We start from the raw sequence: 72,089 nt of genomic DNA, 5'->3' as shown, positions 1-72,089 counted from the left end.
TTCTAAGAGGTGAACATAGCATTATTATATATCAACAGAATTAGGAGAAGATGAACTTTCCAATTCTGGAGTTCTTTTTTGCATAGGAAGCCATCTGTTTGAGTAATTCAACGTTTTCTCTCAGGTTTCCAATTGTGCAACTATATTCAGGTGAGGAAGTTCAGAACTAATTCTTGACATGGTAATGACCTAAATATGGTTAAAAGGTAGTAGAAATGAAGTTAAGATTGAATTTTGATCACATTCACTCAATAAAAACTCAATTTCTACCAGCATTTCATGAGGCATATTAGATATTTTGGTTGCAAAAAAGTTTTCATCATTGAATAGAAGTATTTTTAAATCTATTCTTAAATCAGTAGCAAAGTAATGATGAAAAATAAAATCAGATCAGATCGTAGAAAGAAGAGAGGTTATCTAGTTGCAGAAGATTGAATTCCAAGGGGACACATGTTAGGCATAAATCAAATCTGGGAATTCATTTCTTGCTATTTCTTTCTTTCTTTCATTCATAGTAGTGGTTGGGAAATATTGGAAAATTTCTCTAGAATGAAGGCATTTAGTAGAACTGGCCTTGGAATTGATGAATTCTTAATGGAAGATCTATGATGTGCTGGCTCTAGACCATAAAGCTTTGCTTTGGCTGTGATATCCCCTTCTCATCCCATTAGTTTCTCATTCCCGCCATTTTTCGTCTTCTATGAAATCATTTTTTCATTGAATAGTTTGGTTTATTAGGTTATTTGTGAGTTAATTTCATGCATTTTTATGTATTATTCCAAGGAAATCAATACAAGGAACAACAAGTGTTTAGTTTCAGTTTGAATCTTGTCTCCTTTCTCAGTTGAGCTATGATGTTTTATGGTCTTTGAAAAAAGAGCCTAGATCATAAGTCTAGTCCCTTAAGGTTGTATGTTGTTTCATTGTTACTTGTAATTTAGGGAATTATGTAAATGCTTCAAAGATTGAACATGATTGTAGGTTTATTGAGGGGGATATCAGGTAAGAATGAGATTTAGTTGAACATTGATGTCTATTTACAAGGTGAATGGATAGATCATATATCTGAATATATGAATAAGTATTAGATATCCAAAATGCATGAGGGAGATTCATGAATTGCCCAATGGATTAGGCATTGATCTGTTATAGGATCATAAGTTTGTTGTTCATACCTATTTTTCATCCACTTTCCCCACCCACATAAAATCAACATCAAATTCAAATTATCTTTACATTTTATGTTGAAAAGTTAGAACAGTTTAACCCTCACTTAGCTCATGAATTTCCTAGATTTGCAGCTTGCTACTATAGATCCATGTTATTACATGAGTTAATAGGAGAAATAAGGGTTTTATCTAGTTATATTAGATTCAGGGTATGCTTTGATAACTGGTACCATATAAAGAATCTATAGGTTCACTCACCTAGGTTTTGCAGAGCCTAAAGAAGAAGAAGGGTCTAGCCTTATAGTTGGCCTGATGTCTGAAAGGGCATGTTGAAAATGGGAGTTAGCTACCCCTACATGTGCCTTGTTCTCACCAAGGTAATTGAAAATCCTCCAACATTTTCAAACACCAATAAAATGGTGACTCTACTGGGGAGCTGTATTGAGATTCATGATAGAAAAACCTTGAGAATTTAAAGGGATTCAACACAATAGAAGGAGAGGCATAGAGAAAGTTTTCATATAGTAGTAAGTTGATGGTTTCAATCCATTTCCTTGCTACATTTTAATGTTCCCCAATAAGCTTTATTCTCTTACAGATGTGGTTCTTGAATTGGATGTAAATTGTGCTAAGAAATGAGTGTACCTTCAATCAGTTCAATTTTGTGAGTTGTTGTTGTAAAAATTAGAGTCCAGAATCTAAAAATGAAGAGTATCTTGTTCTCTTTTCAAAATGTTTGAAGATCTGCAAGTTTATTTCATGCTGAAAGTCTGGTTCAGAATTAAATCGTAATAATTTGTGTTTCAAATTATTTTCTCACATTTGTGAGTGGTGACTCTATATCTACAACCAGTGGCATTTAATTGTATGTGTATTTTGTTGAGGGCTTTCAGCACATTATTGGGCAGATCTAAATTCATTGCTAAAATTTTGTTTGAAAGGAGAAGTTTATTTTGGATCTGATGATGTTGAAGTTGTGTTTCAACTTTGTTTAAAGATTTCAAATTCGAGACAAATATGAAGAGATTTCTTCTATTTGCTATTGTTTCAAATTAGTTTGTAAGTTCTGTTCAAATCTAATTCAATTCATGTCTCACTTAATGTGAGTGGTGACTCAAAGTTAATCTCTATACCAGTGTAGTATTTTACATGAATTGTGGTTAGTTGTTGTAGGAGAAGAATAGATCTAAAAGGTTGAGACATTTCATGGTTGCAAGATTTGTGGTGTGTCGATTCAAAAGGTTCAGTAAGGATTTGATAAGATTTTGGGTCTACTATTGTAAATGGTAGGAAGAGAACTTTTAGCTATCTAGATCCTGAGGTATTCTCATTTTAATGTATTTTCTTTTCATGAAAATTGATTGTGAAAATTGTATTCTCCATTTTGTGATCAGCACTATACATAGGAGAATTTGTTTTATGATTTTTCATATTCTTGAATTTGGATTTTGAAAAGAATATGGTTGAGTATGAAAACTGGTAGAGAAAGAAAATGTTGTTGCAATTTTAATACAAGCTTGTTGAGGTATGTATATAAGTCCTGTGATAAAATTTTTGAGAGATTAGGATTTTAGAATCTCGAAGATTGCAACACTTGTTAGATTATGTTCTTTCTATGAGATCAAAATTAGGGCCTCTATTTAGTGATTTCAGCACTAGAAGAAAGAGGTAGGACTTTTAAAATTTCAAGAGATGGATTCTGAGTCTAGGTTTGAAAATGATGTACTGACACTTGAAAGTGTTTGTACAAACATTTCTAGATTGAAAAGAAAGATTCATGATAAGATTGTCTTAATGTTAAGAAGTAAAATTGGTGATATTAAGGGTCTTAATGGATTTCAAATTTATATGAAGTTCAAATTAGTAGTTATGAATCTTGACCAGTTTTTAAGACCCAAGGAGTCTTCATGGCCAGTGGTACTCTTAGATATTTTTATGCCACATTTAGTTGATTGGCCTACCAAGATAAGATTAGATAAGATGTGTGAAATCCAAGATTTTATCATGAAGGTTGAAAATGTTTTAAAGGCTAATGAGTCTAATGTTAATGAATCTATTGAAGGTGATACTGAATATGAAGAATCTCAGTTTTATGAATTAGATGATAGTAATCAGCAATTTGATAATATGCATAATGTGGGTTCAACTTCTTATGATAATGAATATAAAGAAGAAGAAAAGTGTAACGATAGTAATAGTCTTTCTTCGAGTTATGAATGTGATTGTGTTACGATGCCCATTGTTGAGGTATTGTCTAAAGAAGAAAATGTATGTGATCATCATAATTTTGATATTTCAAGATGTAGTGCTAATGAGTCTGTTGTTACAAATTTATCAAGCTATCCAGATAATGATCATAGCCAAGGGGAAGAAATTAGTAATGAAGTCTTATTAAGTGTTGATGAGATTTATGATTTGTTGGCTCATGATTGTGAAAGGTATGCTAATCTATCAAAGAATGCTTGTGCTTTGCCACATTTTTCATTTCCATATGGTGAAGTCATTTCCCCTAAATTTTATTTTGAAGAAGATGTAGTTTTAGAATATGCTCTGTCAAGTTTGGAAGGTGTAGGTGATGGTAATCTGTATATCAATGCACATGATGACTTCTATGTTGAGAATAAAAATGTAGAGATAAGGTCTATTTTTGGTTCATTGTCTTCTTATCTTCATGAGGCCGAGATGTATTCAAATTGCTCATGTGGTGAGAAAAGTAGTACTAATGAAATGGTTTATCCTAGTGAGTTATTTGAGGAAGAAATTGATATGGATCAACATATTGTGAGAAGGCAATTTCATGATAATTCTTGTGATTTGGTATCTAATCATTTGTTGGAATGTGAAGAAAATGTAGTGTATGTTCAGTTTAATTTATGGAGTATTGATATTGCAAATGAGGAGAAATTAAACTTTATATTTCCTTCATATCTGGATGCACAAGGTGAGTTACCATCTGATTCATTTAACTCGTTGAATGAAGTAGAATACCAAGCTTTTGTGTTCTTAGTTGAAGAAAACCATGATTTAGTCAGTGATGATCAGTTTCAATTTGATGTTAGTTGTTATGATCACACTGAATCATTTTTTCATAGTAAGAAAGATGAGGAAAGTATGTTTGACTTTTATACGCGCTATGAAGATCATAATAGTTTTGGTTTGCCAAATGAGCTGATTGCAAATGTTGATATGTTTGGTGAAATAAAGAAGGATGAAAATTTCAGTTTTCCTCAAGAAGATGTAGATAAAAATCAAGTGTATGATAGAGGTAAGAATTTTTGAAAACTTTTTCGTGGCCCGGGGCCATCACTTGTACATAGTAGGTAGTTGTTTCCTGTTTTCAATAAAGTTGTTCAATAGAGAAGTTTTTGAAGTTTTGAGAATGGTTTGATTCTTCCAGAGATTTGAATCCTTGCCATGCCTACAAGGTACATGCATCCCCAGACAGAGCCACTGTTGGCGCTCAAAATTGTAGTCCAAATTTTGAGCACCTTTGAGAAAATTGAGCCCTATCAATGCTTTTTGATGCTTATGTACCTGGTTGTACCTTTGAACCCCAAGAGGTGTTTAATGCTTCTAGCACCCTGCATTTAGGCTGTCTAAGTGTTTCATGAAGTTAAACTGTGATTCTGAGTCATTTCGTGAAGTCTTGGTTTGAGCTAGTAGTCAAATCTGCATTTTCACCTTAGTGTCAAATAGTGACAAGAGGCTATGTTTGCAATTGAATATCTCACACCCAAAAATGTTTCATGACTTACCACTTCGAGAATGTCTAGTGTCCATACTTGAGAGCCTATGTTTCAGATTTTGAGTCATTTTGAGTTTGTTTTCCTAGGTTTTGAATCCCTCAAAGTTGGTCATTTAATGTTGTCATGCTAATGCAAAATGTTTACAATTCTAGGAAGCCTTGTTTGACGAGTTATAACTTTTGACCTATTGACCAAAATGTTGAAATTCATATTGCATTACATTAAAAACATCAAAGACTTGTTATGTTTCAAGTTTCAACTTATGAGGAATCCACTTGATTAGTTTTCAAACACGATTCCAAATGCAATTTGTAACTTTTTACTGGTGTCAGCATTTGTAGATTCGTCAGAACCCCTGTTCATGATGTCATATCTTGAAATCCCTGATAGGTGAGATCAAATGGATTGTACCACTATGTTTTCTCTAAAAATACTTTAAGTGTACCAGTTTTAAAGTCTTGAAAAATCCATTTACACACTTTCCTAGGTCAATTCCATTTGCAAAAAATGTTTCCTGTCAGTGTTAGCAGTTTGCAAAATTCAAGTAACCTAGTTTGACCGCTTGCCATTTGCACCCTATTATTCATCATGAGCCCAAATTGTAGATCCCTAATGTCCTCATGAAAAAGAACCAAAGTCCCAATTTTCATTTCCCTAAGTGTCAGTTTGCCCAGTTTTCAAAGCCGATTCCAAACCCAATTTGTTGTTTTCTGACATGTTTTCTTGTAGGCAGTTCTGAGAGGTCGACTTTGACAATGAATATCTTTTGACCCTGAATTCTTTATGAGACAAGATTAGACATGGTGCAAGAATGTAGAACAAAGAGTCAATGTGTCAATTTTCAGAGCTCAGTTAGGTGTTTGGGTTAGTTTTTAAGGCCAGTCAATAGACCTCGTAGTGCAAATTTGACAGTTGGCAGAAAATGATAAAATGAGTTTTTAATGACATATCAGTGGTCAAATTTTCTCTAAATCAGTGCTAGATGGTTAACAGATCAGCTTGATAGTTCAGCTATTTGAAAAGGAAAAAATGTTTAGCCAGACCCAATTTTGGGGCCCGACTAATTGGATCAGATTGATCTAACTCCAGAGACTTGAAGATATTTTGAAGGACACCTTAATTATAATAGGGGTATCAAAAATTTATTATAGTGGACAAGTTAGCTCAAATAGGGAATTGATGATTGTGGATATAGCCAAAGGTCTTATATTAAAAAGGCAATGTGAATGATCACTATCCTATGACTAATATATTTAGCACTAAGATAGAAAGTATGCAGAATGCTATTCACAAATCTATGTTAACTACTTCAACTGAGCATGTAGTTTATTCTATGAGCCATGATCTAATGCCTTCATTTCTTTCTTCCAAGGATGTAGCAAGCTCTTCTACAATTCCATTGGCACATGCACCTCTAAGATATCTTACAAAAGAAAGTCAAAGAGCAGTTGATTCTCTTTTAGAAATCTACCTACCCTCCCCTTAGTGGAGAATTTGAAAATGTGGGGTAAGCCTCTAAAACAAGAAGAAAAAAGCCTACCAAGTCTATGGCTTCAGTTTTGCATGGCATTGGAGGCAATGCCAGAGTTCTTAATGTACCAAGATCAAGATAGACTAAGGATCTAGTAGTTCTTTCCTCACAATATTTAAGAACATATGTCAATCAGACAAATGTCAATCATCCAAGTAATCAAAATATGGGCAATTTGAAGAGACCAATAATGGCTAATACTAATGGAGTACGTCCAAAAGTCTCTGCAATTGCAAATGAAAGAGATATGGTGCCAAAGTCAGATGTTAAAATGAATGCCTTAGAGGGAGCTCCTCACGCCATCTACCAGAGAGTACCCTCTACTAGACAAAGACCCACACATTTAAAAATGAGGCACAATCATTAAGAACAAGCCACAAGTGAAAGAGTTTAACTGCATGAAGCTCATGTAGGGAGGTTTGGGAATCAACTCCATGCCAAATAAAAGAAAGATGCCCATATGAGTGTTAGGAAAAGTCGCCCAATATATAAAAGGAGCCCTTGCACAGAAATAGAGTCCCCCACGTGTGGCAACAATAGATATAGAGAAGACCCAGGCAACAAGAACAGAGAATAGGTCAAAGCCATCCCACACACAAAAGAAACACATGCTTTAAAAGGCAAGCTTACAGAAGTCAAAGAAGAGCAGCTTCAATAGAAGTAAAGGCCATGCCATCAAAGGAGATGATGCATTTGAAAGGAGCATGCCATAAAAAGTAGAGCACCATCCACACAGAGTTCACAGAAGGAAGAGAACAGAGGATGGTTAAAGACCTCTATCCCACATTGGCTTCATGAGGGTCATTTCAAGTCTTTAAATATAATCTTACACATAATTTTTAATTTCTTAAGACTGAGGCTTTTTGAAAGCCCACACCATGTGTGGTGGACCCCAGCCCTTGGCCAACCAGCTAGTGAAAAATAGAAAATTTTGGCGTGGCACGCAAGTTGTGGTTACTAGGAAAGTAAGTAGAGGTTGCCAGGAAATTTGAAATGACATCAAAAAAGGTGGAGATTTATGGTGGTCACTATGTCTCCACCAAAAAATGGTGAGATTTTTTGGCATACGACATAGTGACCCATCGAAAAATCTCAAATCTGGCGAGGAACAATGTGCAGTGATTGAATGCTAAGGTGGATTTGAGAGAAAATCATGTGATGATAAGTGGCAGTATGTGGCCAGCAGGCTATGGATAAAATGCTGATGTGGCAGACCATGATCAGAGGTCACTAGATGGTGACAAGTGGTAGATCCAATGGTAGTCACCATGTCACCATGACCAAGTTTTAGGGAAGTTAACATAGTGACATGGCAACCACCCAGCTAGTAGTGAGGTGGATGGATGATGTGGTGTGACCCAACCAATCAAAAGATGACACATGGCATTGCCTAGTCAACCTAGTTTGACCCAAGATCCAAGTACAAGGAAAAGTTCAGACATGTCAAGAAAATAATTTTAAATTGTTTTATGCAAAATGGATGCCAATCAATCTTTTAAATTCAATAGGATCTTTATTTAAATTTTTAACTTTAGATTTATTTAAAATTTTCAAAATTTAAATATAAAGTTGCAGACCAAAGTTCTTATAGTAGAGGGACTTTTTTTCAAGCTGATATTTTGGGGTTTTCTAAGAGGTGAACATAGTAGTATTATATATCACCAAAATTGAGAGAAGATGAACTTTTTGATTCTATAGTTCATTTTTGCACAGTAAGCCATATGTTCAAGTAATTCAAGTTTTTCTCTCAGGTTTCCAATACTGTATTTAGGTGAGGAAGTTCAAAACTGATTCTTGACATGGTAATGACCTAAATATGGTTAAAAGGTAGTGGAAATGTAGTTAAGATTGAATTCTAATCATATTCACTCAGTAAAAACTCAATTTCTACTAGCATTTCATGAGGCATATCAGATATTTTGGTTGCAGAAAAGTTTTCATCATTGAATAGAAGTATTTTTAAATCAGTAACAAACTAATGATGAAAACATAAATTAGATAAGATGGTAGAAAGAAGAGAGAGGTTATCCAATTGTAGAAGATTGAATTCCAAGTGGACACATGTCAAGCATAGATCAGATCCGAGAATTCATTTCTTGCTATATCTTTCTTTATTTCATTCATAGTAGTGGTTGGAAAATATTGGAAAGTTTCTCTAGAATGAAGGCATTTAATAGAACTAGCCCTAGAATTGATGAATTCTGAATGGAAGATCTAGGATGTGCTGGTTCCAGACCATGAAGCTTTGCTTTAGCTATGATACCCCATTCCCATTCCATCAATTTCTCATTCCTACCATTTTCTCTCTTGTATGACAGCATTTGTTCATTGAATAGTCTAATTTATTAGGTCTTTTGTGAGTTAATTTCATGCATTTTTATGTATTATTTCGAGGAAATCAGTACAAGGAACAACAAGTGTTTAGTTTCAGTTTGAATCTTGTCTCCTTTCTTAGTTGAGCTATGATGTTTTATGGTCGTTGAACAAAGAGCCTAGATCATAAGTGCAGTCTCAAGCATACTACAAAATTGAGGTACCTATTGAGCCTCATTAGACACAACTATGGAATAAGCTACGAAGTAATAGGCCACTTGGGCTGCCTATAACTGGACCTCATCTTGCAGCTACTCTACCCTCTACTTAGATGCCTATAACTGCTCCCGTAGCACAAAGATCTTGTGATCTTGCTTAGCTATATGAGTGTATCTCACAACCACCTAAATTTTTAGCCCCCCTAGCTACTAAGAGGCCTATCATATCAACTCTTTAGCTTTCCTCAATGCATCTTGAGGCCTGGTAGCAGGATGCTCCTACATCTCCTCATCTAGCTACTTGGCCTACTGCTTAACTGGTGCTTGCTCCTCAATACACAATCCTTTTTGTTGACCCTACTCTATCTTGCTACCACCGACAGCTGGATCTAACCCCATCTATCAAGGGGGAATTTGTACTTGTCCAGCCCAATTTCTTACCTAATGTAGTGGTCCCTATGGTGGTTTTTGTGGTGGCTATTGTAGTGGTCCCTGTGGTGGTACCTAATGAGGTATTTGTGGTACCAAAGCTGCCATCACTAATGGATCTATAAAATATGGGAAGAGATGACTAACAAAAAATGCCTAATAGGTAGGTGTCATCTTGGCATCTACTACAACTAACAGATAGTCTTACTATGTCACAACTAGGTTGTTCACAGTGATCATTGACCTCCTTGGGTCTAGCCTCACTAGCCACCCTTACTCCAAATCTCTGCCTAATTAGGCATACAAGTAATACTCCTAAGAAATGTCATGTGGTCACCCATACTATTTCCATATGTGTGTGATGGGGAATCTCTCAATAATCTACATTGAGTGACCTATTAGTGGCTGTGATGCAAACATATGGCTCATCTCCTAAGGAGTGTCATCCCAATCCTTGGTCTCTCCCCCAGGCTGCCATATGATGGATAATAGGTCATCGAGATGGGCCCTCCACTACTCAGTCTTCCCTAGACCTGTGTCAGTTAACTAGCCCTTATATCTACAAATGTGTGGCTTTGTGGGCTACTGTGCATCACCAAAAATGGGCCTCATGACTGGTAAGTGCTGCCATGCCCAAATTGGAAAAACATAGACTCTAGTGGCCATACTCTTCTACTTGTGGTAGAAAATCTCATGCATCTTATGGAACATGTGTGCAAGCATGCACTATTCCCACACAAATCTCTTAGGAGCATCTAGCATCCTCTAGAGCATCTACCCCCAACCACACTTCAACCTAGGCTGCCATATATTTGGCATCAAGAAATAGCTAATAAAGATAGCCAAGAATAACACTAATCTATGTATAGGGCCATATGTATGGATGAGCTTGTCCCATGTGATGGCTCACCCTATAGCCAAGGCTCACTGGAAGATAGCCTAGAGTGCCTTTGTGTCTGCTCTCAGTACTATATCATATACTACCCTCGGCCTATGGAAGGGTATGCATAGAATCTTCTATATGTCCTCAAGGTTGACTATCACCTCTCAATATGGTAAGTGGAATGTGTTCATCTCTGAATGGAAATGCTCCACCAGTGCAGTCAACAAGCCATGATTCCCTAGCACTACTAGTATTCGACATAAATGAGATAATCTGAGTTGGTCTATATGAGCCACATCAACATCATTGAGAATCTATAATGAAGCTTTTTAAGGTGAGTGGTGGGACCTAAATCTCATGTCATTGAAGATCACCTACACACATGAACAATGACAATAGGAAAATGGTCAGTTATTACTCAAAAAACCTGATGAAATGACAAAATTCAAACTTAAAATGCTGAAAATAAGATTTCACATCTTTGCATGAGATAAAATTTTCTTCTATGAGAAATGACAAAACACTAAGTGAGATCTACTCAATATCCGATGCATCTCACACACAAGGTTGGTATCTCCTAGGTGAGATTCCTCACCAACATGAGCAAAGAAACACCAGTCTAGAGTATCTTCACACAAAGAAAAATTGGTTTCACGTGAGGAATGAAATCCTTGTGCAAGGACCCAAAAACCACAACTTAAAGATGTAAAAAAGTGCTAAAAATGCCTTTAAATACATGAAAAACTTAATGTGAAGCAGGATTATCGACTACTCACTAGAGGTCCATAGTTTGCAAGTCAGCTAGGTCATTGGGAGTACTCGAATCAATGCATATGCATAGGAACCTCCAGTTTCACCTCAAAGCTCTCCAATTCACTAAAGAAAAAATTTCAAATGATTTTAAAATGACCCTTTGGGCCTTTATATAAGTTTTGACCTAATTTTTCAAAGTTCTCCAATTTGTGTGAAAATCACCCCTTAGCTAATTTGACTGCTCTGAGTCCATTTTTGGGACCAACATGATCGATTGCTTGTGTAGTCTATTTTTTTGATACTTTTTGAATCTTTGAATCTTTCCAACTCAAATTACTTCACATTACCTCAAAAGTCTGGAAAAAGTTAACTATGGTCAAATTTGGTCAACTATTGGTCAAACTTGGTCTTTTAGACCTCAAAATCACTCCAAACTGACTCCAAATTTTCTTCTGGTCATTCTAACCTCTCTTACATTCTTTACACTCTATGATTTCTTCTTTATCTCTTGCTACACTATTCTACATCATATTTCTAGTGTGTCATCTTTTGATTTTGCTCCTGAGGAGGTAGAATGATTATATCATTGAATCTAAATTTCAACCAAATCTAAATCTTATGTCCTCATCACTCAAGGAATCTCATCAATTGAGGCATCTTATCCCCATTCTATCTAACATCTATGTCATTTATTTCATCTTTTCATCAATTGATCACATCTTATAACAGTTCCTATTAGAGTTTGCTAGACAAGTATCAAGATAGTCTAAAGCCTGTCTCCTAAGGATAAAACCTCATTCTAGGGATGATTCTACAACTCATGATTGGATCTTTTTATCTTTTATGCTTAGGTATCTAGGTGTTCTATCTAGATTCCTTATGGTTAAGCTTCGTTCTAGAGACAATCTTTAAAAGCTTACTCAATCTAGGTATCTAGGTGTTCTATATGGATCCCTGAAGGTTAAGCTTCATTCTAGAGATAATCCTTAAAAGCTTATTCAACTAAGGTATTGTTGGTAAATAGATTGTCCTTCTTCTTTTCCTCTTTTTATGTGCCCAAACTTATAATGATGAACAACTTTACACAATAGTTGGGAAACCATTTCTAAGAATATCTAGTTTCCCTCTGAATTGAGGTACAGCTCCCTATGTAAATGATATTCAATGAATTATGTTTTATCTCTAATTCCTACTATGGGGTAAATTCTTAACTAGAGAACAACAGAGGAAAAACCAAGCTAATCCTATCTAGGACTACCTCAGGCAGATTTAGATTCTAATCCTATCCAATTTCAGGAACTCACACATCCTATGACTTCCCAACATTGGTGATGCAAGAATGCTATTTGTTATGCAAATGTAATGACATGAGATGAAAAATTAAAGTTGAACATTCAAACTTGTGTGATAGGATCAGTTGATAGTACTCTGATCTATCTCCCAATCACCATTTGACCAAGAATACAAGAAAGTGCTCAAAACTGGTCATAACAATACTTCGATTGAAAGTAATTGAAAAAGTGTTGCCCAAGTACTTTGATTCATAACAAAACCTTTCCTTGTTTTAAACACATAGATATAATACTCTAATCATATTTTCTTGTAGACTATAGCCAAACCTATTACAAAAAATGAACATTAATCTCAATACATGAATGAAATTATAGAAATTAAATGTGTTCTCTCCTCCACCCTAGCTCTCTAACTGTATGTAGAAAAGGGAAGCACCTGGATAGTAAAGAATTGACACCAAGCGTGATTGTCTCTACAATCTCCCTTCTTACCAAAAATTTCCTGACCTCCTATATGCAATAAAATAAAATATCTAAAGTAAAATGCCCTCTCTTTTTCTCCAGCTCTCTGACTGTATGTAGCCAAGAAGAAGAACCTCTGGCTTAGGAAAAGATTTGCAATAAATAATCTCCTTCAGCCCCTGTTTGGCTTCCCTCCGATGAATTTTTAGTTCTTGCATGATGACCTTTAGTTTCATGACTGCTTTGTTCTAATTCCCCTTTTCCTATTTGTCTTTTTAGATTCTCCATTTATCTTGATTGATCATGTGTTCTCAGTTACTAAAATTGGAACCTTTCAAATTCTAGAAGAAATACCATTTAAATGAGATTTCTTTTAAAACATAATAATGGTTTTTCCTTCTCTTAAACCCACAATAGTACTAATATTCGTGTCTATGGGTACAGTCCAACATAGTATAGATGTTGTAATCATATTCACTCCTAGAGTAGTAGATATCAAGCTATATGACATCATCTCTATGCATTCACTTACAAATATTATCCATGAGTTTCTATTTCATGTAAATGGCTAGCTATGGTAACGAGGCAATGAAAGGAATTTCAAACAGGACCTTGCAAACTAAAATCACCAAATGAGTCTTTTGTTTATGAAGACAATATCATATAGCTTTTGTTCTGTGGTGATAACTAAGTTGGATTTATAAGTGTATAAGTGACAACTAAAATCTTACTAGGGATTGTAGCATCATATTTTATGCATGCTGAAATGTGCTAAGCAAGTATATTAGCTATAAAAGATAGGTGATCTTGTATGTAACTGAACATTCAATTTTAAAGAGGCTCAAAGGAAAGTTCTGATGTTATTTTATAACTGCCACCTTAATTTCAAAATCAACATGTCTAGACCCAGTAATACAAATAGTAATAACCATGCTTGTTAATAGAAGGGTGGTTCCTTTGCAGATCATGCTGTGATCCTACAAAAGCACATCCATTGAATAATTGTTCGTACATCAATCAAGTGTTTCCTTTATGCATTTGGTGAATCATCAAAAATAAGATACTGCTATCTGTGCAGCAGTTACTTTGTTATGGGAAATGATCCATTAGTTGAGGACAATAACTCAACGTTGCATGAGACAACTACACTCTCTTTTCCAAAAATGCTCTAGCATGATTTCATCAGTTGCAGCCTACATCTTGACCCCCACATTTCCTTCTTGAGAAGCCTCACCTAATATGTGGGCACTGTAACTGGAAGGAATACTCGACTGAGGCCTTCCATGACCAATAAATGGCCATTTTTCTTGTAACTATTTCTTTACAGCTTCTATTTCTTCTATGTTCCTTAGTTTATACTCGATGAGAAGCTAAACGTCTGTGATCCTTGTGGTCCACTGTGTAGAGATTTCTTCTGAGTTTCTCCTCCTCACCTAGCTTCGAATCCGCCATCTGGTCATTTTGCAATGAAATATTTTCCATGGTTTATCATCTTCTTGGGGAGTAGATGCCACATTTTTGAGAGGTGTGGGATCTTCAGTTCTCAAGAAGTTGAAAAGCTTAGTTATCGGATCAATCTTAGGATTACTAGTAACAAAAATCTTCACATCTCCAATAATAGATGCATCACCAGTTGCAAGCTGTATGATTTTGACTTTGCTCATTGCTAGCTCAAGAACACCTGCTTTGAGATTATTTCTCACTTGCCCTTTTATAAGATTGAGTCCCATGTTTGAAAGATGTTGTTTGTCAGACTTTGTTTAAGCACTACGATGGTAGGCATGAAGTTTTGCAACAAGCTCTATAGCATCTTTTGCAACGTTCACTACAAGAACCTTTGGTATGATTAAAAAAATATTCTGTAAACTCTGCGATAGCAAGTTATTTTCAAGAACCCAAGGTAGTTGCCAAAATCTCCAAGTATACAGATAAAGTTACTTCAATAGCATCACCACTAGCAACTTACAGTGTTAGACTCCATTTCATCTAGCATATAATCATTAGCTCCTCTTAGAATTATGGAAATCGCCCTTGCACTCTTTGGTCCCTTAACTAAGATTGCATCATCATCAGCAATGCGTTCTTCTACAAACTCATCTATAGAGCCAAGGAATGATAGATATATCTACTTCTCTTTCACGGATCATGTCAAGCTACCTTGGATCAGTAACAAGAACCTGCACTCCCATCTACATTTTTGTCTTCTGAAGATTGAAATCCAAACATGCAATTCTTACTGGGGCCACTCTTGTAGGCATTCCTTGAGCTACCCAACTAGTTTTTAGGGTATAACCGTTTAATAGATAACTATATTTTGATCCCTATCCATGTGCCTTCAAAATATTGATGCCCTTTATTAGATACTTCATTTCACCTTTGTTTCCAGGAGTTTTTATTGCTTGGACAACTTCAACAACCATTTTTGAAAATAGGTCATTGTCAGTAGCTACAATTTTTGAAGACATGCTAGTCTTCATGCAGTTGATAATAAAATCATTTCCAAACTTCTCATCCTTGAAAACTAATTTAGCATCAATGTATTTGCAAGCTTCCCTCATTGCAAGTCTATATCCACTAATGATAGAAGTTGGGTGGATTTTATTTTGAACCAGGTCATTTGCCATATATGAGAAAACTGACCTAGACAACCAAATTTGGAATTTTGATATAGGGGTACTAAAAGTGCACTTACAGGTATCTAGGTGTTCTACCTAGATTCCTTAAGGTTAAGCTCTATTATGGAGATAATCTTTAAAAGCTTATTCAATCTAGGTATCTAGGTGTTCTATTTGGATCCCTTAAGGTCAAGCTTTGTTTTGGAGATAATCTTTAAAAGCTTATTAAACTTAGGTATCTAGGTGTTCTATCCTAATTCCTTATGGTTAAGATTCATTATAGAGATAATCTTTAAAAGCTTATTCAACTTAGGCATCTAGGTGTTCTATTTGGATTCCTTATGGTTAAGCTTCATTCTAGAGATAATCTTTAAAAGCTTATTCAATCTAGGTATCTAGGTGTTCTATCTGGATCCCTTAAAGTTAAGCTTTGTTCTAGAGATAATATTTAAAAACTTATCAATTGGTTTCTACGTCATCAAATTGTAGAATCAATCTCATTTCTTGATCTGTGCATTATGCTTTCTGATTTTCTTTGAATTGAGCATGTTGCTCACACATTCATTCAAAGAGGGGAAAAATGTAATACTCCAAAATTGGCTCATTGCCATCTCAACCAATTCTGGTCTATTTTGGTTAATCCTAAAGTCATATTTCATTAGGCAATTCTCATTCTATTTTTTTCTACTTGACTTCATTGTCCAATGCAAAAAACCCTAATCTGCATTAATCATGTTGTTTATTTAATTCCTAAAGTGTTGACTCAAATTAGCTACATTAAACCTATTTATTAAGATTTGATTTAATTTGAAGTGTTTATACTTTACTTATCTAAAATTATCTCCTAAGGCTAATGTACTAAGGAATTAAATTTATTTAATTTAATAATCCTCTAATTTTATTTATTGAATGTAATTCTTCAATTAATGGGAATATGCATTTATGAGGTCATATCTCATTTTTATTAAATTAAATAACCTTCCAATTTCATCTCTCCAATTTAGGAATGGGAATTCCAAGTGATCTGCCTCTCAAATTGGGATTGGCTTAATCCACTTATTCTCACACTTGGGTGAATTCTAGTTAACTTATTACACTTAGGATCTGAGTTAGTTAACCTCAACTACACTAGGAATCTTCCATCTTGACTCAATCTCTACTTCAATCTTGACCATTGATTTGAGTTGCTCTCAACTGTTAATTGATTTTAGGAATTCTATTTAAGAGGCTTCTAATTCCTCATTTAGGAGGTTATAATTTGAATTGCATCAAAATATTATCGAATTGCATACTCGATTACTCAATCTTGTCATGGATTTTTGAATTGCTTAGCATTAATGTCATATTAGATTAGATATACATCTGTCTAGTTTAATTCTCTTGTACTTGTTATTAGATTAAAATTGCACATCATCTAGCTTAAATAAAATATCATATTATTGCATGAAATCCTTTGTATTAAAGGTTCTGGTTACCTACTTCTTAGTCTGAGAATGAATAGGAAAAATCCTTCTGGTTAGAAGGCAACAGGTCGTGACCTCTTGGATGGACAATTCAATATTTATTTTGGGATGATCTTGTGGGTAAGGACCATGTTGAAGTGTATGTGAAGGTCCGAGGTCACATTTCCACATATACAATAGTTTTTTGGACCTTTCAACCTTTTTCATTGATGTCAAAGGGGGAGTAGTGTAGAAGAAAATTTTGTAGTAAACTATTGGCCTAGTTTTTCACCACCCTTGTTTGTTGTATTCGGTAGTGAAAAACCCTAAATGTGCACTCCAAGTAATTTGAAATTTGGTCAAAAAACCCTAGGCAAAAAATTTCACCAAATAACCTTGTGCCTTGCCTTGTTTGGCCCTAGCCTTTGAAAACTTTAGAAAGTATTATTTTAAATAAATTTTGGCGGGACAATTTTTATCCTAAAGGTTTATTTATGAAAGAATGACCTTTTAATCTTTTGATAAACCTTATAAAGTTTTCCTAAATTGCATTATTTTATTTTGAAAAGGTCCTATGTAACACAAACTTTGTGTGACCATTGATCTTGATCAGATCAACAACCATCGTATTCCTGCAATATGGAGCTGAAAGGTATTTAAATATTACAAGCAAGTGAATTTTTGACACGTAGCCCCTGCTGACATTTCAGCCTTAGTGCGCTGAAAAAAAGTTCATGGTTGTTAGAGCTAGTCAAACCTTTTTGCAGATTTTTTAGTGTTCTCACACATGTTTTGAAATCCCTACAATATCATTGGCCCGCTCTTTAATAAAGGTATAATTTTATATCTTAGGGTTACTCATCATTGATCTTGCAAAGAATCAAGGGCCATCACATTCCTGCAATAATAAAGTGCATGAATGTTAAATATTACGGGGAAGTGCCAATGCGATGTGTGGCATAGTGTGACATCATGAGCCTACCTTTCTTAGAAGGTAATAACAACTTGTCTTATGTGGTACTTGTCAAATGAGCTAGAATATCGATAAAGCATCTCATTGGTCTGACTAGCTGACTAGATATTATAGTCACAAAAGATTTTTTATCACTGCTGATTTGAATAAGATCAAGGGCTAGCGCATGCCTGCAATATGGACTTACTCAACATTTAAGTAATGCAGGCAAGCAGGCATAGTGGGACTAAGACTTAAAGGGAATGCTTACTCATGCCATGTTGGAAAGGTCAGATGAAGTAAAGTGCACTCATTCGTGGAATATGATAGGTATGCCAAGTTGAAGGCAGTGATGTCATGGGCACTGAATTTTTAAATGTCATAGTCAATTCTATTAGAGCACGTTGTAAAAGGATGATATTTTATTGGTTAAGTCAATTGAGTGGGCCATCAAAGAAAAGAACTTTGGCCCACTGTCGATCTAGGAAAGATTGATGAATAACACATGCCCACAATAAGAAGTTAAAGGAGTTTTAAGTAATGTGGGCATGCACCCTTTTGACACATGGCTGGGGGCTTGAAAATTTTAAAGGCATTTTACTTTTGAAATAAAGCCATCCAATTTTTGTGAGATTGATGGGTCAAATTCAAATTTGAAACATAACATGAAACTAACAGTTACAAGAATTAATATGAGTCAAAGTTTCCTTCATGTGAACTCAATGCACTAGTATAATATGAAAATTTTCCATTATTGAAGCACACCATCGTAGATTTTCTTAGAGTGAAAAGGATTTCCAAAGCTAGGGTATAGAATTTCTCAAGGGTTTCAATGAATTTGCAGAGAAAATTGTAGAGAAAGTAGGGAAAATTTAGCAGGTAAGTAATCTATAACCTGTAAAAATCAAGAATTTGTTGTTGTAAGAGTGTGAAATCTAAAAATGCCTCCACGAAAGGAATTTTCTAGGCAAATTGATTATTTAAAGACGGTTGTACATGATGATTTCCTAGAACAATTTCCCTTATCAATAAATGAAATAACTAAATGAAGGGAACTCATTCCTAAGAACCCTAGGGTAGTTGTGGCTAAGGGTTTCTATGATAGGGAAAACTGGGTAAGAGATGCCCAAGTATCTATCAGGGGTTTGCAATTGTTCAAAAGATGGTTCTCAAAAAGGAATTTAGATACCCCCATGAGAAATGTTTGGGAATTCAACATTGGAAAATTAATAGTCCCTACAGTTTTCTTTGATAGTGATCTATTGACTGACCTAGCTAAGAAATATGATCCTATTATAGGATGGGTGAAGAATCATTCTGGAGTAAATCTTTTAGGGTTTTCCCTGAGTTGTTCAATGATTTTTTAAAACTTAACCCTAACTACGTTATACATGAAATCATTGATATGGATGATTTTCAAGTGAGATATGATGCACAAAGAATGTACTTGAGGATAAGGCCATTATAGGAGCATGTTACTAAAGTTGGAACTTTGTTCGTGATTACTACTAGCACACCTAAGCCATTACTGAAAAGACATTTTAACCCTAGGGCTCAGGCATATATCTTTCTCTTTGTAAAATCTTTGGAATGGATGAAGCTAAGTAGATCCCAAGTTCAATTGTCCTCATAATAACTCAAACTCTTCAATTTGGAATGAGTACTATTCTAGATTTTGCTGCTTTTCTTGCAAAGGAAATTCACAATAGTTTGGTAGGGATAGCAAGGGGAATAGTGGATAAACCTTTATGTTGGTATTCATTACTCATATATATATGCTTGTACAAGGGACTCACCTTTTTCTCCAAGGGTATGGAGCTAGAAACAACTAGAAGTGGAGAAAGGAATCCAGTATAGTTGTGGAGTGTGGATATGACCTTAGAAGCCACAGGTGCTAGTTATGTGAGGTTTGATAGATATTTTTCATCTCAGCTTAGAATTATTCTAAGAGGAGACAACCCTGGAATTCCACAAGCACTATTAGAATTGGTCAGACCCAAGGACCATGCAAAAGGGTTATTGGTTAGTCATAATTCGGGGGATATCATATCCAATAATGTTTCAATAGTGATAAGAGTATATGGCTTCCTAGGAAAGCCTCATGTGCTACCATTTCATGTGCCTTTGAAGATAGGAGTAGTTGAGTTGTTATGGCAAATAGGCACTATAGATGAGAGGGAGTTTCCTAAGAAGGGAACATTTTTTCAAATTGTTACCATGGCAGATGATTTTGTTTTTGTAAGGAAAGGGTGGAGGCATTTGAATTTGTTCTTAGATAGATATAACATGGCAGAGTCTCACACTAGGTTTATTGATCCTGAAGGATTCTATGATCTCTTAAGAGAGAGAATAAAAGCTTCTCACATGGTGCAATAAGTATACTATTCAGAGGAAGTGATTAGAAATGTTTTTACTTTGCAAGAATAGGAATTGAGAAAGGAGAAATGGATAGTATATAGAAAAACCATAGAATTCATTAATGCTTTTGACCTCCATTATGATCCATTGAAAGAAAAGAAATATTGGGGAGCCAAGATGCAGGCATTGATGAATAATGTTGTTGTGATAATACAAGCCATGAATGACAAGAAAGATGCATATGTCAAGGCTTATCCAAACAAGGCTGTAGAGGTGTAGAAGAGAATAAAATGTAGAAATGTGGTGTTTCCTGGTTAGTACACTTTGCAGAAAAGGGTAGGGTATGTGATGACCTAGAATGTGCAACAGGCTTCCCCTCAGTAGAGACCAAGGCTAGAATGCCCACCTGTAGCCAGTGCTCCAAAAAGACAAAAGTTAGAGCAAGGGTCTTCTTCCCAAGTGGAGCAATATTCCTCAAGCCAGTCTCCAATCATAATTGATGATGAAACATCTCTAAGAGTATAGCTTAGACAAATTGGTGGAGAGCGAGATGTAATTGTTACCCCCATAGATTTGAAGATTGGAGAGCCATAAGAACCACCTACACCTTCCTTGGATTTAATTGTTTCTAATTACCAAGGTAAGGAAATTGACCCCATAGTTGCCCAAGCCTTTGAAAGGTTTATTAATGACTAGAATTTTGTCAAGTCTAGAGCATTTGCACAATTTTTGTGGAGGTTAAATATGGGAAATTTTGAGAAGACTTGTGAAAAAATAAAGGTAGAACAACCTAATAAATTAGATTCTACTATTAAGGAGGAGGTAAAGTCTAAATTTGGGTAAGATTTTGCTCAATTTACCCCTGAGGCCAGTAGGCAAGTAATTAGACAGTCAGGAGTCCTTATTTTTCCATAATGGGATATAGTGAACGCCATGGTTTTTGATTTAGTAAGGAAGAAAAAGGACATCCAATTTAAAACTGAAGAAGAGATATTATAGGCTCATAGAGGAGTCAATTTTAGTGATGACCACCAAGCCCTTGTTATTTGGTCAATTGAAAAAAGAGACAAGACTAGAATGTAAGAAATTTCAACTGTAGAGCATACTGGTGCATTCATAGTTTTTAGCTCTGGTGAAGTAGGTAGTAAGTAGATAATAGGAATGGCCTTAGAAATGTTAAAATTTGGTAGTGTTGTATCTGGCCAGGAAGAAGATAGATTTTCCCAACTCAATGCTAGGTTTGAAGAAGTTTTGAAAGCATATGAGGAAACGAGTATGTAGATACAATCATTGGAAAACAAAGTATCTCAAATGTAGACCCATGATTGTATAGCCTCCCAAGCCACGTATTGAACCTTTCAAGTCCACTCCAATTGTTGAGGTACCAGATACCCCTAAAAGGCCATAGTTCTACATGTAGAATATTTTGAAGAAGAAAAGATTAAGTTGTATGCATTGCATGTAGAATTAAATAATCAGTTTGAGGAGAAAATAAGGTAGGGTATAATGTATTTAGTAGATAGAATTGAGTGGTCATTATGTTTTGACTTATTGGAAAGGATTGCATCCATCAGGGATGAATTGAAGAGAGATGAAGCTATATTCAGATGCCTTGTGTAGTAGTGGACAGAAAGAAATGAAGATGTCACTAATATGTGTATATATGTCATCCAATTGTCTTGTCATCAAATAGAAAAAATCTTTGACTTGTTGAATAAATTGCAAGGATTTGATGATAAGCAAAATTCTTTTCAAAAAAGACTAATTATTTGTTTTTCCAAGTATATTGTAGAAAAGTTTGATTTATTCCCTTGTGCATTAAACACTATTGATAAAGTGAAGGAAAAAGAGGAACAGAAAAGGGAGTTTGATGAGATTTTTTGTGAAAGGATAAATAAAGTTATAAATGAAACTGGACACTTGTTATGGGTTATGAAAAATTAGGAGTTGGTTCAAGTGCAGATATTCTATAACTCCATCAAAAAAGAATTGGTTGATGTGGAGGCAATTGCAAATTCCCAAATAACTCTAAAAAGAGAAGTCCTAAATTTTGATTGGCCAGATGACACTACTTATAATGAGTGGAAAGATAAATTCATGTCTACAGAGTAGATGTTAGAAGATAAAGAGGTAGATGATGATGCAAGTGTAACTGTTACTTTAACAGTTGATGATGAAGATAAATAAAATCCCCAAGTTAAAGTAAACTTGCAGGTAACTGAAGAGGAGACATCACTTTCAAGCCTCATGGTCACTTATTTTGAGGAATCAGATTGATAGAAGAATCAAATCATTGTACTCTATCAATTCCAAAGGATGTAACAGAAAAGGCCCACAAAAAGAATGTTTGATGTAAAAGTCTTTCTGTTAGTCACATTTTTTCATTTTGTGATAGGTGTATGTAAATATTTCTTGTAAAGGACAACTGCCATTTTCTCTTAGCCTAAAGCTTGTTACATCTCACACTATATAAGTGAGATTCCAGAGCTAGAGGAAGGGTCTGATTTTTATTGTTTCTAGGTGATATACCTAGTTTTTCCTTGGTCCAATATTGGAGAAAATTTTATGATGTATTTTCTTTGTTAGTTCCTAAGAATACATGAATATAGAATGATCTATGTGTTTATTCTTAAGGTCATTCTAAGTTTACTGCAAATGTATACAATTTTCAAAGAAAATGAATACAAATTATGAGCTATCCCCATATCAGTTCTTTCTAAATTTTGTCTCATTTTGATTACTTGGTCATCTTGATATTGTATGAGTAAAGGCTTGCATAATTGAATGCAATCCAGTTAGGTTGTATAGCTGTTCATCATTGTTATTAGTTCAATGGATAAAGTAAAAGCTTTGATGAATGTGATAAGGTTGCTAGAGTAGTAGAAAGGATTTTTGAATGATGAATTCTGATAAGAATTGCTAATAATATTTTGTGTAAGGCAACAAATTAGATCTAAGGATTTGTAGTAGACTTTGAACCCTAATGGAGTAGGCACTGGTCAAATTGATTTAGCTAGAAGAGAAATATGTCATAAATGGTTTTAAAATGTAGAATTATAATCAATTTTACTTTTATTTCTTGAAGATCTTCAAAGTTGGCTAGTACTTGTTTGCATGGAATGTTTTAGCTTCAGTTAGCCACTACTATTGATAACACGTGCAGACCTATAGAAGAATTTTGGCCAAATCTGTTATATGGGATGTGTTTATCAAATTATCATGAATTATGCATGTATTTGAGGATTTGAGATGAGAATCAGAATGAAACTAAAATAATCCTCATATAGTGTTTCCCAATCTTGAATCATCCCTGGGTATACCTACCCTAGTTTTGTAGAGCCTAAAGAGTAGAAAACCACCCTTGCTTTTGTTGAAGTTGGATCCAAATGGTTTGCACATATAATTGTTAATAGGAATTGGCTAATCCTTAGATTGTGTGAGTGATGTCATTTTGGTATTGAGAATTTTGTTGCTTAGTAGTTTTTTTAAAAAACCAACATAAACAATGTATGTAATATGAAGTATATGTAACATAATAGATGTTATGTATTGTAATTTTGGTAAATTTTTCTCACTTAGCCAATTTGCCTCACTTTGTTACCATCAATGCCAAAGAGGGAGATTGTGGATAATTATCTATTTGTAGTGATGTAATTATTGTCATTTATGGCAACACATGATGTACATTTTGTAGACAACCTCAGAAATAAAGATACTTTTGTTTTGGTGAAAATTGTCTAAGTATGAAACTAGTTTACATTAGTGTATTGTTTTGATGTATAACTTGTTTATATGATTTTATTTGAGGGAAAAAAGTCATTTGGAAGTAGTATACATATTAATGATGATGTTTTTAACCTCAAACATTAGTATAGACTATATAGAAATGTGATATTCACTATTTTCTAGTAAATAGAATACCAAAATTAAAGGTAAAGGAATTATTTTGTTTGCAAAATAATTACTTGACCAATTAGGGATGACATCCTAGATGTTTACTCTATGTTGAAAAAGTATATTTTGGCCTTAGATGACTAAGAAATTTTTTGTAAAAAGGCATGGTATTTATGCAAAGGACATCTTGTGAGATTAAGTGTGCTTTTTGATTTGAAAAGTTATATGTGAACTATTTGTGAAGAAATATATGTGAAGTTTTTGAGAACCTGATTTTGTGATCCAAGATTGAGCTAACATTATATATTAACCAAGGAAGAAGTTACAACATCTACAAATCTATAATTGAGGAACCTAAGGTTTAGTTACTTGTTTGGGTAGCGAGGTCTTCTTGTAATTCAAAGTGCATGTTTGGGCAATGAGTTCCTCTTGCATCCATTGCATTACAACTCCTAATAAGGTTGGAATCTCCTAATAGGGATTCAAAGTCTCCTAGTAGGGACTTCTATTTATTCAATATTTTTATAGACTCCTAACTAGGTCCATCTTCTAACAAGGAACATCTATATTAGTACATAATCTATCAGGTATCATCCCCTCTAGTATTTTCCCTTGGCTAGGGTTTCCCTAGCTAACAAAATATGGTGTTATGAGTTCTCTTTATGCATGGTTATTATTATTGTTCAACATTACTTATTTACTTTCTTATGCATGGTTCAAAATAACAAACAATATTCAGTTGGTGATAAAACTTTGTAGAATATTGATTTGCCCCCTCTCTCGCTATTCCCAATTTCTAAAAAATGGAGATCTATAAATTAGGGAAATATATTATAAATTACATGAGAATAGTGTTTTGAAGGAATAAAAAAAAATTGTATTTTCTCTAGGTTTTCAAATTTGAGTCGATAAAGTTAGTTTTGAGTAGAATTCATGATAATAAGTTATGGTTGGAGAATTGTTACGATTAAACCACAAACAAAAATAACAATTACATGAAAATATAACCAATAAAAAATAATAATAGATCACATTGAAAAGAATACAAGACACCAAGATTTAATTTGGTTCACCCAAACCTTGGGCTATGTCCACCAAATAGCAAGTCCAATATTTTTACGATCCAGTGATTTCAACCTTATTACAATCTATAATCCCTTATAGCTCAATACTGTAGAAAGAACCAATTTTTGAATCACCTTATGAAATAATCCCTAACCCTAAGCCCTTTTATACAAATATTTTTACCACTTTAGGGTTATAACAAATAATTACATGTCAGCCCAAAATTTTGATAACGATGTAGGCAATAGATCAATAACTAAGGTCAAAGGCTCATCAAGCTATCCAAACAACCATGCAAGAGTTAACACAACAAAAGAAAACACAAGAAAAAAAACCAAAGGAGGAAGAAGAGTAAAATACTTTTATTGATTCAACAAAATATCTTCATACATGCCCAGCTCTAAGGCCTTCTAGGTTACAGCCAATTACAAATACATTCACATTCAAAGATCCAACTAAAAATTTGCACCTTTAGTTCTATGCTGAGTTACTATAGCACTCCTTCATGTGTCAAGTTACCTAGTGTATACAGAGTGCCAGTATTTGGACATGATTTCTATGAGTTGACTTGCAGGTTTTATTTCAATCATGGCATTTATGTTAAGATCTTTTCTTGGGATGTTTCTAGACTATTGTTGGGTTAGCCCTCCTCTTAGGTGATGTTCTATAATGATCTCTAAGACATTTTGGCAAGTATATATATATATATATATAGTGTTTAGGCTTAGAGCTAAAAAAAAGTTTTTAAAAGAAGAAGATAGGAGAGCAGAATTGAAGATGCAAATTTCTAGTTAGATCTTTGAATGTGAATGTATTTTTAATTGGTTGTAACCCAAAAGGCCTTACAGCTAGCATGTATGAAGATATTTTTTTAAATCAATAAAAGTATTTGACTCTTCTTCCTCCTTTGGTTGTTGTTCCTTGTGTTTTCTTCTATTGTGTTAACTCTTGCATAGTGGTTTGGATAGCTAGGTGAGCCTTTGGGCCTAGTTATTCATTTCTTTCTTGCATCAATTGGTATCAAAGCTTGAGGTTCATCCTTGTTGAGATTGGATCATGTAGACCCTAATTTGGATTTGGTTGTAGGGTGGTAGATCTGTGGATTTGACCTATAACTTGTAGAGGGTTATGATCTTGTAGGAACTTGATTTGTAAAAATGGTTCATGGTAGAGGAAATAATGTTGATAATGCTATATTGGATCAGTTGAGACAAATTGCAGCTAGATTAGATGCCATGGAGACAACCCAGAGGAGAGGAGTGCATCTTGAAGATGTGAGTGATGATGAAGTGGTAGCACCAAACAATAATCTAAAACCTAAAGAAGATCAAGATGAGGAAAGATTGTATCAAGTGTTGTCTAGGGAAAATTCAAAGCTTATTGTAGAAGTTGTTCCCTATGATGGAAAATTGGATACCAATGTTGTGCTAGATTGTATCTCTGATATGGAGAAGTTCTTTGAGTATGAAAACACTCCTGATAATAGAAAGGTCATGAAGGTTGCAGTCACTAGGCTTAAAGGTCATTCATCACTATGGAGGGAGCACTTGCAAACTGATAGACAAAGGAGAGAAAAGGAGAAGATCAAAACTTGGCCAAAGATGGTGAACAAGGTAAAGAACAAATTCCTCCCTACTAATTACCAAGTTAGCTTGTTGAGAAAGATGCAAAATTTGAAGCAAAAGGACATGATTGTGAAAGAATATATTGAGGAATTCTATAGATTGGACATCATATCTAGACATGTGAATGATGATGTTGAGAAAATTGCAAGGTACATTAATGGGTTGAGATTTGAAATTCAATATGAAATAAGTTTTATAAAGTTGGAAAGTGTAGAAAAAGCATATCAATATGCCTTGAAAATTGAGGAGATCTTGACAAAGAAGCATGAACAAAGACAAATAGGTAGAGGTGGTAGATTCTAGAGAGGAAGAGGTAGATCTTATGGAGAAAGTGGTAGATTTGATAGTTCTATGCAGGATAAAGGAAAATGTAAATGGGAGAATGATGAGAAAGGAAAGAACGAATGAAAAAGTGGTAATTGCTACCAAGGAGGCACTAATTCTTATTGAGGAAGAGGTAATTCTTATTCTAGAGGTGGATTTCGTGGTAATTTTTTTAGATTTGGAAAAGAAGGGAATAGATCTTTTGAGTCTAGATCCTTTAAAAGTGGGCAGAATAATAAAAATGTTGTTATTTAAGAAGACATTGAGAGTTCACCAAGTGTACCTGAGGCTGGAGAAAATCTAATGGTGAGAAGAACCTTATGTAATAGAGGAAGTGATGATGAACTTGTTTTAAGGAGAAGTATTTTCAAGACAAGATGTAAGATGGCTAAAAAATGTTGCAAAGTGATCATTGATAGTGAAAGTTCTAAAAATCTAGCATCAGAAGAGCCAATTACCAAGTTGTAGTTGAAGAGGCTGAAACATCCCAAACCTTATCATGTTTCATGGATCAAAGATGAGCATAAGATATTGGTAAGTGAGCAATACCTTGTGAAATTCAAAATTGGACATTACTTTGATGAAGATTTGTGTGATATTATGCCCATAGATTGTTGTCATATTTTGTTGGGTAGACCTTGGCAATATGATAGATATGCTATACATGATGGAAGACTGAATAAATATACTCTTTGAGTAAATGGGAAGAAACAAACATTGCTACCTTTGATTAAAAGTCCAGATGAGGTTAATTATATTGTTATAAAAATTTGCATGGTTAATGGAAAATAATTTGAAAAGGAAATGAAAAAGAATCAAGTCTTGTTGGCTATAATTCCAAGAAAACTAAGTTTTTTCAATGGAGACTGAGTGCAAGAAAATAGTGTTAACCGAGTACCAGTTAGTGGTGATTGAGTGACAAATGGAAGTATTGACCAAGTGGTAGAAGAAATTGCAGATTTTTGAATGAGTATAAAGACATTATTGCTGATGATATTCCTAATGGTTTACCTCTAGTAAGAAGTATAAGTCATTGTATGGATCTAATTCCTAGGGCTACTATTTCAAACAAAACACCATATAGATTGACACTTGTAGAGAATGAAGAACTTAACAAGCAAGTGCATGAGTTGTTGTAAAAAGGTTTGATTAGAGAAAGCTTGAGTCCATGTGTTGTACCTATTGTATTAGCACCTAAAAAGAATGGAGAATGGAGAATGTGTACTAATTCTAGACCATTAACAAGATAGCAGTGAAATATAGGTTTTCTATGCCAAGGATGGATGACATAATGGATTATTTGAGTGAAGAAAAGTATTTGACCAAGATTGATTTGAAGAGTGGCTATCATTAGATTAGAATCAGAGAAAGGCATGAATGGAAGACTACTTTCAAGACAAAAAATGGTTTGTATGAATGGTTGGTTATGCTTTTTGGTTTGACTAATGCACCTAGAACTTTCATGAGGTTGATGAATGAAATTTTAGAAATATTTTTGGGTAAGTTTGTGATTGTTTATTTGGATGATATTCTGATATTCAGTAAAACTAAGGAAGAACATCTTGAGCATACTAGACAAGTATTGTAGAGGTTGAAAGAGGAAAATTTGTTGATTAATCTAAAAAAAGTGTTCTTTCATGCAAGAGGAAATTGTGTATTTGGGATTTGTGATTTCAGCTGATGGATTGAAGATGGATCTTGAAAAGGTTAAAGCAATTTTGGAATGGCCTACACCTAAGAATGTGGGTGAGGTAAGATCATTTCATGGTTTGGCTAGTTTCTATAGGAAGTTTATAAGGAATTTCAGTGTTGTTTGTAATGCTATGACTGAGACAATGAGGGGAGATTAAAAGGAATTCAAATGGACACATGGAGATAATAGGAGTTTTGAGACCTTGAAACAAAAGGTTGCTGAATTACCTATATTGGCTTTTCCTAATTTCAAAAATGTATTTTAAGTTGAATGTGATGCAAGTGATAATGCAATAGGAGCTGTAGTAAGTCAAGAAGGTAAGCATGTTTCTTTCTTTAGTGAAAAGTTGAATGATGCTAAAAGGAAATATTCTATGTATGATTAAGAGTTTTATGCTATTATTCAAGCATTGAAGAAGTGGAGACATTATTTGATGCCTAAGGAGTTTGTGTTGTATACCAATCATAAAGCTTTACAATACCTAGGAAGTCAACATAAACTAAATCAGAGACATATGAAGTGGGTTGAGTACTTGTCGAATTTCACATTTGTCATTAAGCATAAGAGTGGAGTTACTGACAAAGTTGTTGATGCATTAAGTAGGAGACATTCTTTGTTGACTAAAATGAAGGTTAAATTTCTTGGTTTTGATGAAATGAAAGAGTTGTATGATGTTGATCCTGATTTTTCTGAGGTGTGGAGAGAGTGCAGAGTACCAAATCTGATAGATCACATAAGTAAGTATGATGAGTATTTCATTCAATAAGGTATGTTGTTCAAAGGAATTTAGTTGTGTATTCCTAGAAGTTCTATGAGGTTGAATCTGATTAAGGAAAAGCATAGTGGTGGATCACCTGGACATTTTGGAATTGATAAGACATTGAGTTTGTTGGAAGAGAAGTATTATTGGCCACAAATGTATAAGGATGTTCAGAAATTTGTAAAGAGTTGTGGATTTTGTCAAGTTGCAAAAGGGGTGAGTAAAAATACTAGTTTGTATACACCTATTACTATTCCTGAGAAACCTTGGACTAACATTAGTATGGATTTTGTTCTTGGATTGCCTAAGGTAGTGAGAGGGTATGATTCCATATTTGTTGTAGTGGATAAAATTTCTAAGATGGCTTATTTCATACCATGTAAGAAGACATCAGATGCTGAATGTTGTTGCACTTTTCTTTAGAGAGATTGTCAGATTGCATGGATTACCAAGAAGCATTATTTGTAACAAAGATAGTAAGTTTGTTGGTTATTTTTGGAAGAATTTATGGAAAAATATGGGTACTAAATTGAATTTTAGTTCTACATTCCATCCACAAATAGATGGATAGACTAAGGTTATAAATAAAAGCTTGGGTAATTTGCTAAGATGTTTAGTTGGGAATACGCCAAGTAATTGGGAGATGGTATTGGCCCAAGCTAAATTTGCATATAATAATGTTGTGAATAGGAGTACAAGGAAGACACCTTTTGAGATTGTTATTGGAATACATCGTAGAGGTATATCAAATTTGAGAGATGTTGTTTTTGAAGAAAAGAGAAGCACTGCAGGAGAAGAATTTGCTGATTTTATGGAGTCTTTGCATAGGGAAGTAAAGTTAAGGTTGGAACAAATTAATCAAAAGTATAAGGAGAATGTTGACTAGTCTAGAAGACACCATGATTTTCAAGTTGGTGTTGAAGTGATGGTTCATTTGAAGAAAGGAAGATTCCTAGTTGGAACATACAATAAGCTAAAGATGAAGAAATTTGGACCTTGTAAGATCCTGAAGAAGTTTGATAGTGGTAATGCTTATGAAATTGAATTACCTAATGACATAGATATATCTCCTATATTCAATATTGTTGATTTTTATAAGTATCATGACTTAGAAGATGAAGTTGTTATATCAGATGATTAACCTAAGAAGGAGATTGAAGAAGTTGAATAGATATTGGATTAGAGAGTTGGCAGGAGCACAAGAGGAAAAAATTACTATGAATATTTAGTGAAGTGGAATAATAGACCTATTGAAGATGCTTCATGGATTTCTCAATTTGAGTTGAATTTAGCTCAGGTTGGGACATCTCAATGATTTAGGAGAATCATTTCTTTTAACCCTAGTTGTCCTAATGTAGGAGCATCCTGGGTTACCTTGTTATCTTGCTTTTTTTTTTTTTCATTTTGTAGGTTGGTACCAAGTTACTATAGCACTTAGTTGATGCCAACTTATTGTAGCACTTAGTTGGTGCCAATTTAATATAGCACGTAGTTGGTGATGAGTTACTATAGCACTTAGTTGGTGCCAAGTTACTATAGCACTTAGTTAGTGTCGAGTTACTGTAGCACTCCTTCATGTGCCAAGTTACTGTAGCACTTAGTACTGAGTTACTGTAGCACTTAGTTGGTGCCGATTTATTGTAGCACTCCTTCATATGTCAAGTTAGCTAATGTATGCTGAGTGCCAGTACTTGGACATGATTTGTGCAAGACAACTTGTGGGTTTTATTTCAATTGTGACATTTATGTTAAGATATTTTATTGGGATGTGTCCAGACCATTGTTGGGTTAGCCCTCCTCTTATGCAATGTTCTAAAATGATCTATAAGACATTTTGTCAAGTATATATATAGAGTGTTTAGGCTTGGAGTTAAAAAAGAAGTTTTTAAAAGAAGAAGATAGAGAGCAGAACTGAAGGTGTGAATTTCTAGTTGGATCTTTGAATGTGAATGTATTTGTAATTGGCTATAACCTAGAAGGCCTTATAGCTGGGTCTGTATGAAGATATTTTGTTGAATCAATAAAAGTATTTCACTCTTCTTCCTCCTTTGGTTTTTGTTTCTTTTTTTTTTATTTTGTTGTCTTAACCCTTGCATGGTGGTTTGGATAGCTAGGTGAGCCTTTGGCCCTGTTATTCATCTGTTGCATGCATTAGATAAAATAGGGCTCCAAATAGTTTTTTCGAGAGGATGCCTTGAGCCCCAAAGAATTTATGAAGTATGTATAATACTTTCTTGATCAGTCACCACAATCTAACAACAATGGCCTTATCAAAATATCTAAGTGATTCATACACAAATTTATAGGGTATCCTACCCTTCATAGATCTAAGAGCATGAGGAGCAATTCTAAAGAGGCGATTGAGAAGAATACTGGAGCCATGTGGAACAAAAGAGAGATATCTATTGAAACAATTATAGACCCTATTATAGCATTCTAAGTGCATGTGATAGCATGTATATTCTATTTGCAATATGGTTAGATTGATGTCTTGATGGTTTTCATTTATGGAAAAACACATTTAACATTTTATTTATGTATTTAGAGTTAGATAATTGTCTAAGTGTTAGACAGTTTACTGCAATACAAAGAATATATGTTAAGTGTACAGATGAATCATTGAGAGTTAGCTAATGTGCAGTTGAGGGAAGCTACATGAAAATATCATGATGATGTGTGCTAGTGTGTAGATGTGTATAGATAGTATGAAATGAGTTATGATTAAAATACCAGTGCGGGTTTTTAACATAGAAAAATAGAGCATATCAAAAAATTGATTTGTATGGCTTAACTAAATATTTTGGTTACAAAATAATTACTAAGTCATAATGAGCTGAATATGTGGATATTGATCCATAAGTTATTTTATATTATGTCAATCTTGTGAAGACATGGAAGTCAACTGAGAAGTAATTTATGAATGTGCAAGATATAAGTAAACATCTTATGTTGCACAACTAGTGTGAAGTGATGTGTAAGTTGTAAGTGATGCAAACTATTCTAATTAGAGATTGAATGATAAGTAAGCCTTCTGTGATGTGAAATTTGATGTATGATCAGAGAAAGTGTTAGTTATAGTAGTAAGCAAGTGTTGTATGTATACTTATCTTGTGATGAACTAAATTATATAATTGCATATTAGGGTACTGGGATCTTCTTGTATACATTGTAATTGTTCTACCAACTCCTACCAGGGTTGACAAAACTCTCAATAGGTTTGAGCCTCTAACAATGCCTAGTCCTCTAACAAGGACTTGAGACACTATATGTACTTCATAAACTCCTAATAGGGTCAATATCCTTAACCAAATCCTATTGTTTAGTTATCATCTTGTGGGTATCATCTATACAAGAATTTCTTTTGGCCAAGGTTTTCCTAGTCAACAAATAATTGTGTTATGAGTTCTCTATGTGCATGGTTATATTTAGTATTTAGCATTGCTGGTTTACTTTCATAAGTATGTTATAAAGTAATTAATAATATTTAGTTGTGGGAAAAAGTTTGTAGAATACTAATTCACCCCCCCTCCATTATTATCTATTTCTAACAATTGGTATCAAAGCACAATTACTTTGAAGAGGCCTAACAACTTAAGTAAGATCCCTATGAATATGGAATAGTTGAAGAGAAATATAGAATAAGCTTTTGAAAAGATAGACTTTCTTATAGAAGAAAGAGACAACTTGAAAGATAGATATAAGGATTCAAAATTGTATATTGGCAAACTAAAAGATAAGATTGATGATCTAAAATATGGCAAAGAATTAATTGTTTAGACTAGTGATAATGATGATATAGAAAATCTCAAGAAAGAGAATGAGATCTTGAAACATGAATTGAAGTTTGTTGAATTGATATTTTCTTAAGACTAGTGGCATTAAGAGTAAACCTGATTCAAAATCCAAGAATGCAAACCTTAGATTCCAATTGAGTAAAATGACATCTGAATTAGATTCTATTATGATAAAACATGTTAAGTTGGAGAAGTATGACAATATTGTGAAAGGATTTTTCTGAGAAAATTGATGAACAAATATTTCACCAAAGACCCTCTTATGACAAGACAAGTCTTGGACACCTTATTGAAAAAAGGTTAGAAAAGAAAATTGAGATTAGGAAAGATCTAGATCATATTGTAGGAGCCCTAAATAAAACTAAGTAGAATATGATCCAAACATCTAAAGAAGTTGAGATAGTTTATTTCTCTAAGAAATATGAAGAATCTAAGATAACAGAGCAACTTGATGAACTTAAGAAAGATGATTCATCCAAAGAAGTTAGACATGAATTTAGAGGCAAATTTTTCATATGAAATGAAGTTGGACATATTAAGAGAGATCTCATAGGTAAGTATTTTAAAACTATTACTAATTTCTAATATTATAAGTTTCATGGTTATGGACATAAAGTTATAGATTGTAAGAGACCTAAGTTTGATGGTAATAATAGGAATAGTAGAATGTTTAGGAATAATAACCCTATAGGTAAATGAAGAGGTAGATTTTAGAGTAGATCTAGTGATGGGGAGAGACCTAATGGTGAGAGAAAGAAGTTTGTGTGTTACAAGTATAACAATCCTAGATACATTGCAAGGAATTGTAGTGCACTTGAAAGTCAGAATGGAACCAATCAAATGAGAAATGCACATGTATGTTAGTTATGCAATAACTTTGGACACACTACAAGATTTTTCAGAATGGACAGAAGGAACTTTAATAGAAATCCTAGTCACGGAAGTAACAACAAAAGAAATGATAGAAGGAATGAAAATGGAAGTATAACATTTAGAAAGAAGTAGTTAAGGGACATCTCAATGAGTTCAAGGAAGCATTTGTGAAATTTTGTAATCCAAAAAGTTCACATATAGTTCTAGAAGATAAATACTTTGATGTAACTAATGGGACATTGACATCATAGATTGTTTGTGACTCATCCTACCTAAATTAAGCAATTCTAGTAGACACAAAGCATTAATTGGTCAAAATTAATGTTAGAGAGTGCATTGAAAGTTGTGCAATTAATAAAAGGTAGAAGACATAGAGATGAAGCTATGGTCAAGTGAACAAGTATAGATATGATGGAAGTAAGTGTGAATTGAGAAAACAAGGTTACTAGTAAACAAAGATAGCATTTTACTTTGTGGTAGAAATGCATTTAATGTGCAGTCTAATTTGGAATGATTTAAGGACTGTCAGAAATATTTTATGTTCTACTTGTTCATGTGAAATGTCTTGAGTAAATTAAAGAGTGATTTGATAGTGAATTGAAGTGCAAAGTGAAGTTTATGAAGTAGAAATTTGCAAAAGCCCTAAATTGTGGTTTCAAGGTATTTAATAAATTTTTCAGTATTTATAGTTACATATCAATGGCTAGTTAGATCATGTATGATGTAAGTGATAGACCATGATATGAGTTCAAGAAAAATCCATTTGTTTCTCTATTGGATGATCTATTGGGAACATTTTTACAATTTCAAGAAAATGTGTTTCATGTCGAGGATATTAGAAGTTACATGCACTATAAGATAAAGAGCATTGGTGATGTTGAAATTCATCAAGACTTTGGCATCATGTGCAACAATGAATTATCCTTGAAGTTTGGGTATGCACACCTAGATGGCTTGAATCTAGTTAAATATATATTTTATACAAAGTTTAAAAAATCACAAATGGACCCAAATCACACTAAGTAGGGTACACAATGATATGTTCTAGCCAGGTGATGGGAAGATCATTATTGGAAATGACCTAATTAATAAGGTCACAAGATTAAGCAATGAAGGTTTCAATCCTCTTAATGAAAATAATGTTAGAAAGATGGTTAAGACAAACATAAAGATGAAGTTTGATAAGAGGAACATGAAGGTTGGTCTCATTTAAGACAAAGGTGTTGGAAATGTAGACAGAGTATCTGAGAGGGGGGGGGGGGTGTGGGTAAATTAGTTACCACAAAAAAAAATCCATAAATCCCTTAGATGTTTGATAAAACTGTTTACTGTTGTCACTCAGTAAACATACATAAAGTGCTATAACTTGGTAAGTGCAGTGTATGCCAACTTTAACAAATCTTAAACATGCATAGAAATAACTTGCAACCATAAAATAAATAGCATGAACACATGAGACATTGGATTCATAGAAATCCAATATGGGAAAAACCACCAATGTAACTAGCTATTGACTTTCACTCTTCTGAAATGAGCCCTATTAGGAGCCAACCCTGTTAAAGGATGTAAAACACACTGTTAGGTTTGACCCTATTAGAGGATTTAATCATCCTATTAGGAGTGGCCTTGTTAGAGGTCTTTAGAAAAATTTAGTAGAACTATCACCTTGTTAGAGGATTTGCAAATGGTTGTTAAACCAAATTTGTTAAGAAATTTTTAAATCACTACTGAAATGATTAGAAAGTAACAATGAAATGACCTGAATGAGATAAAACTAAATCTTTTGATTATACATCTTTGTTCTTCTCCACTTAATCCTATCTAATCAAATATAGCTTTGCTACTCCTCAAGGATATCTAACCATCCTTCAAAGTTTTCTTCACACTTTCCTTCTCAAACAATCAATCAACTTGCATGCTCACTCATTCATTCATTCCCTCTCTTACACACTTAGAATTCTCAACTTGACCTTTTATATATACCATTTAGATTATCAAGTCAACTCATTCACAAGTCACAATCACCAATAATCATTACCACAGTTGGCTAGAATCAATGCTTAAAATAATTAAGCTTTATTCTATAAATTAACAAAATCCTTCATTGGCCAACCTTGCTCGGTAAACACTGATCCTGAAAAGATTTCCTATGTTAACTATCAGAAGCTCAGTTAACATTGTGAACCTTGCAAAATTCTTTGGAAACCGATTGAACTCAGTAAACACTAATTTTTCTTTGTTAACCATGAAAGCTTGGTTAATACTGCTTTCTAACACATTTTCCTTTGACACCCAAGTGAACTTGGTAGACACTGTATATGTAGAGTAATGTTCAGGAATGCTTAGTAGATGTTGATAGCTAACTGATATGACATTTTTGTGACATCAAGGCCAACAAACAATTAGACAATTGTATCCAACAATCCTCCTCTTTGGCACTAATGGCAACACAACATGTCATAGCATAATGAAATTTGAAAACAAGATTTTTCTAATAGAAAGTTTTCTCCCTCTTGAATTTTACACCACAAGCTTCACTTATTTGCAGTAATCTCCCTCTGTGAAGGAATTACATAGCTTTAAACAATAAAGTCTTTCTCAAATAAGTTTCAGTAAACTTTCCTTCTTTCCTTCAAACAAATTTTTGAAAGATATGATAGTAAAATCTCCCTCTTTAACAACACATGCCAAAGACAACACATACCAAATGAGTATCAATGTACCTTAAGTAGTAATTCATATGCAATATTTTCTTGACTATGTTGCATCAACTAATAGATCTTCAACTCGGTTCCTATTGATGCATCACTAAAACTTTATTTTAGTGAGCTTCAGATAGGGGAATGACCCCCAACTTACCTCTTAGATATAAGAATGCATCCTTAGGTAGTGGTTTAGTGAATATGCCAGCAATTTGTTCCTTTGTATGGACATATTCCAATCTAATTTCCTTGTCCTACATCAATTCTCTGATGAAGTGATATTTTATAGCAATATGCTTGGTTTTGGAATGCACCACTAGATTCTTTGAAATGTTAATTGCACTTGTATTATCACAGAACATGACAACTGATTCTTTGATCTCAACCTTCATGCCTTCCAACAACTATTTAAACCAAACACTATTAGAACAATTTACTGCTACTGCAACATACTCTACTTCTTCTGTAGATTGGGATGTACAATTTTGCATTTTACTTATCCAAGATACCAACTTATTGCCAAGAAAGAACACTACACCACTTGTGCTCTTTCTATTGTCAATGTTTCCTACCCAATAAACATTAGTGAATACTTTTTAGTCCAGATTTCCTCCAAGTTTATACCACAAGCCATAATCTTTAGTTCCTTTCAAGTATTTCAATATTCTTTTGATTGCCATCATATGATTTTCTCTAGGTTTTGCTGAGAATCTTGCTACTATACCAACTACTAAAGAAATATCAGGCCTTGTATGAACACCATATTGCAAATTTCCAATCATTGATCTATATAAGGTCTAATCTATCTCTTTTGAATCACCATATTTTGTAAGCTTTAATCCTATACAAATGAGAGTTCCAACTAGTTTAGAATCTTCCATACCAAATTTCTTGAGTATCTCTTTGATATACTTGGATTGAGTGATGTAGATACCATTCTCGCTCTGCTAAATTTGAAGACCAACAAAGAACTTAATCTCACCAAACATAGACATTTCAAATTCTTTTTTCATTTGTTCTACAAATTCTTTATATTGATCATCATTCGCTATAAACAGAGTTTCATCCACAAAAATTTTTGCCAAAACAATCTTGTTATCTAGTAATTACTTGGTGTACAAACTACTATTATCGTTAGTTCTTTGAAAACCAATCTGAATAAGGTAGTTATGCAATCTTTCATACCATTCTTTAGGAGCTTATTTCAGACCATACAATGCTTTCTGTAACTTGTAGACCATATCCCTTTTGTCTAGATCAATAAAGCCTTTAGGTTGCTCAATGTAGACTTCTTCATCAAGAATACTGTTAAGAAATGTAGATTTGACATCCATCTTGTATACATTAAACCCTTTATGTGCTACATATGCAATTAAGGTACTAACACCTTCCAATCTTGCAATAGGAGCAAAAGTATCACCATAATCTATGCCTTCTTCTTGTGAATATCCTTTACATACCAATCTAGCTTTGTTCCTTGATACATGACCATCTTTATTCAACTTATTTTTGAATACCCATTTTATTCTTCTCTACTTTTTCTATTTCTTGATTCATAGCCTCAATCCAACTTTCATTTTCCAATGCATCTTTGACATTTCTAGGTTCAAAATCAGCAAGTAAACATGTACCTTTTAGCTTACTTTTTGTCATGGTACCCTCTGATTGGTCTCCAATAATCTGATTTGGAGCATGATGCCTCTTGATATACTTGGCCAATATAGGTTCCTTACCTCTTTAATGAATTACATTGTCATCCTCTTCAATTTGAACTTCATGTTTTGGCTGCTTAGACTCGATAGACATTGACTCAGTAACTTCAAGTTAAGACTCAGGTCCTTGTGACTTAGTTTGAACTTCTTGCAACTCAGTTATTGTACTGGGCTTGGTAGATGCAATCTTCTTATTGACAGATGTTTTTGGCAATGTATCAATGAAACAAATCTCCTATAATCTTCAAGTTCTTTTTTCTTTCTTCTTTAGTCTTTTCTGCAAACTCATCAACTTTCACATGTGCAATTTCTATGATTTTGTGAGTAGACGAATTCAAACATCTATATGCCTTACTTTTGCAAGAATATCCTAAGAATATTCCTTCATCACCTTTCACATCAGATATTCCTTTTCTAGATTCTTTCAAAATGTAGCACTTACTTCCAAATACTTTTAGGTAACTTACATTAGGTTTATAGCCATACCATAACTCATAAGGGGTTTTGAATGAGTCCTTCTTCAACTATACTTGATTTAAAATATGAACTATAGTGTTGATAGCCTTCTTTTAGTATTTGATAGCAATGTTCTTTTTTATCATTAAAGTCCTTGCACAATCCATGATAGATTTTCTCCTCCTTTTAGCTATTCCATCCTTCTTGGGAGTTACAGGAGTTGATACCTATCTTTTGATTCCTCTTTCAATGAAAAAGTTATTGAATTCATTGGATATGAATTCATCACATCTATCTGATCTCAAGCATTTCAATCTTTTCCCTATTTCCTTTTTTTCTCTTGCTAAATACCATTTGAACTTCTCAAATGCTTCTTACTTCTCTCTTAGATACACAAAAGCCATCATTCTAGAGTAGTTATCAACAAAAAGAATAAATAATTTTTCTCTAGTATAACTTTCTACTCCAATAGGTCCACACAAATTAGTATTTACAATTTCCAAAATATCTATAGACTAATAGTTTTTACTTTTAAAGCTAGTCTTTCCCATCTTACCAATCTAACAATTCTTGCATAGACCAACATCAAGCTTCTTCAAATTAGGAATGCATCTTACTTTCCTAAATTTTCTTATTTTCACCATGTTATCAAAGTTTACATGACACAACTTTCTATGCCATAACCATGTTGGAAATAATCAAGACTAGCAAGGTTACTGAGAGGGGAGGGGTTAATCAGTAACTCTAAAACTTTAAATCAGTTATGCATAATAACATATTCATCATTCATCCATCTAATCTACTATATGCATGAAAAGATAAAAACATGAACACACTAATTTGGTGACCCAAAAACCTTCCAATTAGAAAGTAAAACTATGGTGGGGATGATAACCACAAAACTTCAATACTGTAGTATAAAGTTGTCCTATTAAGGCTTGCAATTATCACTTCTGATGATCTTCCCTGTTAGGAGCAAGTAGGATTGATAGATCCACCTTGTTAGAGGATTTACAAACATGCAATGAAGTATGCACTCTGTTAGGAGATTTACAAAAGACTGTTAAGTCTACCCTTTTAAAGGACTTACAAACTAATTCACTTATTAGGATGAAGCAGTGGATCTGGTTACAACTGATTGCTAAAAGGATCCTTTATGCTCTGATCACTCAATGTGATAGATATAACTTTTCTACATCTATGTTGACCTTGTTTTATTTCTCTTTTCTACTGCTGATTTGCTTTCCTTCTTCTCAAAATATTGCAATATAACACCAACAACAACATACAACATTGCTTCTCTTCAAATGATATATACCATTCCAATATTTACACTGGCAAGGTTGGCCAAACACAAGTGAACAAATCATTACTGAGTCGGCTAGATAGTAGAAAACTCGGGTTCCTCAAACTAACTCGGTGACCTTCAGATACTCAGCATCCACTAAAATACACTGCATCATCATGCACTCGGTAAGAGTAGAGGCACAGTCCATACTAATCACTCTAAGTAGCTTGGCACTCGGTAACCATTGGTGACTCGATGAATATTGTGTCACTCGATGAAAACTAAATCCATTGATAACATTCTTCACTTGTTAAACATTGATTCCTTCATATACCTTGTTTACTTAGTAAACACTAAGTCCTTCATTTACCTTGATCACTTGGTAAACACTAAGTCCTTCATTTACCTTGATCACTCGGTAAACACTAAGCCCTTCATTTACCTTGATCACTCGATAAACACTGTGAAGCTCGATGACCACTAACTGCTTGGAGAACACTATTCTGCTCGGTAACCACTATGAACTTGGTAAACACTGCTAAACTACCCATATGCTCAGTTTCCAAAGGAATGCTCGGTATAAACTTGTAGAATGAGTGATGAGCTCAGTAAGCATCCAAAATCAAATAAGTGTTTGCACTAATGACAAATATACCTTAATTCCAACAATCTCCCCCTTTGGCATTAGTGACAAAAACACTTATGAGTCAAAACTTATATACAACATCTGACATACTGACGTCTGATTCTACTGAATATACATGGCTTCCTGACATATAACTCCCCCATACAATATACACAAGGTATTTACATGAGTTATATGACTTTTATTCACAATATCTCTTTGTCCCTTTTGTACATTTATCTCACCAATATTTCAATATATCTTCCTGAGTATTTCTTTCTCCCCCTTTTTGACAATAATGCCAGAGACTAAAATAATGTATTTAAATAGAGACACCAAAATGTGAGATTAATTTAGAATGTACCTTGAGAATGAGTTGCAGAGTCTTATCCCAATTCTCTTGCAACATTTTGCATGTGGATAGAACTACTTAAACTTCTGCAGAAAGTTCAATTACATGATCTGCCATAGAGAAATTGTTGTTATGGATCAATGTTTTGGAGTATGCGATATGTTTTTGCATTGTGTCCATGATAGGAAGAATCATGTTCTGGATATCTAGTAGTGTAGACCGAATCCTTCCTTCTTCTCTGAGAAACTCTACCTACTTCTCTAACAAAAAAATGATCCTAAGGTGATGAGATGAGCTTGAATTAGGATCAAGCTTCAGGTTTTGTACACTTGCCTTCAGATCCTCATCTATCTTATTTAGTTTCTCTCTTATCTCCTTAGTATACTTGGTAACATCACAAAGCTTAGCAAAAAGAGATGTTACATTATTAAAAGAATTTTCAATGTTGGCCAAAACTATGGTTAATTCAACCCGTTTTATTGCTATATGTTGAGCAATGTGCTCAAGCACTTGTGAAGAACCTCCTTATAGCAATATCGTGAGAATGCTCAAAATAACAGAATACAAAGTGATAGCAGAACTCAGAATGAATCTACTGATCGCAGGCCACTTCGAGGGGGTAACCTCCTTTGAGCAAGCTCAATACAATAAATTCGTCCGTGCCCATCAAGGGCCTCAACCTATTCTTATATACTGGGTACGATCTAGAAAAGTAATACTACCTATGCATGTGGGATAATAAAATATACTCACGGGACGACTTACAAAGCATATGCGTCCAACAACACTACTCTAACAAAATAAACAGAAGGAACACATAGGTTCCTAACATCCCCTCTCCCTTAGAAAAAAGCTTTGTCCTCAAAGCTTAAGGTGTGGAAATTATTGTTGAATCTGAAGTAGGGGTTCCCAGGTAGCATCCTCTGGTTGCATGCCATGCCACTGAATCAAGACCTTAGAGATGGAGCGAGAGCGAAGCTGGCGAGTGCGCTGGTCAATGATTGCCACCGGCTCCAGGATAATGGATCCTTTCGTATCCATTTCAGGGAGAGTAGTTTGTGCTCTGACAGTGGTACCCAGAACTTTCTTTAGACAAGAAACATGAAAGACTGGATGAATGTGGGAAGAAGGAGGAAGTTCTAGTTTATAAGCAACTGAACCAATCTTCTGCAGAACCTTATAAGGCCCATAAAATTTTGGGGCCAGCTTATGACACCCTTTCAGCTTTAGGGAGGATTGTTTGTATGGCTGTAGATGAAGAAAAACCATATCCCCAACTTGAAATGAGCGCTCAGAACGGTGTTGATCTAATTGCTGTTTCATCCGATTACGGGCCATGTGAAGATTATCCTGTAAGGTACGAAGAATCTGATCCCTGCTGCGGAGAACTATGTCAATTGCCTGGACTGGTGAGCTGTTGGGAGTGTAGGGAAGGAGCACTGGAGGTGCCTGACCATAGACTGCTTCATATGGAGTCATTTTAGAGGTAGTGTGGTAAGAGGTATTGTACCACCATTCAGCTAAAGGGAGCCACTTGGCCCACTGATGTTGTTGTTCGGAAGTGAAGCAACGAAGATAAGTTTCCAAGCATTTATTGACAATTTCAGTTTGACCATCAGTTTGTGGGTGATAGCCCGAACTCATCTTCAGTTTGGTGCCAGTTTTCTGAAACAGTTCAGTCCAAAAATGACTGGTAAAAGTTGCATCACAATCAGAGAAAATGGAAGAAGGGAGTCCATGAAGACGAAATATCTGGTCTATGAAGATTTGTGCAACAGAGGAGGTAGTATAGGGGTGGCTGAGGGCACAAAAATGACTATATTTCGAGAGATGATCAACCACAACCAAGATCACTGTCTTGCCACTGGATTTAGGAAGCCCTTCAATGAAATCCATAGAAATATCAGTCCAAATCCGTGTAGGGATGGGAAATGGTTCGAGCAAGCCAGGAAGGAGGGTTGTTTCACCCTTGTGGCGTTGGCAAGTATCACATTCAGCCACCATCTGTTGAATCGTCTGTTTCATCCCTTTCCAAAAGAAGTTTCTCCTTGCTCGCTCATAAGTTTTGAGGAAGCCTGAGTGCCCTGCTGAAGGAGAAGCATGGAGTTCATAAAAAATAGCCTGATGTAGAGCTGGGTTCTGAGGAAGCACTAGCCGACCCTTGTATCGAAGAGAAGCACCATCCCAAGAGTAATGTGGTATAGCAGAAGGATTATTGGCTAGCTGGTGAATGATTTGAGATAAAGAAGAGTCACTATCATAGCCCTGCTGAACAGATGCTAACCAATTGGGAATGGGCATAGAAATAGCGAAAAGGGAAGCTTGATTATCAAATGTGCGAGAAAGAGCATCTGCCACAATATTCTCCTTACCCTTCTTGTAGGTGATCTCATAATCATACCCCATGAGTTTGCTGACCCATTTCTGTTGTGTAGGAGAGGATACCCGTTGTTCCAGGAAGTATTTCAGACTTTGGTGATCGGTTCTGATGCAAAAATGACTCCCTAAGAGGTATGGCCACCACTTCTGTACAGCATGCAAAATAGCCATCATTTCTTTTTCATAAGTAGAGAGGGCTAGATTCTTACCAGAGAGGGCTTTGCTAGTGAACGCAATAGGATGGTCATCTTGCAGGAGAACAGCACCCAATCCATTGCCGCAAGCATCACTCTCAATAGTGAAGGGTTTGGAAAAATCTGGCATCGCGAGAACAGGTGTACTACACATAGCCTGTTTCAGTTGTTCAAATGCAGTCTCAGCAACAGGGGTCCAGGAGAAGGCATCCTTTTTTAACAGAGCTGTCAATGGTGCTGCAATTTTCTCGTAATCTTTGACAAACTTGCGATAGTAGCCAGTCAACCCCAAAAAACCCTGAAGGCTCTTGAGAGTTTTAGGATGCGGCCAAGTTTTCATGGCATCTATTTTTGTAGGATCCACCCGCACTCCATGGTGTGCAACAATATGCCCAAGATACTCCACTTCCTCCTGGCCAAACACACATTTAGATAGTTTTGCACAGAGTTGATGATCAGAGAGAAGTTGCAAGACAAGCTCCAAATGATGGAGATGCTCAGCCCAAGTTTTGCTATATATGAGGATATCATCAAAGAAGACCAGAATGAATTTCCGGAGGTATGGTCGAAATATGTTATTCATCACTGCCTAAAATGTTGAAGGAGCATTCATGAGGCCAAAGGGCATGACTAAAAATTCATAGTGACCATCATGTGTGCGGAAGGCAGTTTTAGGTATATCCTCCTCATTAACCCGAATTTGATGATACCCAGAACGAAGATCTAACTTGGAGAAAAAATGAGCCCCATGAAGTTCATCAAGAAGTTCATCAACAACTGGAATGGGAAACTTGTCCTTTATAGTGAGATGATTAAGTGCTCGGAAATCAATGCAGAGTCGCCATGACCCATCTTTTTTGCGAACAAGCAGAACTGGAGAAGAAAAGGAACTGGTACTAGGGCGAATAATACCTTGCTTCAGTAAGTCACGGACAAGTATCTTGATTTCGGTCTTCTGATGAAATGGGTAGCGGTAGGGCCTGATGTTGGGCGGAACACTGCCAGGAAGGAGCTGAATACGGTGGTCCTCTGGACGAGAAGGAGGTAATCCCATAGGTTCAGCAAATATACCAGAATACTTGTCCAAAATGTGTTGGAGATCGGTAGGAGTGCTAGAGACTGCTGATGGCTGCATCTGAATGGAATGGAGCTGAGCGATGACACCATGTGAATTCTTCTTAAGAAGTTTTTCCATACGGTGTGAACTGATGATGCTGAGAGACCCTAGTTATAAGCCTTTCAAAGTGTGTTGGTGCCCCTCGGCTGAAAACTGCATCCAAAGTTCAGCAAAATCCCAGAGAATGGGGCCAAGAGTGCGTAACCATTGGGCACCCAAAACCACATCACAGCCACCTAAGGGTAAGGCAAACATGTCAGCGCGCATGTTATAATCTCCAATAGAGAGACGCACATTGCGACATTTCCCTTTACAAGGTAAAGTGCCCCCATTGGCAATCATGACTTCAAAGCTAGAGCAGGGATGGATAAAGCAATCAGCCTGTTTGGCTATTCATGGATCAATGAAGTTATGAGTGCTACCAGAATCAATGAGTATAGTAAGAGGGATCTTCTTGAAGAAACCCTGGACCCGCATGGTTTGTGGAGTAGTGACTCCTGCCAAAGCATGGACAGATATCTCTGGTGGAGCTTCTGGTGAAGGAGGTTCAGGCTGGTGAGGCTCAACTGCATCATCCACTGTTTCCTGAGCATCTACATATTCTTCCAGTTCCGGTGGAGAATCCACATCCAAGAGATAGAGCTTTTGCTGAACACATCTATGGCCCCGAGACCATTTCTCATCACAATTATAACAAAGCCCTTTGTCTCGCCTGACTTGCATCTCTGTTTCAGACAAGTGCTTGATCGGAGTAGTTCTGGGAGCTGGTATGACTGGAGGGTTGTGAGAACCTGTATTTCTGAATGGAACAAAATTAGATCTGGAGCGTTGTAGAGCACTAATCTTGTCTTCCGCTAACTTAGCCAAGCCAAGGGCTTCCATCATTGTAGTAGGTCAAAACATTTTGACTTCTAAGCGAAGTGCATCCTTCAGACCACTGACAAAACAACTACGGAAGAATTCATCAGACAAGCCCTCTGTGTAATTAGCTAATTTTTCAAACTCTGTCTGGTATTCTCTTACAGTGCCTATTTGACGCAGTTTAGTGAGTGCTCCTGTGAAATCATCAAAGGAACTAGGGCCAAAGCGCTCCAAAATGAGGGTGCACAATTCTCTCCACGTTGGGCCTACATTAGCCTTGATGTACCAACGGAACCATTGAAGAGCTTCATGTTCCAAATGAAAAGATGCAAGGGAGACTTTGTGGCTATCCAAAGTATTATGCAAGCTGAAATACTGCTCTGCCCTATAGATCCATCCAGTCGGATCAGAACCATCGAAGCGTGGAAAATCAAGCTTTGGTCCACAGAAATTGCCAGAAGAGGACCCAGTATCTCCTGAATGGTTTCGGCTCATGGCTGACTGCTGAAAGTTAAGACCCAGAATTTTGTCATCCAGATCTTGAAGTTTGGTTTTGAGGGATGCAATTTCCTCTTCCATGATTTTTGCTCCTGTACGCGTAACAACCATAAAACAAGGTTTTGTTTTTTTTTTTTTTTTTTTTTTTTTTGGAACAGTTGACTTAGAAAAATTCACTCACAGACAGAACAACTGAAAAGAGTTATTGCAATAACAAGAGATATTAGAAGTGAGAGGAATCTGAAGGCCACGACAGAAAAAAAAATTTGATGTAATTTCCACCCAGCGAGCCCAAGAGAGTGCTCTGATACCAGATGTGAAGAACCTCCTTATAGCAATATCGTGAGAATGCTCGAAATAATAGAATACAAAGTGATAGCAGAACTCAGAATGAATCTACTGATTGCAGGCCACTTTGAGGGGGTAACCTCCTTTGAGCAAGCTCAATACAATAAATTCGTCCGTGCCCATCAAGGGCCTCAACCTATTCTTATATACTGGGTACGATCTAGAAAAGTAATACTACCTATGCATGTGGGATAATAAAATATACTCACGGGACGACTTACAAAGCATATGCGTCCAACAACACTACTCTAACAAAATAAACAGAAGGAACACACAGGTTCCTAACAGCACTTTATTATCAAACTTCTTTTCTGCCTTCTCCATCAAATTTTCTTGACCAGAAATATCCTCATTGAATTTATTAACTGCCTCTTCTAATTGCAACAAAATTTGTTGAGAAGTATCAACATCAACACCTACAACTTCTGTAATTATATTCCGGGCATTCTCAATTATTCTATATTCCTTATCCCTTTCAGACCTTAGCTGCTTCTGCATAGCCTTCATCTCAATTAGTTTACTAGCATACCTCATTTCTTCAATGGTAGCATTTTCATAGTCAATCTTTGGAATTACTATATCTGTGTCTGAGTCAATATCTTCAGAAATTTCTTTTCCAGTGATCATAAGTCTTAATGGTTGCTTTTGTTTGACTTCTATGAGACTAGTCTGACCTTAGGAATAGACACAATAGTAGAGATAGACGGACTAGCAGTGAAAACTAGGATGCTTGAGGACTGAGTGCCAATAGGAGTATATACCAAATCAAAAACTGGAGTACTTGCCAAAAATGGTGATACACTCGATAATGCAGTATCTGAACTAATTGGGTCTAAAGTAGATGCAGATAATGTTGACAAAATTGTAGAACAAATTGGAATTGATAAAATTGTGGAACTTACTACTATACTGACTGATGATGATGGAGCTGAGGAGGCTAGCTCGATAGCTGAAGAAGAGGGATGTAGCTCAGTAGATGAAGGTAGACACTTCCATTGATGATACTTGGAGCTGAGATGTGGTAGGTGTAGATGATAAATCTGATGTAGATGTTATCAAACCTACTGAAGCTGACTCCAACCTTGATGATGTCTCAGTTTTAGGTGGAGAGTGAAGAAGGGATGCAATAATTGCTGCTACAATTTTCACCGGATCATCTTCCTCCTTATCTTCCTCTTCAGCTTCTTCCTCCTTTTCTTCTTCCTCTTTATCTTCCATCAATGCATGGAACTCTCCTGGTGAGACTGTGATGGATGGAGTGCTATCAAACTCATCATTGTTGCTGTTTTTATCATCTTTGATTTCCACTGGGTCTTCACTGGGCTTATGTCGATGATAGATATTTTTCCACATGTTTGTAGCATCATTTACAACATGCTCAATGTCTTTGATCAAAATCAAACAGGTGTGGAATCTGATCATCATTTTACCTTCATGGCTTTTGATTTTAGTTTTTACTTCTACTCCAGTGAGACTTGGTCGAAGGTTCTTCAGGGATTTCTCATAAATATCTTTTATTTTTTGGGTGGTTGACTCCCATCTTGGTTGCAATATCTCTAGTAGTTCTTTTGAGATTTGAGGGGCAATCTAGTCTAGGGAGTATTTCCATTTACCCATCTTACTAAGTATGAGTTCCTCAATCTACATTTTTTTAGCATCTATTCTAGTTTCAAAGTTCAATGCCTTGAAATTTGTGATTCCAGCTCCTTCTTCCAATAATTTGAGCCTTTGCTCGAATATGGGTGGAAGCTCGACTAGTATAGGTTCTTGCTTACCTTCTCTGGTTCTTCTAGTAAATACTGCAATAGGCTTCTTCTTAGGTTTGGTAATGATTACCCTACCTTTCTTCTTTGGTTGTTCTTCTGCAGATTCTTCTTCTCCTTCTTCTTCTCCTCCTCCTTCTTCTTCACCTTCTTCATCTTCACCTTTTCCCTTGGTGAGCATAAGAGGACCGGTTGTAGTTTTCAGTTTGGCTATTTTCCTCTTGCCCTTGCTTATAGCCTATGGTAGCTTGATTTCAAGCTCAATTCTGTCCTTAGCTTCATCATAGGTTCCAAAAATTTGTTGCCTTGGGTCTACTGGCTCATTTACTAGTGCTTCTATGATATCTCTGGCTTCATCAATATTTACCTCATAGGGAAGAGGTTTCACCCATGCAACTTGGGGTCTGACTACCTAAATGTATACCTTGTCACAATCAACCATGAACCATACATCATCCTTATAATCTTCAACAAGCTTAGGGGGGATTCTAAACTTGTTGTTCATTCTCTCTTTGAAATCTTCAAAATAGTTTTCCATTACTTTATCAAAATTTATACCCATTTCTACAATAAACTCATTTATCTGATACAAAACTGGAATATCTTTTATCCATACAACTGTACCTTTAGAAGGGAAAAACTTTTGTACATAGAAAAATAAACAAAATAACAAAGAACCAAATTTACAAGGATTGTTTTTTGAAGTCCTAATGCTATCCATATTTTTGTTTAGTTGCTTCAACAACACATCTGCTAGGTCAAATTCCATATTCTTCTTCACAACCTTATAGGCTAAGTCTACAGCCTCACAGGGAACACTATTCAATCTGTTGGAACTATACATCTTATATGCAATTAAATGAATTCCAAATCTTAGCTCTGCATCAGATACATTATTAAGCTTCAATCCTCTGCCATCCCATTCAGTTAGGGTTAACTTTTGAAGTTCATCCCAACTTAGGGTTTTAGTGGTTTTGGATTTTCTCAACATAGGTAAACCCATGATCTTATGAATCATCTTTTTTTTTATCAGGACGGGTTGCTCTAACCACAACTGACCATTTTGCACATGACTTAAAATGTATCTTATCCATTTCATTTGAAATTTCCTTGGCAAGTGCAGGATATGGGTCAAACCTTTGGTTTCTAGATGTTTGAACTCGGGTTTGAGGGTTCCATCCACACATAACTCAGCTAGGGTATTATCCATATCTAGTGTCCCTATCTCTTGAATAGTGAATTTGAAATGAGTACAAATGTCATTTATAAGTAATACCTTGGGTGGAATTCGTGATTGAGCTCCATGCGGGTCGAGTGATTTAGCTATGGTGGGAACGAGCTTGAAGCTAGGTGCTTTCCATTCCACTCCCTTCACAACAATTTTAGAGCCTCTCTTTGCCTTGCTGCTGATGGTGCTCATGGATGCCATTGCTGCTTGGTGAGTGAATGATTTTGTAAAACAAATTCTTCTCTGGAAAATCACTTCAAATAGCTTGAACTCACTTGTGTGCTCTTGAAAATCTCTTCGCTCTGTATATTCTAAATTTGTGGTGAAAAATGAGATCAAATTCTATATTTTTTGATGAAAAATCTACCATTAATGCTTAGGTACAAAGGTAGCTAAGATGACCTAGGGTTTGTTAGATAGTCACTGACTTACTCAGTAAACCTTGCAACTTGGTGAACAAACAAAACCTTTTATATTCCTGACCTAGCTCGGTTAAGTCTGAAACCAACCTTGCTTAGTAGATGCATCATAGTGAACTATACTGATTTGTCATATGCACTCCTTCATTCTGGAACTACTTAGGATATGGCTTGAAGATGCAGTCCCTAATCTTCCTTGATGAGTCTAATTAGAAATGGTGGAGTCACCCACTTCTTGAATGACATTGCCATTATTTGAACTTTTTGACTCGGTAGATTTAGGAATCCACTGTTGTCTCATCTATTTTCGAATGTTGTTAGCTCTTGCTTTCTTTTCATCTTCAACTCTTCCTATGCTCATGCAATTTTTGGATAAATGACCAAGTTTGGTACATGTATAACATCTTATAGTAGTATCTTTCTTCCTTAGGTGATGCCCTGTATAGTTTATTCTAATGTGTCCATATTCTACACAATAGTGACATCTGCACCAAGTATTGTAGTCCCAACCAAATATTGCTTTGATAATTTGTTCTGCTAGATTGAATGCTTTGGATCTACATTTAGATTCCTTGTGACCTTGTTTCTTGCATTTGTGACATTTTCCTTCAAACTTTGGTTTCTCTTTGCATTCATTTGCTTTGTGACCATGCTGATTGCAGTTGTAGCATTTGCCATTGAATTTTGTCTTTCCATTACTCCAACATTTGTTTGATGTATGACCTATCTTGCCATAGTGATTGCAAGTGGGTCTTTGATTCCTTTGAGCACCTTGCTTGGAGGTTTCACCTTCTTCCTTATATCCAAGACTAGCTTTACCTTTTTTTTTTATGAAAGTTTTTCTCACTTTTCTGATTTAATTGAGTCATGTCTATTTGAGATTTCATCATTCTTTCATTGACTTGCCTTTCAGTGATCAAGTCATTTTCCAAAATTTCATTGATTTGTCTTTCAGATCTTAGATCACTTTGTAAGCTTGCATTGATTTTTCTTTCAGTGATTAAATCATTCCTCAAAATTTCATTCTCAGATCTTAGATTCATAATTTCTTCATTTGCATTAGATAGTTGACCTACAAGATCTTCATGCTGAAGGGATTGATTATTTCTTACCTCTAAGTCTTCATTTTCCTTGTTTCTCTATTCCAAAACTTCACTTAGCTTGATGGATTGGATTTCTTGTTCTCTTTTGAGCTTTCTTACTTCTTCCTATAGAGAACCATTCTTTGCTAGGAGTTCCTTGATTGCTTCATTAGCTTCATTTGAACTACTTGATGGTAAAAGGTCTTCAATCTTTTCTTCAATATACTGATGATCATTCATTTTTCTTGCAAGTTCCTTTCTTCTTGTTAGAGATTGAGAAAGATGCTCCTTTGCTTCTTTAAGTTGAGCCATGGCTATTTCCAGATCTATCTTTTCATTCTCAATAGATTTGTCAAGTCTAAATATCTCCATTGTCCTTGATCTTTGCTCAAGTTGTCAAACTTTATCCTGAGAACCACAAGGCTCTGATACCAATTGTTGGAAATAATCAAGACTAGCAAGGTTTCTAAGTGGGGAGGGGTGAATCAGTAACTCTAAAACTTTAAATCAGTTCTGCATAATAACATATTCATCATTCATCCATCTAATCTACTATATGCATCAAAAGATAAACACATGAACACACTGATTTGGTGACCTAGAAACCTTCCAATTAGAAATTAAAACTAGGGTGGGGATGATAACCACAAAACTTCAATATTTTAGTATAAAGTTGGCCTATTAAGGCTTACAATTATCACTTCTGATGATTTTCCCTGTTAGGAGCAAGTAGGATTGCTAGATCCACCTTGTTAGAGGATTTACAAACATGCAATGAAGTATGCACTCTATTAGGAGATTTACAAAAGACTATTAAGTCTACCCTTTTAAAAAGGATTTACAAACTAATTCACCTGTTAGGATGAAGCAGTGGATCTGGTTACAACTGATTGCTGATAAGATCCTTTATCCTCTAATTATCTAATGTGATAGATATAAATTTTTTGCATTTATGTTGACCTTGTTGTATTCCTCTATTCTGGTGCTGATTTGTTTTCCTTCTTCTCAAAATATTGCAATATAACACCAACAATGACATACAACATTGCTTCTCTTCAAATGATATATACCATTCCAATATTTACACTGGCAAGGTCGGCCAAACACAAGTGAACAAATCATTACTGATTCAGCCAGATAGTAGAAAACTTAGGTTCCTCAAACTGACTCAGTGACCTTCTGATACTCGGCATCCACTATAATACACTGCATCATCATGCACTCGGTAAGAGTAGAGGCGCGGTCCATACTAATCACTCTAAGTAGCTTGGAACTTGGTAACCATTGGTGACTCGGTGAATATTGTGTCACTCGGTGAAAACTAAATCCATTGATAACCTTCTTCACTTGGTAAAAATTGATTCCTTCATTTACCTTGTTTACTTGGTAAACACTAAGTCCTTCATTTACCTTGATCACTCAGTAAACACTAAGACCTTTGTTTACCTTGATCACTCGATAAAAATTATGAAGCTCGGTGACCACTAACTGCTTGGAGAACACTATTATGCTCGGTAACCACTATGAACTTGGTAAAAACTATTGAACTATCCATATGCTCAATTTCCAAAGGAATGCTCGGTATAAACTTGTAGACTACGGGATGAGCTTGGTAAGCATCCATAATCGAATAAGTGTTTGCACTGATGACAAATATACCTTAATTCCAACAAACCAAATTTCTTCAATTTGAACAATAAAACATGAGAACTCACAAAGATCAAGAGAAAATAAGTTGCCTTTTGTTTGTTTTCCTAATCCAATTAGTTTTCTCTTGTCATCCAACAATCCTTATTTGGCATGCATGAATTCCACCTTGAATCCAATGTTGATTAGTTGTGCTACACTCAACATGTTATGTTTTAGTCCTTCAACCCAATATGCATTATCACATACAAGTTCTTTGGTTAATGATATTTTGCCTCTTCCTTTTATACAACAAGGTTCATTGTTTCCAAACTTTACACTACCACCATCATAGTCTTTAAAGTGTTCAAACTTTGTTTTGTCACTAGTCATATGATGTGAACATCCAATGTCTATAATCCATGTATCATTTTTTCTCGCATGAGAGATAAGTTCCATCTTATCTTCTTCTTCATCATTATCAGATTCATCTTTCATAACAGTGTAAATAATTTCATCTTCACTATTATCATATTCCTTAGAGTCCTTACCCATAAAACAGTTTTTCTTACCTTTGTCTTTGAATGATTTGTGATTTTTGAAATCCTCCTTGCCATTTCACTTATGACCTTTCTTCTTATCCTTGCTTTGCTTGTTTGGGCACCTAGCTACAATATGACCTATTTCTTCACATGAAAAATAGATTAAGTGAACTTTAACTTTGAATTTTCCTCTGCCTCTAGAATATTTCCTTGCAAGTAATGCTTCAACAACTTCAAGATTATTGTTAGAACATTCTTCTAATTCTTCTTCACTTTTTGACTAAATGTCCTTAATTTTCTTGCCTTTCTCCCTAAGTGAAAGTTTGGCTTCAAATGCAAATTTAATATTCTTGGAAGCTGGAACATAATTATCATAATTGTCTAGCTCTAAAGCTCTCAATATTCCCACTATGGCATCCAAAGTTATCTTGTGATTTTCTTTAGATCTTCCTTCTTGAATAGCAGATACTCTAATTTCATAAATAGGAAGTAATGTTCTAAAAGCTTTACTTATAACTATTTCTTCTTTGATTTCTTCTCAGAGGCTTTGATTACACTAACACTTGCTTTGATCCTTTCAACATATTTGGCAATGTTTTCGTCCTCTCTGGCTTTCTACTTTGGCTCTCCTCACATTGTCATCACTTCAATATATTTCCTTTAGCTTGACCCACATTTCAAGAGCATTATTGTAGTCCTTGATTTCAATAAATTCTTCATAGTTGAGGGTTGATGCAAATTCTATCATCATGGTGTTATGATTCTTTTTCTTTGCAATGTCTCCAATAGATAATGTACCAGTAGGAGTTACATATTCTTCATCAAGATATTTGCATCTTGAATCACCAATGGAAGCTACATAAAGTCTCATAAGTCCCTTGCATGCTGAAAATTTATCTCTATTAAGTCTTGGAATTTTTCTCTTATAAGGCACCCTAATCTTTAGCTTACGTCCTTGAAACTTTTCCTGCAAGCACCAAAATCTTTGATACCAATTGTTGGAAATGTAGATGGAGTAATTGGGGGGGGGGGGGGGGGGTGTGAATCAGTTACCATACATAAAATGTTGTAACTCGGTAAGTACAATGTATGTTAACTTTAATAGATCTTAGACATGTATAGAAATAACTTGCAACCATAAAAGAAATAGCATGAACACATGAGACACTAGATTTAATATGGAAACCCAATATGGGAAAAACCACCAATGTAACTATCTATTAATATTCACTCTTTTGAAGTGAGCCCTGATAGGAGCCAACCCTATTAAACATTACAAAAAACACTATTAGGTGTGACCCTGTTAGAGGATTTAATCACCCTGTTAGGAGTGGCCTTGTTAGAGGTCTTTAAAAAAAATTAGTAGAACTATCACCTTGTTAGAGGATTTAAAAATTGTTGTTAAGCCAAGTCTATTAAGAGATTTTTGAATCACTACTATAGTGATTAGAAAGTAACAATTAAATGACCTGAATGAAATAAAACTAAATTTACTGATTCCAGATCTCTATTCTACTCCACTTGATCATGCCTAATCGAATAGAGTTTTTCTACTCCTCAAGGATATCTAGCTATCCTTCTAAGTTTTCTTCACACTTTCCTTCTCAAAAAATCAATCAACTTGCATGCTCACTCATTCATTCATTCCCTCTCTTACACACCTAGAATTCTCAACTTGACCTTTTATATATACCATTTAGATTATCAAGTCGGATCATTCACAAATTATAATTACCAATAATCATTACCACAATAAATTGGAATTAATACTTAAAACAAGTAAGCTTTATTCCATAAATTAACAAAATCCTTCATTGGCCAACCCTACTCGGTAAACAATAATCCTAAAAAGATTTCTTGAGTTAACTATCAAAAGCTTGGTTAACACTACGAACACTACAAAATCCTTTTGAGACTGAGTGAATTTAGTAAACACTAACTTTCCTTTGTTAACCATGAAAGCTTGGTTAACACTACTTTCTACCACATTTTCCTTTGATGCCCAAGTGAACTCATTATACATTGTCTACAAAAAGTGATGTTTAGGAATGCTTGGTAGAAATTGATAGATAACTGATATGACATTTGTGTGACATCAAAGACAACACACAATTAGAAAATTGTATCTAGAAAAAGGAGTAAGGTTGCTAACCAAGATATTAGGGTACAAGTTAAACCATGAATCAAGGGTTAACTCTATACCAGCTGGACTTTTACATGTAGCTTATGTAATGGAAATTGAAGGAAGAAAGCTTAATTTATATGAGATTATCATATTAAAACTATTGGATAACATTAAAAAGATTAAGAAAACCAAGAGCTCATTTTTTAGACTTGAGGCCCTAATGAATCAATTATTCTTCTATGCTACAAGAAATTTTCTTGGATTAATAAATTGGGATAGCAATAAGTATGCAATGAAATTGGTGACTCAATGCTATAGATCAAAACAAGAGAATTCTAGAGATGATGACATTGATAGGATGATGAAGAAATTTTAGTCTAAAATGAAATAGAGGTATAAAATACATCCCTCTATGACAGAGAAGTACAAGGAAGAGTTATGTTTTATGGGGGAAATTGACAACACCTGCATGGAAGCAGTAATACCAAGAGTCAAATTTATAGGGCCTATGGGATATGAGGTGAGTGCAAAGCTCATAAAAGGGTATCCACATATTAAAATTGGATCTATGAAGGCAACTGAGTGCCCTAGATGGGGAACTTATGAGGAGAAAACAATAATAGTTTAGTTAGAACTACAATACAAAGAAAGCAAGAAAAAGCTAGAAAAAGAGATGGATTCCATTCTTAAGGAATCTAGCATGACTAAAAAATATTTTGATGAGATAAAAGGTATTACATTGGAAATGAAAGCCAGTCGATGGACTAAAGTGTTGGTAGAAATTCCTATTGTTGTTATATTACCTTGAAAATGTGTGGTAGTAGCACAACCTTGTGTACAAACCCCCCTTACACCATATGAGGCAGTTGTACAAGTGCACCAGGTAAGAATAAGGAATGAAAACTTGGGAGGTATCTAGAGGTGGAAGTACTTATTGTGTAGAGAAAGTCTAAGAGATTGGTAAAGGAAAAAAGAACCTACACCATCAACCAAGAAAAGGGTCAAGCAAACCACTAGCACACCAGGAAAGAGGAGAAAGATAATGCAAGTAAGAAGTTTAAAGAGTTCTAAGGATGAAGCTAGAGACAAACTAGTAGAACAAGATATGTAAGAAACCAAAACAAAAGTTGGAAAGGATCATGGAAACCCAAGGTAGAGAATCTAAACTTGTAGATAATTAATAATGATCATTTTGTATAGTTAAATAAGTATTACAATATGTATAGCAATATAGATATAAGGGAGTTAGAGAATTCTATTGTGAGGAATATGATTTTGAGGTATAAGAATTTTGTGAATATTTAGAACAAGATACCAAAAGACCTATATAATAGGTTAATACATAGGAAGAAGAGAGTGTTAGAAGATGATCTAAATTTAAGGATCACAATGATAAATGAACCATGTGATGTTGACTCTAAGGAGAAGTCATAGAGAGTTTTGAAGTGTATTGAACCCTTGCAAAGGAACAAAAGAGGAGAAATTCTTCTAATGAGGGGAAATTATGGAGATGTCAAGAAAGAAAAAAAAGGAGGAAATAGTAAAATACATGTCCTTAGTGCCAAAGGTGAGTGTGAAAACTAAAGCTGGTAGTCTAGTGTATGTATAGGCAACTACACCTTCCAATGAAGAGGTAGAAGTAGAGGACACACAAAAGTCACCTCACCACCACAAATTGTTATGGGTACTAAATTCATGCAAGTGGATAGTATGTACATAATTGTGGATGTAAAGGAGAACTCTTTTGTAGGATATGGAGAAAATATTATTGGTAATATCAGCAATATCACTACATATAGTAGCTCTAGTCATGATGAGGAAGAAGAAAGGAAGAAACAAGAAGAAGAGGAAAAGAAAAGGAGAGAAGAAGAGGAAAACAAATAAGAAAGAAGGAAATGAAAAGAAAAGAAAAGAAGAAGAAGAGAAGAAAAGAAAAGAAGAAGAGGAGAAGAGAAAGGAGAAGAAGAAAAGAAGAAGAAAAGAAAGGATAGGAAAAGAAGAAGAAAGAAATGGAAGGACAAAAGAAGAAAGAAGAGAAAAAAAAGACGAAGAAAGATGAAGATGATGTAAGAAAACAAGCTGAAGAGAGAGGAAGAGAAGAAAAAGGTAGTAGCACTTATTCCTACTATAGCTTCAGTAGTAATAGTAGCTGGAACATTAGAAACCATATCAATTCCATCAGTTCATGAAGATCAAAAAGGACAGATGAGAACTTTAGGCAAGTTATTTGAGAAGAAAAAATCTATAATGTCTTTAGAGAAGACTCTATCTAAATTCTTGGAACAAATGCAGAAGATAGTTTCCACAACTATAGCCAATCCAAAATTATAGGTAAAGGTCAAAGAGTTGGTGAAGACCTTTGATGGGGAATTCACAACTATAGCTAAAGTAGCTTCAGTGCAAGCATAGCAAATGCATGATGCATCATTGTTTAATATAGTATGAACAAATATCAGAAATGATTTGAAAATTTTAGATGTGTCCATAAAATTTTTGAGGAAGAGCTTAGATGAATGTAAAAATTTGTATGGACAATGCACAATGTCATGCAATTTCCTATCATATTTTAATAATAAGATCAAAGGCCAAATGTGTAAGCTTCATATAATCACTACAAGATTGTAGTAAGTAGAGGCTAGAATTGAAGATTCTAAAATTGAGATGGAAAAGATCCACAATGCTATCAGAATCATTGAGTTTGACAAGGAAAAGGAATTAAGGAGATTCTCTATTTTCAAACAATACTCATTATCCAAGTTTTCATTTTACACAAGCAATTGGAGGACTATTTCATAGCTAAGACTTTCTATGAAAAATACTCCTATACTGACTTGAGCACAGTTGAAGTTGCATCTTATGCACTTTGCACACTCATCAATATATTAGTTATAGTCAAAGGAAACTGGGAGGACTTTTACAAGCTAAAACATGATTTTGAAAATTGCATATCCATAATGACCAGCTAATCAATAGAAGGCAACAAAGTTTTGTGGATATCCATTTTGACACCTTTTCCATTGATGTCAAAATAGGAGTATTATGTAAAGGAAAATTGTATAGATGTAAATGTATATGTAAGGGGGAGTATATCTATGTATCAATGTGAAAGAGTGCTAAGGAATGTAATGATCCATAAAAACATGAATAAAATTGTTATATTTTGAAGGCAATTTTTGTGTAGTCACTTTTGTTTTGTTTTGTTATGTATGACAACATTTTGGAACTTAGTCAATTTTCCCAAATGTTTCCATCAATTCTAAAGGGGAAGATTGTTGGAAATATGGTCAAATAGATGTCTTGATGGTTTCCATTTATGATGACATACATTCATCATTTAATTTATGCATTGGGAGTTAGAAAATTGTCTAAGTGCGAGAGATTTTGTAGCAACATAAAGAATAGATGTTAAGTGTATAAAAGACTCATTGAGAATTAATTCATTCATAGTTGAGGGAAGCTTCATGACAATATCATGATGATGTATACCTGATGAGGACACAACCCAAGAAAAAATGAACACAATAGGAAAATGGGAATATTATTATCAGAAGTGATTTTATATTACACTTAGAACAATGAAAATGGACCCAAAGATGTGCCTTATGGGCTTACAATATTGTTTGATCCTAGGGGAAAACCCTTCTGTAGCACCTTCTCCTGAACTCCACCAAAAAATTACATTTACAATGCCATAAATGTCCTTAAGTAACCCAAATAAGGTTTAGGTTAGAAATGCATTAAAAAAATTTCCATTTGGTATCCACCACCAAAACAAAAGGTTCTAGCAAACACGTCAGAAGTTTGTCTAAACTTAGAAGAATTCAAAAATGGTAGTCGAACTGCTAGTAGGCATAAATTTTGATCTAGGACTCCAATTGACAAACTATTTAAATTTTTGAAAAGCTCTCCAAGAACTTTATAGCCATATGGACTAGCCTTCCTCATGCCCCATATTGTGGGCCCATACAAGGGCATTTAATGGCTCAAATTTGACTTTGAACTACTCTGAAGAGGTCTTTACATAACTTAAAACTATAATAACTTTCAAACTATGAACCCTTTTGACCTGATTCTTTTTATGGAGTTCTTTAAATTACAAGTATAATCAGCCCTCCAACTTACACCTTCTATCTCATTATAATTATAGCTCAATTACAAAATAAATTATTTTCTACATTGGCAGATATCCAAAGGTGCTCAAAAAACTCTAACCAAGAAAACCAATAGTGGAACTATGAGAGTTGGAATCTTTATTTGACCCAAATGGGTATCTAGAAATGAAAACACTTTAAATAGAAAATAACACTAAGCATATTTTGTGCTGATACAAAGTTTTCCTTACACCACTAGATGCTCTTGCATCAGACACCCAGGGTAGATTGAAAAGTGACCTTGTCACTTTATAGTTGGAAGAGGAAAATCCAAATGGGCAACCTCCATTGTAGATATCCAAGATGAATCTTTTACTAGTCATCCTTTCCACTTACCTAAGTATTATTCATACTGCCTCTTTCTAGTACTCTAGCCCACACGACTATTCAAAATTTCTTCAATCTCTTCCTTTGTAGAAGTAGGAATTGAACATGGCTCCAGTATCAACTCCTCATCTACACCATCATCATGATATTCTGTTAAGTCTGCAATATTGAAAATAAGAGAAATTGTGAATCCCATCTGGCAACTCCACCTCATATGCATTCCCTAAGTCATGTTTCTTCAAACTTTTTTAGGGACCAAATTTATTCATCTTCTACTTGGTGTAGGTACCCACTAGAAATTGTTCCTTCCTCAAATATACCATAACTTGATCTCTAACTTGGAGCTCCTTATGTCTCCTCTTTTGATCTTCCCTATCCTTACACTATAGGTTCATCTTGGTAAAATGTGCTCGCACCTCCTCATGTAGGTTCTTGACATGTCAAGAAATGTCTTCTACCTCAACACTTGTCCTCTCCCCTTGCTCCATCTTCCTTAGCTCTAGTGTAGTCCTTGGACTACTCCCATACACAATTTGGAATGGTGATCTACTAGTACTCCTATTTACAAAATTATTGTAAGAAATTTTTTCTTGTGATAGAATCAAATCCCATCCCTTGGGCTTATCTCCTACTAAAAATCTCAAAAAATTTCCTAGACTCCTATTCACTACTTTTTTTTGTCCATTGATTTGCAGATGATGTGTAGAACTAAACTTAAATTCTATCTTCAACTTCTTCCACAAAGTACTCTAAAAATACTCACAAATTTAGTATCTCTGTTAGAAATAATACTTTTTGGGAGACCATATAGCCTCACCACCTTTCTAAAAAAAACAACCTGCAATATGTACTGCATCATTAGTCTTCTGGCATAGAATGAAATGTGCCATCTTGGAGAGCCTACCAACCACCAAAAATACTAAGTGATTACCCCTTTGTGTCCATGGAAATCTAAGAAAAAAATCCATACTCATGTCCTCCCAAGGCTTCAATGGAAAAGGAAATGGTTGATAGAGTCCAATATTTTGACTAAATCCTTTTGCAGTTTGACATACTTGACAACTTTGAACAAACTTCTTCACATCTTGTGAAAATTGAGGCCAAAAATAATATTCTCTAATAATGGCAATGGTCTTATCTCAACCAAAGTTTCTTTCCATCCCTCCATTGTGCTTCTCCTTGATCAAGTTTTCCCTCATGGAACTCCTTGGAATACATAATTGACTTCCCTTGAACAATATACCATCTTAAATCATGTAATCTAACCACCTAGTCTTGTATAGAGTAATGGGTTCTTTACAAGCCTTCTAAGCCTCTGCAAAGTCAAGATCCTTAGGGTACAGATTCTTGAGTTCATCAAACCCAACCACTTTAACCTGCATTACTGTTAGCAACAACTTTCTCCTACTTAATGTAGCTATATCCCTATTAGACCTTTTGCTTCTATATTTCAATACAAAAGTATAGCTTTTCATGAATTCTACTAATTTCAAATGTCTCTGATTCAATTTAGCTTGGTTATTTAGGTACTAAAATGCCTAGTGATCAATATACAAGACAAGTTCTTTTGGCAACAAATAATGCCTCCATTTCTTTAAGGCCTAAACTATTGCATAGATGTAGTGCCTACCCCTAGTTCACATTTTTTTATCGTTGCTAAACTCTTTTAGAGCTAGTTTTATGTTTATGGTTAGCAGCATTGTTTTGGATTATCAAATATTGTGCTATGGATTTAGTTTATTATGTGATGAGATTACTTAGATTTTGCATTTCATGTATGCATGATGATTATTTTCAGTGTTTGCAGTTATTAATGATGATTAGTAAGATGATTTATTATCATATGTGTTTTCTTATGGATACTTACCCCATACTTGCATGGAGATGGTGTGCGTGTTTTCTTTGTGTGTTTGCTTTTGTATGGCGTGTCTGATGTAGTTAAGGAAGGGAGTCATAGTCACCTGCTAGTCGGGATCTAAACGGTGCACCACTTCCTGCCATTGCTTGTTTAGTTTAGTATATATTGTGTTTGTACATGCATGGTTTTTATGCAGGTTGCAGGTACCGGATATCGACTTCCCTAAATTTCCAGGATGAGCGTACCCTATCACATCATCTCAATGATAAGAGAGGAGAGATAAATTCTCAAGTCCAAATCCCAACCCTTTAAGCTATTTGCCCTAATTGGAAAATTAGGACAAGTATCTAAGTTGAGTACCCTTTGAATGCGTTGGATAACGTAATTCTTGATTTAAACCCTTGGTTTGATTTTGTATGTATTTTGTCTATGATGGGTTTTCATATTTTTACCTTATGGGTCTTTGATGTATTTTCTATTAATTAAGCCTAATTAAAAGATTTAATTAATGGTTTAATTTAATGGAAAATTAATATGATATTTTAATATTTATTTTATTTAATTGGGAAATTAATTAAATAAAATAATTAAATTTGAAAATAAAAGTTTAAAGTTTAAATTTGGAATGTGACAATATTTATTTTAATAATAATATATTTGGAGCTCATTTTTAAATAAATGACTAAATAATATTATTATTAAAGCTAATAAATATTTCAGAAATTAAGTTTTGGAAAATGAAATTTAAAAGTGGAAAATATATTAAAATTAATAAAATATTTTAGATTTCATGTGATTAAAATATAAATATATTAAGATTGAAAAGTGGAATTATAAAAGTTAGTGCATGAGATTTAATAAATTAATTAATTAAATTGGAAAGAGTAAAAGTAAATATTATATTAATTATTGTGCATTATTTTAATATTTTCTCACATAGGAGTTGGCAAATTCTCAAGAGTTGTCATGTCGACAACACTGGAGTTTGCACTCTAAGAATGCACAAGATGTCTACACTTAGGAGTTAGCATTTTATTTGAGCACATGGTGTCTACAACCTTAAGACTCGTCTAGAAGGTTGGAGAAGACTCATGCTTGGTTGTCATGCTTATCTTCTAGTTGTTTCTAGAGACACTCTAGATGCATCTTAGAGGCCTTTAAATAGAGGCTCTCCTAGTGTGTTTGGGCAAGCTTAAATGAAAGCTTAATAAAAGCTACAAGCCTCAAGCTAAAATGGAAGCTTCAAAGCTCACATGCATTGGAGAAGCTCATATGCTCATATGTTTCTACTTTCTCTTATCCTTTTTCTAGCATTTCTAGTCACTCGAGGATTTGATTGGCTTGGATCTTGGAGGAATCGCGGATGATGGAGAAAGAAGGGATTTTCTATGGATTTTTGAGGCATGGCAGATTAGCATCAGTGTCCAGGTGCACTCGTGATATTCACATATTCTCTTTGCACCATTTCTCTTCCTGTCTTCATCATGTTTGTTATATGTGTCTGATTATATTCATCAGTATTTAGTTATGCTATTTGGTTGAGAAGAAAACATTAGAAAACCCTAGATCCAATTAAGGAAGAAATTAGATCTAAACGGGTTTGGGTTCGAATTTGAATCAGATTAAGAAAGATGATTTTAAATTTATAGTCAAACCTATTGGATGGATTAATGGATATGTTTAGAAAAAAATTATTTAAAAGGGAAAATTCTTGTTTAGAAAAGCCCCTTTTTGTTTAAGTCTAAATATATACTCCCTTTTGCAAATCTGCATATATATATATATATATATATATATATATATATATATTAAATGCAGTGATAATTGATAACAAATTTTGTATATATATATATACATATATATATATATACATACATATATATATACATATATATATATATACATATATACATATATGTATATATTCGTGAAAGTCGAAATAAGAAACTTTATTTACAAATTCGTAATTGCAAATCGTATATTTTAGAATGCGATGGGAAAACCTTAGTTAGAATTCGAAACGCATTTGTTAAAAAAAAATGTTTATAATACTAATGGATTTGGGGAGGGGCAGATATATCCACCTCCTGCCCACACCTACCTTTATTTAATGGTGTCGGCGGTCACTAGTACCCGTTGACGCAGGTACTACGACTGTTGTCACAGGCCCTGCATCAGAGGGCAGCGCCGCATGGCTTGCCCGTGCCATAGCGATTATAAATTTGCTTAAACAAAACACTCTCCCAACGATTTTTAAAGAGCTCGGCATGTATAGATATTAAGTTGTGTTATATAATATTATTTGTAATTCGATATTATTATATGTATATATATATGTGTGTGTGTGTGTGTGTATAAATGTATGCATATATATATATATATATAAAATTAATATTGTAATTCGACTTTATAATTATTATGAAGTATTGGGTATTAATCGTTATATATATATATATATATATATGTATGTATGTATATATATATATATATATATATATGTATATGTATATATATATATGTATATATATATGTATATATATATATATATATATATATATATGTATATATATATATATATATATATATAATATTAGTAAAATTTTGTTTAAGTTATTAATCGAGTTATTGAAATTTCAATAAAGCAATATAGTTAGAATTTATAACTACTTAATTAGTCTAAAGACTAATAAGAATGTTCTAAATAAATTAATGGAAGATTTTAATAGAAACGATTGTAGATAGAACTGATGGAAAGAGATATATTTATTAAATAATATTTAATATATATTAAATAACATTTAATATATATTAAATAATTTGGAGATGGTAATTTTATATTACGAGATGATTTCAAATTAAGTAATTCAAATTTTATTGATATTGCACAATGGGTCATTTCTACATTATAACATCATTATAACATTGTTATGTTAATGTTAATACATTCGAATTATTAGGTATCTTATTGTTATACCTTAATCATACTAAGATTTAGTTAAATATTAACTAATGAAGTTTATGTAAAGATTCTCTAGATCGACTATTTATAGTTGTGATTAGTTTATTTATTAATGTTTGTTGGGTCTAACAAACTATTAATAAATAATAAATAGTTTAAATAGATATCAAATAATCTGATTAAAGTTAATCTAGTGGAGATTATTTATTGATTGAAGTTTTGCAAAATATGTATACATTTGTTATAACGCGATGGTTAAAAAAGAAAATATATATAATAGAAATTTGAATTCATATGGAAATGTTTTAATGAAAACGTTATACAAATTTCTTTTGAACATTATTTAAAAAATGTCTGATTAAATATATATAATATTGGGGTGGGAAGGGTTTACCTTGACCGCACCCCCACCCTCATTATCTCCTGCGCTGACGTACTGTAGACCTACAAGATCGCAGGATACCTATGTGATCGCAGTGTACTTGCGATCCACAGGCCGCATGCATTGTGGCCGGCGGTTATCAATATAACCTGCCTTCGTTTTATGGAATGTTCAATGATTAATATTTTGTATGATATTAAAAAAATATTATATATTATGTTATAATATTATTAAATACGATTTAAAATATATATTCATTAATCAATGTTAATATTTTCTATTAATTATAGTTTGGTTTTAATGTTATAATGTTATAAAGATTTAACATTATAAATGTTATAATATATATATTTGTTAATAATGAAATATGATAATAAAAATTATTTAAATATATATATAATCAAGAATTAGCAATAATGTTTGCTATTTTATAAATACGATATGTTATAAAAGTTAATATATCATACTTGTATGACTACTCAAATCGTCGACTGTTATTAAAGTAGAAAATGATGAAGGATCTGGTGTTGTAGAACTGTTAATGAGAATTTTAATATAGCTTGTTTAATAACAAGTTATCATTAACTTACTAATAATGGATTAGAATATAGTTAATTCTTTACAATTAGTGTTAGTCATTAGTTGATGAATATTCATGGAGCTATATAAATAATTTATTGAGATAATAATATAGTTGACTTTTAATTTAGAAATGTTAATTTATGCTATGAGATTTTGATGAAAGTGGATTAAGATTTAAATTGTCAAGGAGTCATTGTTATAGCATCGCTATGATCTAAGTTATTATTTATTAATGTTTGTTGGGTCTACAAACTATTAATAAATAATAGTATAAATGGCTAATTCAATTAGAATTAATCTAGAAGAGATTATTTAATGATTGAAGTTTTGTAAAGACATTAGTTTTTGGATTTGAAGTATAATTGATTTTAATCAATTGATGTTCATTGAGTTGTCAATATAATTATATTATGCGATAGAGTTTTAACTTGAAATAATTATCATGATGAATGTGGTCATTATGGATAAGATTTTCAAAATAACTTGTTATTATTAGTATTATTGAAATATTAATATTTGGATTGAAGTTGACTTTTTACATACAAACTATTGTTAGTCAACTGATAATCATTGGGTTGATGGTATGATTGTGCAATTATTAATTAGAACGTTGCTATGGTTATGCAATTATTAATTAAATCAATTAATGAGAGTTAATTAGATTTAATTAATAATTAAGTTATGTAATAGAGATTTATTTGATATAATTCTTTTAACGAGTTTTTAGATTATCTATATTGAAGTTGATAAGTCTTATGACTTGAATTATAACCTTAGATATTATATGGTTGTCAATGATGATAACGATTAAATTAAAAGACTCAAACTTTAGTAATACTTAATTAAGTTTCTAATTGAAAACTAATAAGATGTTAATAGGTCATGGATGGTGTACCTATGTTAATGGATTGAGATAAATAAATTTATCTTCTTCTTATTCGAAGACTAGTAATTGGTTCTTTTATAAACGAATAATGATTCTTTGATTACGTTGAAAGTTGAAGTAACATTAAGGAAGAGTTATTCAACTAGTAATCTCAGTAAAATAAAGTGAATGATTTTATTAAGAGACAAATGATTTAATGAGTAAATATTTATCCTTAAGTTATTCTTAGAATGTAACTCTCAATAATGGAAGGATAATGCTATCGAGGAACAAATGGGTTGATGTGTAGGTCAAATGGTAAATCCTATACACTTGAAAGTATACTTGCAAAAAAAATTTGGAAACCTCTACACTTAACTCATTCATGTGATATTAGTAAACCAAAACATGTGTTTGCATCGTGTATTTTCTATGTTTCTTGTTTTGGGTTTTGGGTTAACTAGTGTTGACCAGTCTTAGGTTGTTACCAAAGGCTCGGAGGTTATGAGATGTGATGGCATGTTGATCTTATTTGGTCTCGATTTTTATAAGCCCAACCATGGTTATGTGATTGTATGCTCTATGAATTGTTTGTATTTGTTCATCAGTCTTCATGTGTGAAGCTAAGATGTATGTGTATTGACACTTGAGCTAATCATTTTTTTTGAGTCATCGATCAGTTATCCTTGGTTTATTTTCTAGTCACCATGATGGGACTGAAATGTTGATTTATTGATGATGTGATGTTGTGACATGTTTGACTCAACCATTTTGGAGTCTTCGATCAGTATGATTTTGAGATATTCTTGGTTTCTTGTTGAGAACCAATGGATGTGATGATATATTTTGGTTAATGAGAACCAATGGATACTTATGATTATCAGTGATGCCTTCAATTGCCAATAGAGAACTGTTGTGGTCATAATTTTCTATGGATGCTTTTTCAGATGCTCATGGAGATTTGATGATTCTTATCTTGGAGATTTGATTATTCTTATTTTGGATATTTGATGCTTTTATCATGGATATTTGATGATTCTTTTTATGGATTATCTTTTGGATTTTCTTTATAGTCACTTGTACAGGACTGTGGTGATTCTATGATTCCATGAGCTTAGGGTAGGTAATCTACTTGTAGTGTCGGGAAGTGGCTTGCAATGGGGGCCGGGGCCCTAAGTGGCTGCCAGGGTAACTCATTGTAAGTTTGGTTAATAAGTGATAACATTTACACACTAAATGGGGATTAAATGAACCTAAAAAGATAATTGTTTTGATGTTCTCGCCCATGCCTTGAGCGCTTGTACATGCTAGGATAGGAGTAGTGAGAACGCATGGTTGCGACCGTACATTCCATAGTATGCCTTGTTAGTATGAGAGGATACTAGTGGCCACATGAGATCAGTATGGACCCATGGAGTTTAGCTAACCACTAGGGTAACTTATACATGATAAATGCGATGACACTTTCCCACTTGCAGAGTAGGTTTCCTACATGTCATTATGTGCCTCTGGGAATTAGATGTCAATTTTGGTGTGATGGAACCTTTGAGTTAGCATACTTTTAGTATTCCTGGACTTATAGAGATTTATGCTTTGTGGATTGATAGCCTATTTGGGACTTGAGATTATCTCCTCATCACGGTGGGAGTGGACCGCTTAGGTTCCACGCGGTCGGGTGGTAGTGTTTTTCCACTCTTATCATTTGAGATCCATTGAGACACCGTGACTGAAGTATTCTTGGTTGGTATTTATCTTCATTCTGTTCTTGGATCATTATGATAGATGATATACCTTATGATGGATGTATTTATTGGTATGTTTCTTATATTGATGATTTGCATATGTTAGACGATGTATTCCTATGCTTTACTTTACATGTTAGTAGGATGTTTTAGGAGTGACATTCCTACTATGTTTATACTGATGATCTCTTCGGTGCTTTGGAATGTTACGCACGGAGGGATGGCTAGGATCCACGATGGTCTAATGATGCTATTAATGGTTGGGAGGAACCGTGCACTTAGTTATTTATGTATGTGATAAATGGTTATCTATTATGATGTTTATATCTTTTGCGATGATGTATCATGTATGACATGTGGTTTCGTTTACTTTTATTGCATCATGGATTAGTATTGGATGATGATGTACTTTATTTACATGGATGCTTTATTCTTTTAAGCTTTTCATACCTTGTAACATGTACAGTGGATGATTGAGTTAAACTAAAATGTAAATTTCAAAAGGACACTTGTATATGGTTTTAAGAACATCAGATGTAACATTGCTAAGGATGTGATGTTAAATGAATAGTTAATTTAGATGTGATACAATGTTAAGGGATCTTTAAATAATGTAATTTTTTATGTTATGTTATGTGTACTTTTATTCGAATTGTTTCTATTGCTTCCGCAAATGTTATGAATGGTTTTACTTTCATGTTTTTAAAAAAAAAAATTTGTTAGGTAAACTTAGTGTAATTCTTTGGATCCCTTGGCGGGGAATTACAAGAACTCATGATCATAAAAAAAATAATTCTTCTTTGCATCATTCAAATTTTCACTAAAATAGTCAATAGGATTACCTTCTTAGCTCAACATAGCCCCAATAGCACTACCACTAGCATTGCAATCCACTTAGAACACTTTGTTGAAATTAGGAAGTGCTAACACAAGTTTCTCTATCATCTTCTCCTTTAGCAATTCAAAACTCCTTGCAATTCTTGTAGTCCACTTGAACTCTTTTCTATTCTCCTCATTGTCTTAGTTAGGGGTCCACATTTACTACTAAAATTCCTAATGAACTTCCTATAAAAACTAGTCAGACCACATAATGACCTTACCTCAGTGGAAAAAAATGGAGTAGGCCATTCTAAGATGACCTTCACCTTCTCTGGGTCCATTTTCAGACCATCAACTGATACAACAAACCCCAAATAGACTAACTCCCTTTTGACAAAGCTACACTTCTTTAAATTAATCAATAATTTTTCTCCCCTCAACCTTTCAAGGACACTAAAAATGTGAAATAAATGTTCATCCAAAGACTTATTAAAAATCAAAATATTATCCAGATAGAAAATAACAAATTTTCCCAAAATTTTCTTTAGTACCTCATTCATAAACAACATGAAGGTGATTGGTGCATTGGTCATTCCAAAGGGCATGACTAACCACTTATATAGACCCTCCTTGGTCTTAAATTTAGTCTTCCACTCATCTCCCTCTCATATTTGTATCTGTTGATAGCCACTCTTGAGATCTATCTTTGTGATGTACTAAACTTGACTCAAATAGTCCATAAGATCATCCATTTTGGGCAAAGGAAATTGATACTTGATGGTTATTCTATTCATATTGCAAGAGTCTATACACATTCTCCAATCTCCATCCTTCTTTAGTGCAAGAATTGCATGTACTACACATGGATTCAGCCTCTCTCGAATCAAATATTTCCTCAACAGCTCTTGAACTTGTTTGTTTAGCTCCTCAGTCTCATTAGGAGTCATTTTATGAGCAACCTTGTTAGGAATAGTAGCTCCAGGGACTAAATCTATCTGATGACTGATTTTCCTTATTGGGGAAACCCTTCTAGAACATTATTAGAGATGACATCTCTATACTCACTTAATAGACTTAAAACTTCAAGTGAATTTCACTATACCTTCCTTATCTTTTCTAGGAATTAAAGCATAACACATATGCTGATGTTTCATGCCATCTAGAAATTTTCTTCCATCAACAAGACATACCCTAGCACTACTACATACCTTTTCACCCTCCTTTATCAAGGTCTTCAATTTGTGGTGAAGTCCATCCTTCCTTTGTCAAACAGTATATATTTGTATGACCATCATGTATAGCATGCTTATCAAGCTTCCATGGCCTTCCCAACAATAAATGGTAGACATCTATTGGAATGATGTCAAAGAGAACCTCATCATGGTAACTCCCAATCTTGAACTTTACAAAACATTGCTCACTAACTAGGACCTTATGATCATCTTGCACCCAAGAAATTCGATAAGGTTGGGGGTGTTTCTCCCTCTTAAGCTTTAGCTTTGAAACCATCTCCTTTGACACCAAGTTTTCAATGCTTCCACCATCAACAATCACATTAGAAAATTTACCCTCTCACTTGCACCTGGTACAAAACAAACTCCTCCTTTTTCTAGGTTCAATATCATCGCTCAATAAGACCCTTTCATTAACTAAAACATCACCTCTTTCTATATCCTCTAAATGTGATGACTATGCATCATCATCCAAATGAGAAACCCTTTCTTGACCATCAACTCTTATATCTATCCTTCCTTGGCATTGAGGGAATTTGAAGGCACAATGACCTTTTTCATTGCAATGAAAATAGGTAGTACAGAAGCCTCCTCTTCTTGAATCTTTTCCATGTCCTCTACCTCTTCATCTCTAATCTCCAAAGTTTTGATCATGGGAGTGGTTGAAACCCTCATTCCTTAGGTTTCAGCTAGTACCCAGATCTTTACTTTTCTTCTAGTTATTTTTTTGGCCTCCAAATGACCTATCACTACCCCTTCCTCCTTGACTGCACCCTCTTTTCCTTCCATCAAACTTTATGTTTAACTTCTCCGCAACTCACAAGGTAAATTGGTATGCCTCTTCAGTGCTAGTCATTCTAACCAGACTTAACTCCTTCTAAATGCTAGGTCTTAACCCATTAAGGTAATAGGAAACCTTCTCCTTGTTTGCTTTTGCATGCCCCACAAACTTGATACGACTCCTCTATGTATTCCTGCATAGATTTTATTTCTTGCTTTAACCCTTGCATTTTCTTAAACAAATCAAGCTCTAATCGACAGGAATAAACTACTTCTTTAGTTTTTCCATCATGTGATCCCATATTTTGATTTTCTCCTTTCCTCTTTTGTTTCTTTCCAACTAAATCTCTTGCCACCAAATTTTGGCATGGCCTCTCATATTGGCTTTTGCAAACTTAACCCTATTAGGGTCCCCAATATCCTCATACTCAAAATATTCCTCTAGCTCTTTGATCTAGTCGATCAACTCATCTGGGTTTCAATTTTCCAAAAACATGCCAAAGTCAATTTTTGGTCTTTTTCCAAGCTTGGAAATGGCCCTAAAAAACTTCTCCTCTACTTGGTTTAGGACTTCTCCATCTCCTTCTCATTCCTGCCCAACATTTCCTTCTTCATTTTCTTCCTCACTTTCATCACCGACAACAACATTCATCCCTCTAAAGATCTCCTCTTGCAATGCCTAGAATTTTCTCTAGAGAGCTCTAACCTTAGGAGGAAAAAGTCCAACCCTTCCACCATACTCCCTTCATGAAGGAGTCTTCTTGTATTAAAACCCACAATCACATAGTCTTGGTGTAAACTACCTCACATTCAATGCCCTATCTACACACTCAAGAAAACTTGGCTCTAATACCAGTTGATGACGACACAACCCAAGACAACAT

At 34.4% G+C, this 72,089-nt stretch overlaps 1 pseudogene; it reads right to left on the bottom strand.

Moving 5' to 3' along the window:
• Positions 1-14,229: 14,229 nt before the first annotated feature.
• Positions 14,230-64,053, bottom strand: LOC149570832 (T-complex protein 1 subunit alpha pseudogene; annotated as a pseudogene).
• Positions 64,054-72,089: the final 8,036 nt, after the last annotated feature.

This window comes from Cupressus sempervirens, chromosome 2 (assembly GCF_028749045.1).
Source record: "Cupressus sempervirens isolate cs-2001-9-10 chromosome 2, ASM2874904v1, whole genome shotgun sequence".
NCBI classification, from domain to species: domain Eukaryota; kingdom Viridiplantae; phylum Streptophyta; class Pinopsida; order Cupressales; family Cupressaceae; genus Cupressus; species Cupressus sempervirens.
The sequence above is the reverse complement of the archived record's forward strand: the minus strand, read 5'-3'. Positions and strand labels throughout refer to the sequence as shown.